The 60,000-nt window shown below is 34.8% G+C and overlaps 2 long non-coding RNA genes across 3 annotated transcripts; one reads left to right on the top strand and one right to left on the bottom strand.

Moving 5' to 3' along the window:
* The first annotated feature begins 7,523 nt into the window (after nucleotides 1-7,523).
* LOC136842488 (uncharacterized) lies at nucleotides 7,524-19,356 on the top strand. The gene is made up of 3 exons (XR_010854233.1): nucleotides 7,524-7,632; nucleotides 15,575-15,713; nucleotides 18,694-19,356. It is a non-coding gene; the product is annotated as an uncharacterized lncRNA (long non-coding RNA).
* Nucleotides 18,578-32,884, bottom strand: LOC136842487 (uncharacterized). 2 transcript variants are annotated; one of them, XR_010854232.1, is made up of 5 exons: nucleotides 32,399-32,884; nucleotides 28,617-28,810; nucleotides 22,399-22,546; nucleotides 18,828-20,237; nucleotides 18,578-18,797 (listed from the first exon to the last, which is right to left on the bottom strand). It is a non-coding gene; the product is annotated as an uncharacterized lncRNA (long non-coding RNA). The 2 variants fall into 2 exon arrangements; XR_010854231.1 differs by having other exon boundaries at nucleotides 18,578-20,237; nucleotides 32,399-32,883.
* Nucleotides 32,885-60,000: the final 27,116 nt, after the last annotated feature.

The following is a 60,000-nucleotide window of genomic DNA, read 5'->3' as shown; positions in this document are numbered from 1 at the left end:
AACTGTCGTCCTACTTTGCCATGTTGTCAATCTGGTCTGAATTAGTGTCAGCTATGTGCTTTCGTCTTTTCTTTCAGGCAGAACCTTGAAAGTTGCTACTATGGCGGATGCCTATTAATCCGATAAAATGTATTTCGTTAAAAAAGTTTGACCAATGACAATTTTTTATTGACCGTAGTATTTATTTTTATATATTTTCAATTTTGTATTTTCGTTAGTTGCTATTATTTCTTTTACTTCAGCAGTATTTAAATTGCTGTTGGTACAGAACTTAACAGGCTTATTCCATAAATAGTATATGAACATTCATTGCAACTAAGGCAAACAAATTCACGACAACGAAAGGTGGCAGTATCCTTGCAAAGATGATTGAATTGGATATGAATTCAGGAAAAACGATTTCTAATGCTAGTGTGTGTGTGTTTGTGTGTGTGTATGTGTAAATAATCTATTAATGAAAGCATTTTAATGTTAGATTGAAGGACAAATAAGGGAAAAATTGCAAATATACCCAATAGTTGTCCAGAGAGGAGACCTCGTTTGATTATGACATCGGATCTGGAGATATAATATCAACAAGAGCAGTGGAAGGGAATTACAGTAAATAAGTAAACATTCTATTACGTAACAAAACATAATATTGAACTCATCCTTCGATATGTATTTACTTGTAAATACAAATAGTGATCCTATAAGATCGATATAATGAGATATACGCACTTGAAAATGACAAGATCTCCGTACCACATCGTTTACTGAGGAAGTCTGTTACAGTTCTCAAAGACAATACCACCCAAATTAAAATGAGTAATTCACTAGAACTTGTAAGTGGAAAAGAATAACCGAATTCTTGTGAAAATATATCGTGGAACTCATAGATCCATTGAGGACAATGTTTTTCTTCTTCTTCTTCTTCTTCTTCTTTAGTTGTTATAAATTTTTGTTGAGATGTTTATTTCTCCATCTTTATTGCCCTAACTCACATGGTAGTAGTATATATTTAGAGTTGTAAATGTCCTACAGTAGTAGTAACACACTGCAACTACATTAGCGTATATGGACTGTTCAATACCATCATTTGCTTATATCAGATTTGAGTAGACTTGTATTTCTGACTTTAGATTTTTCTGCTGCTCAAATGGTTTTGGGGTTTAAAACAGCGCGCATCTGGAATCTGGAAAATGACAGGCGGAAAAGTTTTTTTTATTCTGCCGGACGATCAATATTTTCAACAAAAAATTCGGGACGAAATAATAATAATAATAATAATAATAATAATAATAATAATAATAATAATAATAATAATATCCTTTATTTCAGCTTACGGCCATATACGTGGATTATACAAATACAATATTTGATAGCACTCAAGCGAATATGAACCCTCCTAGAAAACTAATTGAACAGTATTCTCAACCAGTTAGAGCATAGCGTCCAGGGAAAAATGCATATTACAAATTAACGTTTATACACAGGATCAATCCCACTGGAACCAGAAAAATATTACAAAAATTCCTAAAGAAAGAGAGAAAAATTATTTATGACGTGGCACAGTCCGTACCTTGATAAAAAGAATGATAGGATTGCAGGATACAACAAGACAATCTCTCTCTCTCTCTCTCTCTCTCTCTCTCTCTCTTCACACATAATTAAGGCTTCAATGTGTAACTCTTTCAGTCCATTTTAATCCATTTTGTCTTAACGTATGTCTCCCTAGAAACTATGAAGTGATTCTTATCCTTCCCATTGTTTAGCTTCGGCTACTTTGACCCGTGGAATAAGAGACTCTGAATTGCTTTATGCCAAATGCTTGTTCTGTCACTTCATTTTCTCCCTTTAATTAAGGGAATTAATCCTGAACTTCTCCAGACTGTTGCGAATGGTTTTTGTTTTAACGTAACTCCCCTTGCTGCTTAAAGATGCTGAGAAGAATCCATAAAGGTATCCATTATGGTAAACATAGGAGAAACAGGCACGTAAAAATGATTTAATATAAGAAATTTGTTGGTGCATATATCAATAGATAGCAACGTTGATGTAATTGTGTGCGGTAGAATCTATGGGTGTGCTTTCCTTTATTTATATCAGTTAAGAACTTGGTCGAAAAAATCTTGGTTTTTCTGTTTATCATATTTTATCATCTTGTTTCATAATATCACTTTTATCTGTTATATTTTTATTTCTCATTATCATTTTTCTCCTTGATCCCTTTCTCTATTCAACCTTTCTTTATGGAATGACATTGGTGTGAGGAGGCTAATTTGACCTCATTACTGCTGGTGGAAAAAATACCTAACGAAGAGGTCGTTCTCGTGATTTAATTGATCAGTCATTTAATTACGGTGCTTTAAATTAATATCAGCCATTAATCAATCATTTCGAAACGAAATATTTACCTGTTAGGTTCTTTTTTGTACGTCTTTTTATTGATTATTAATTATCGTTATTTTCAGGTTCGTTTCCTCTACTGTTTATTTCGCTTAACTCATCTGTTGGAAATACCTAATGCATTATTTCGAAAAGTTCGAAATCACAACGATAGCTTCATATCACCCAACACAAATCATTGCTCTTTTTCTACAGTTTTTGCTCTGTTCCCACACAATCTTACACACACACACACATTACATTATTATTGACATACATTAATATTAACACACATATATATATATATATATATATAGTGAGAGTAGGGTATATATATATATATATATATATATATATACATATATATACATATATGTGTGTGTGTGTGTGTGTGTGTGTGTATTATATGTGTGTGCATTATGTATGTATGTACGTATTTTACATTTTTACATCGCTAAAATTTTAGGCCTTGCTCGTAAATATGTATATGATTATCCTTCGCACAACTCCTTGGAGAATTGTACGAAATAGTGTCGGACTGGCGTCTGTGAGTACCAGAGTCGGAAGACTCATACTTGCTTATGAGATTATTAAGAAGGGAGATGGAAATGAGTGGAGATTTGCGGAAGATAAAGCACAGGAAAGACATGAGTGGCGGAATGTCTCAGAGGCACTACGCGTCAAGCGGCGTTGGAGGCAGTGATGATGAAGGAAGATTTATAGCACAGGCCACAGGAGGCAGAGATCGGGTGCCGGTGACAGTTCGTATCCCTCGAGTCTCTAGGATACGGTCGTTGACGTCTTCGTTCATATGAATAACTTCACTCTCTTGTGGAATTCCCTCAGTCATAATGTCCATTCAGTTGCATCTTTCAGGCAATATTCTTGACTACGTGATAGCTGTCTGATAAGGATGTTTTTTTGCTGTAAAAAAAGTTTTCTAATTTTTCCTTTTCACTGCTAATAAAGTCAGGCGTTTGTTATACTTGTTTTTCATGGAATATTTACTTTCACGATTTTTTATAGTTTTATAAAAATTAAACGGTTTACGGCAAACGTTGGTGATCAGGAATTATTTGAATTGGAATGCTTGAATATTTTATTTGATTTTTTCCTTTTGGATAATGCATTTTTTTATGAATAAAACGGAAAATTTTTCTTGAAGTTTCCACTAATTTTCATAAAAATTTCTCTTATTCGATATCCAACTACTTCATTCAGCACTGCATACTGCTGTTATTCCTTGTTCCTCATCTTAAACGTTTACGTATAATTTTCCGTACAAGAAAATTTGTTTAGAAGGCTCCATATCCCATTGTCTTTCCTTCAGAACATTGCGTTTTTTCTTCTTCTTCTTCATAAGGTAACAGTGAATGAAAAGTAAGAACCGGTGTGGGACGATCCTTGCAGCACTCAAGCCTTCTCCTGATTATTAGAATCGGGTCTGTGTAGGAGTTGCGAAATTTCTTCGAGAGCAAAAGCAACGCCTAACGAATGGACGCAATGTGTTCAGGACGGCGAAAAATTTTCTATTTCCGAGACTGTTTTCAATTCCAGCACAGATTCTAAGTTTTTGTTATACATTTTTTTTTTCTTATTTCTTTCGAATTGTGGGCTCAAGGAAATTACATGGGTGCACTCAAGCGAAAACGGAGTAGTTGCGTAGGCTATATTCAAGGGACGCTTATTTATTTGTATTTTTTAACCTGCATATGTTATAATAGATTATTTTAAATATTAAAATGAGCTTAACATTTTTTAGGTATAGCACGCGTTAATATTAATTATGCATAACGAGAAACATAAAACAAATGAAAATGTGAATGAGAACCTTTGTTAGCAGACGAAAATGAGCAACTATCTAGACGATTTTCAAGGATGTTCTCCTCGACTCATTCCTTCTCTGTGCTCGTATATCCCCTTCCATTTTCAAGGAAAGCCTAATTCTTTTCCTTCAAGGGTTTGGGGGAAAGGTCAAAATCTACTTTCTTTATGTTAATGTTGCTGAAGGTTATTTGCTTTTCTTAATTCATTTTCTAGGAAATTCATATTTTTCCCACAGATAATCCTGATCTTTCTGCCCTATGATTCTGGTGATGAAGATTTAATGTGAAAACACTTTGCAGTTTCATATTTTGAATTTATTTTCACGAAACAAGGTCATTGGGGATGGTAAGTCGATTCCTTGTTCTAGCCCTGACCAGAAGAATCGAAGAGATTGTAAGAAAATAAAAGCATTCCATGACAGAGGAAATATAGACAAGCTTCCAGATAAGCATATATTTATATATATATATATATAAGAAGATATATGAGTATATATATATATATATATATACATATATATATATATATATATATATATATATATATATCTAACAGGTTTATTTTATGGCTTAAATAAAACAGAAAATGGGAGAAAATTCGGTAAACTAGTCGTAAAATTTATTGGTATTGGGGAGGGGGTATGGCTAGTGGAACCTCAATAAGTCCGTTTAGTAATACTAGGCCACCTACAGTACATCCAAGGGAATTAGCATAGGCCTAGTTACCCACATTACCTGCGTCAATTGTGATTAACTTAGTTATCCATACACGATATGTTATTTGCGTTTTCTTTTATTCACAAACAAAATTAGAACAGTGTCGTTTACCCTTGCTTTAGTAAAGGGGAAGTAAATAAAAAAAGTAAATAAAACATAGAAGATGAACAAAGAAATGTAGACACCAGTGATACCTACGTACTTTGTTTCATTTACGTTTTCTTTTAGAAACAATTGGAAGCATTCGTTTTCTTTCAATATACACTAAAACGTACTTCAGTCAACTGCTGTGTGTACTAGAAAGTGGTGAATCTTTGAAGATCGGAATAATCCGTATTGCTTTCGCTACATGCTTATGGACTATTGGGGTGGAAGGTTCTTATGAATAAATTGCACCCCTTTCTGAAGACGTCGCAGAGATAATATTTTCTGAGAGGACAATCTTAATAAAGGTTAGCATCTGCTTCATCTCTTAATAAACGAAAGATACTCTTTTTGGTTCATTCCAAGAAGTAGTTGTAAAGAAAAATCTGAAAATAAGATATTTGCCGGCAAATCATGCTAGAATTTCTCGGAATTAATTAGTCCTCTTGAATTATGGAAGGTTTTTAAACTTATATAATGAGGTCTCTCATTATGTGCTTTCTGAATAAATAGTTGTGGCCAGATACAGTGAATTCGATATATATATATATATATATAGTATATATATATATATATATATATATATATATATATATATATATATATAATATATATATATACATATGTATATACATATACATTACACACACACACACACACACACACACATATATATATATATATATATATATATATATATATATATATACATAGCACCCAAATACACTTAATTCAAACTCTACATATATGCATTAAAACATTCAACAGTAAGAATAGTGTTAAAAGTATCATTTCACACTTTATCATTTATAAATTAATTTATACTTACTTGTCTTCTTTAGTTTTCCTCATGGTGTAAGATTTACTCACTATTAAAGCGACGTCGTGGAATACTTAAAGGAATACTATTTATTGTATTCCAGTAGCGTGCATGAATTTTGGCAGATCGATTTACATATGAAACTTCATACTGATTTGAGAAGGCGTTTTCAGCAAGATTTCGACAATTGTGTACAGGAGTACTGAGTATACCTTAGCTTGGATTTTACTTGCTTGTACATTTTCTATTACTGCTTTGTAAATATTCACAAAGTACTCGACGTTTCCTTTATTCGCTGTGATGCAGATTAGATTTTGATCACAAGTACAGTATGTACTTAATGTAGCTTAGAAAATGTTCGTAAAGTACTCAATATTCCCTTCATTCGAGACTCTTTGACTTACACTGTGATCACAATATCAGTATTTATGCCATTCCTGTAAATATTTGTAAGATACTTCACTTCGCTCTAATTCAGGAGGATCACTTTGTTATTTCAAGAACGGTATTATCAGCCGGAAGACGCTGCCTTCTGCAAATGAACAGTACGTGACCTGCAAGAGACTAAGATCTATGTTCATGTTTTTCGTTATATCAGTGGGCAATACACCGGTATATTTGATTAAACTAAGAGTAGCTGAAAGTAAAACGTCAGCACAGGGAAATTGCATTGGTTGTTTGGATGGCGGCAAACGAAAATTACATTTATGTTTTTTGTTGTTGTTGTTAAAATGGCACTAAATATTCATTTTAAGCATTAAGACAAAAAAAATAAACCAATCATTTCGGAGTTCGTCAGCCATGCCATCTGAAAAGGCTATTTCGATACACACAAAAAATATATTTGCTATGAATTTTGTTAATAAATTCTGGCAATAAGTGTCTGAGAAAGCAGAATGGCCACTAAAACGGTAAAATGAAATGTTTGAGGATAACCAATCTTAATGCATCACTGAGGCAGAGGCAAAATAGTTTTATTTACAACATATTGTTGATGCTTAACATTAAGCAAATTTATTCGGAAATGTTGCACTCGCTCGAAATTTCCTTCCTTTTTCAAAACGTCAATATTGGCAGCACTTCCTGTTAAAATACCCACCATTTTCAAATCTGTGTTGTTCATGCAAGATTTGCAGTGAATAAGGCTTAAACAAACAAATGCTGACTTCCTGTCAGTTACTCTTGGGGAAATTATATTATATTAATTAGCAGTTTATACAAGAGTAGTATATTTCATCTTTAAATCTAATTAAAAATATTCATTGATTAATAGTATAAACCTAAATGAAATATATATACATATTTCCTTGGTCAAGGGAATGTCTTCATCATTTGTAAATGACTAGCAGTAACTTATAAATGCTATATTTTTTTTTTTCTTATAAATACGAAATTTACTGTCCGTTTCTTAGTAATGAATTTGGCAGTACATTAAAGGGCGGGGCTTCTGTCTTTAAAGTAAACCAGGGCTACCATAAGCATGAAGGAGTTAAAATAGTTTGAAATGATAATTGAATTTTCTAGTAAGCTTGGCGTGCAAATTATTATTAATTTTTAGTTATTATTATAATTTAGACTAACTTTCCCAGCTGTAAACATAATTACGGCTTGAAATGCTCTATGTTATACGATATCAACGTTGGCTCTACTGACTGGAAAATCTCCTCTCCTGCCTCGCTCTAGGGGGAGGTCTGTCTCTCCCTGGTGTGAACCGGCGGTCGCAGGAACTGAATTCCACTCGGCGAAGCTGCGCAAAAGGTTAGTGAAACTTTTTGTAAAAGGTTGTCTAAATATTGGAGACGGCAGGAAAATGTGGTTTTAGTATTTTCAATGTACATTTATTATGGTATGAAGAAATGGCAGGTATTTCTGCCCATATAAAATTTTCATGAACGATGTAAGGCCTTGTAATGACTGGCTTGGTCTGCGTTTTAATCTTGGGACTTCTGTTAGCAGGTTTTACCATTAATCAATAGGTACAAGTACGATTTTGTTGTGAGCATTTGCTGATTTTGTTGTGAGCACAAATGCATTTTAGATTTTTAATTACCCAAGTTCTAGGAGATAACTGGTTTACTTGGCAGTAAATCACCTGTGGCAAACATTTTTGCAGATTATCACGGGTATCGTTCCATGTGGTGTTGTCTCGCTAATTTTTACCGGCGGCATGAAGCCTTCCTTAAATTATCATGCATTTGTGTGTACCCTATTTGGGCTATTTGCATTCAGAAAAGCCTTTTTCCCTTTAATTTCTCCAAATCGAGACATATTAAAAATTAAGTAGCAATAACTACACTTTTGGGTGGATAAGAAAAGACTGCTAAAGATTCAAAATATATTTTATTTTAACATTTTAATTTCGTTGGTTTTTCCGCTGGCAGTAGCCACAGAATTATTCTGGATTTTTACAGACTAACCTTAAAAGGCTTCCAGTAACCCTTATTGCCTATTGGGGAAAAAACTGTGCTGGGTTTTTTAATTTTCTTGCCTCTGTTATTAAGTTTTAGGTGGTTATTTTGTATATAGGGAAACAGCAAATTGTGGGAACATTCCCAGTAGGACGATCTACCATAGTCTCTCCGGGATTAGGTTACACCAGTAACAAAGATAACACGGTTAAAGCGCTGAGATTCCTGTTGTTTTGAAGCAAATTTCAATTTGATTCGAAATCTTATTTGAAACTCCGGAACGGATTGAGTGTAGGCATGGACAATAGCGCTAAAGTAGAAAAATGTAACCAAGTTTGTAATCATAAATAGCCTACTTTAAATGGTGGCTTGGTATGTTACAGAATGCTGCCGAATGAATTCGACATTGATACCTTAAAAATGGTGTAGAAATGGTAAAAGTTCGTTTCCGGTCCGAACTCCAATTCCACATGAGGGCTAGTACTAAACAGTGATTCATGTACACTGTTTCGCCGTGTTTAGTACTAGCCCCTGGGGGTCAAATGTATTTCACCGTGTTCAGTACTAGCCCCTGAGGAATCATATGTCCCTTCAAAGGGCATTTCGCAAAATTGAAACAAAAAATCCTCAATCATTTACATGTATTTTATTTTTTGTGACAAATATTAGGTTGCGAGAATTATGTATATAGGATATTTTTTTCATTTTTTAATATAGATTCGAAAGATATATTCAAAAATCTAGTGGCGATGTTCGGATCGGAAACGAACATTATCCGTAGAAATAATGCAGTGTATTTAATGTTCACAATTTAGTTTTAACGCTTAATTATTCAACCAAAACTAGTTGCAGTCTGCAAGGCTTGCATTTTAGTATCAGCAATTAAAAAGATTGGGAAAGGGGGGGGGGTGTCGAATTTATCTACTAACTATGTAGGCTTGTTGCACTAGGGTTGTCAGTGATTTTTGAAAGGATGTAGGAAGACTCTGAAGCTCTAGTTTCAGCCAGTTCACGTAGTACCTATCCAGGGCCGTTGCTAGGAATTGCGGGTCCTAGTTTGAAAATTCAACCTCCGACATTCAAGTTCTCTCTCTCTCTCTCTCTCTCTCTCTCTCTCTCTCTCTCTCTCTCTCTAAAATCCATTTTCTTTAACCTGAGACAGCAACATTTTGCACTCAGAGATAAACTGGTATGGTATATTTGTCACATTATTATTATTATTATTATTATTATTATTATTATTATTATTATTATTATTATTATTATTATAGAAATTGAAAGTTTTTTGTCTAACATGAAAATTATTTTTCAAGTGAAAATTTTGTTAATGTAGTATGCATAACAATGTGAGGAATAATACTTCCTCAATCTTCATCTTATGTTTTCGGTAGCTGTTTAATCCTCTTAGAATACAGAAAAGGCTTCAAAGGCCCCCTTAAGGCGCGGGGCCAATTTGATCAAATTGGGCAAATAGGCCTCAAACCGGCCCTAACCTATCCCTTGAGAGTGTTTTGCGTTATTTTTGCGCCTGCTCCTCCGAGGCAACGACATAGGGGTACTCAAAGCAAACAAGCAAATGCAGAGGTATAATTGCATTTCCATTTTTTCCTCAAGTTGAGGACGTTGAGGTTATTGCTTAGTTCTGATTTTGAATTTTACGCAAGCAACATTCTAATCCCTCTCGATCTTGAAAAAAATGCCAATTTATGGAATTTTGATCTCTGAAAATAGTGGGCTACTGCATAGGTTGTGATATTTTGATACGAGATCTTTCCTCTTGGTTAGTCAACTTTTGTCGTTGTATTTTGAACAATTGGATCCATGCAAGAAAGCTTAACTACCTCTAGGCGAGGTGGCCACGTGTGATAAAAATGCGTGGGAAATCTTCAACTTCCCCATCCATTTCCCAAGTTTAAGGTGTGCTTGAAGGAATCATAACCTTCCATTGAGTTTATAGTTAAGGGGAAAATTGAAAAACTGGGTTTCCCGGTGGCCAAGTCACTGACTCAAGTGAGATTCGTCCGGTGGGGGTGGGGGACGCTTGTTTCTAGGGTAACCATTCCTTCCCCCGGGCCAGGCTAGAACATTTCATCCTACATGAAGAAAAAGTTAGGACATCGTTTTTATATTCACTTTGCGATGCATAAGGTTTTTCAGTGCTGATATCTTGCACTGATCCTCTTCTGTTTTTACTACTAGTGTTGAGGCTCATTACTTGTTTTGATTTCTTACCACATTTTTGTAGCAGTTTAAATGATAATCACCACACGGCTGTAGTACGTAGTTTGATGAAAGTCATATTTTCAGACTCCCACAGAGCTTACATGAAAGTTTTTTCTTAAATATGGGAAAATTATAGAAGTGTAGCTGAAGTCTGATAGTTACTTAGGAAGAGACGAACAGGCATGGATGAACTGAAAACTGTGCATACAATGTAGCTCGCCCCAAAGAAATGTTTATACCATGTATTCAAGTGAGTTGAGCAATGCACACGGTTAAGTGATACTTCTTACAAGGTGCCACCTACCTCAAAACCCATTTTACTATGGTTTCACCTACATTGGAAATGTCAAGGTTATTGGATGACACAAAACTTGTGTAGTTTATGCCAACACTAAAGGTAAAATTTTACGAACAATGAGTTAAGTCGAAAAAAATTAGCTACATGTTGAAAGTAACAAATTGCCCAATTAAGACATTACTTGTTTGTTGCACAAGCAGTATGTTAGTGTTTTGGCTTTTGTCATGTTGGGAAAAAATAGTAGATGCGCTTTGTTGCTATAGTCATAGATGTATAATCTCAGCTCACTGCTTGGTTGGGAAGTGGAAAGAGAGAGAAAAAGGCACAGCAAAGACATATATACAATAGTTTTAATCACAGACGAGTAGTGGTCTTCGTAGTTGAAGGTACAAATTCTGTTAACCCCAGCAATACACTGAATAATCTTAGAGGTTAGCTATAAAGGCCTACATGCAAAATAGACCCAAAATCTCCGATTAAGCCCAACTAAGATATATCAGTGAGATTAAGCAAGACAAACTGTCGGTTCAATGGTTCATCAGTCAGCTTTATTTATATATTTTTTTACAAACCTGTTACATTTCCAAAACCATCCAACAAAAACCTTTAAACAATGGTACTGTCTACTGCTTAATTTTATAAATATTTTGTGTAAAGGTGGCAAAAACCAAAACCAGTTTTTGAAATTAAAGTATACATATCACACAGCTTTGAATCCAATTTGAAAAGCAAATAAGATGCAGAGGGGACAGTGACAGAATGCTGATATTTCAAAGCAAAACTAAATGTTTCTTGTGGCACCCCTGCCACCAGCTGCAAATAATTATATTTTTACTTTTTAGTCTGCTCCTTTTGGTCTGACACTAAATCATTCAGTTCAACACTGCAAATTATAGGTAGACAGATGGGAAGTCTCCTGATATAATAGCGTTTACTGAAAGAAGGCCTGGTGACTTGACGGTTCTAAGAAATCGGCAATTCCTACTCTTGCTTTTATATTCCCAGGGGGTGGGTTTAGGTGATACACCGGATTTTTTTTTTCAACAGCTATTCTTCTCTTTAAACTAGAGCTCTGGTAACTACTTTTGAATATAAATTGAGGCAAGCTTCAAATACTTTGATCAGAGAACCTCTCTTATTGTTTATGCGCCTTCATGCTTAGGGTAATGTTTTTATGTATGAATTTGGTATATTACCTGGAAGTGATTAACATGGTTGCCAAAAAAGTCTAATTTGTGGGGACTTGAGACTTGCATATGGATGGATGACCCGGGAAGTGCCAGTGCAGCACTTTTTCGTAAGTTATGGAAATTATATAGATTGGTTAACAGCTGTAGTCTTTTGCAAGTTATTGAAACTGTTGTACATAGATTGGTTAATAATGTTCGTCACCAGACAATACATTAGATCGTGTTCTAAGACTTAGTAAAAATTTAATCAGATATTAGTGCCGAGGAGCGGTTTACCAACTTTCTAGTTGATACAGTAATAATATTAAGAGCACTGTATTAAAATCAACGCGACAAGGTTTTAGGAACAGGTAGGATTTCTCCATGCTTTAATAAAGTGAGTCTGAAAAAGAAGAGTCTAGTGGTCAAACAAAAGTTTATTACAAGCGAACTATTAAATATCGTATGTTAATGATTGGGTGAATACATGAATATGTCTGTTGATGAGAAATTGCATGACATATACAATTCACCATTGTTCAATTGAGAGACTTCTAAAGGGGAAAAAAACAGAGGGCGATAAGTGAAAAATAAAAAAGAAACTTGAACTGTATGGGAGGAAAATAAATAGTTAAGGACCATTGCTATATTATAATTGGATCTGAATAAACCACCTTTTTAATGGTATATGTAAATATAAAAAGATAGATACTTAATGGTTTGAGGGAGCAAGAACTGGCTGATAGTTTTCTTGAATGATTTAGAATGAAGTCAACTATTAGTACAGAACATATTACAAGAGTAAGGCTGTCGAGATTTAAGCGTAAATAATATTGTTGATCCGATGCCAATACAGTATGCGAATGTCAGAGGTGGAAATTATTCATGTTTTTATATATTGTTGAAAGTTGTAAATGCCAGTAATTTCTTCCCGCAGGGTTTTCCTCAGTCTGAGAAAGGGGCTAATGTTCAGGCAGTCTTGAAAGGTGCAATTGAATATTAAAACGTATATGTTCAAAAGACTTGTTCCGAATATATGATGTCCAAAATGCTAAATGTGATTCTTGAACAGTTATTCTTCTGGAAAGGGCAAATGCTTTAGTAGATAATCAGCTTAAAAACTATATGCCACAGACTGCTGTATGCTCGGTTGTAAATAATCTATCTGGAGTAATGGATGGTTATATGTGGTATCGTGATTTTTCTTAATTTAAATGCTGGTTTGATACAGTTGTGCATGAACTACTACTAAATGATTTAAAACAAGCCGTTTAAGTGTTTAGACGACTCTAATCATAACAGGAGTACTGTGCGCAAATTGGAAACTCATTTTCATCGTATGAAGCCTTAAGAGAGGGGTGCCACCCCAAAGAGTTAAGTCCAGTCTCATATGTATATATCTGACTGAATTGTCAAATGCATTAGACACACATTAGGCGAAGTTCAGGCTTTTGCGGTGAAAGGCAAATTTGGATGACCTTTAAGCAAGTAAAACTAAATTAAAACTTTAATTTGGTTGTGGGGGCGGGGGGGGGGGGAATAAGACCTTGATGACATTCAGTTGAATATTAATGGTAATTTATTCCAGATTATAGATAAATTCTCTGATGTAGGTGCTGAACTATAATTTGTTTCTTAGTGCTGTTTGTGAAATTATTCTTGTTCTGTCAAGAGACATTAATTTAGTAAATTAGTAAATTACTACAACTCCTACATCTGACTAATCTAGCTAAGTCTTAATTCCAACTGTATTAAAAAGATTTTGGTGTGCACATAACTAATGAATGGAGTCAACACAAGACTAGGCTACAGATGTTTTGAAGTTATGAGCCCATGATGAACTTTGAACTATGATTTTAGTCTTCAAATATGTGGCCACAAGATAGGAGCAATGAAAATATAGAAAATGAAACTGTATTTTCTGAATGTTATAATTGTTGGATTTGATGGTCAATATGGATTATGCAATATGGTGGTTCTTATGTCTGAGCCAACGTATACCCTGTATGTTGAATGGATAAGCGGATAATGTAAGTAAGCAAGCAAGTTGTCCAATTTTATTGAATTTAATGCTTAAATTTCACCCTCGCTTAAGCAAATCCTTTGGCCAAGCACTGGGCTAGAAGTGGAACTGTGGTTTGGTTAAACTATCGTGCTTTATAAATACTGTATATACTAAACTTGGCTAATTAATATTCATTTTTCTCGCTTTACAGCGGCATCCACATTCTAATTGAGGTGTCAGGTGCCACACTTGTAATTTTTCTAATTTGTTTTAAAACTGTGAACGGTCTTCCTCGAAGCTGGAGTCCTCATTCGCCTGTATTCGAAATGGAGGAAAAAAGAATAGCACTATGGATTTTTTTTTTTTTTTGGAGGGGGGAGCTGTGTTGGGGATTGTATTCAGGATTACTTAATGGTTTGCAATATTTGTAACAGAAAATATGCTCTAGATTGTAGTTTTGTTTTATTGGTTTTGATCCATATATAAAGGCTTTCTCATTTTGAATAAGCAAGCCTTTGAAAGATTTTACTCAAGGAAGGCCAGATTATGTATCCTCCTGCAATTTCTATATTTTTTATAATAACTAAAGCCAAATGCTTACTATTCAGAAATCCCAGATGGAGTGCTCAAAGCGTACATGGAAATTACAAAGTAGTGCAATGTCTAAATCGTTGTAATTACGAAAAATGGAGCTCCAAGATGTGGTGGCTTTGCTCGAAAAGAAGGATTTTTGTATATTAAGATCACAGATAAATCTTTAAATATTTTATGTCGGTGCAGAGATTTTTAGCAACTCTCTTGGACTCTTGTTGCTGTGCCCGTTCACTCAAAAGTTAGTCCGTCTGTTGGTCCTTTTTTTCAATTTCTTGATTGCAAAATGGAACCTAGTGCCTAGGTTGCTTAATCTTGTCACCCTTTCTCGTGATTGTCAGGTTGTGGATTCTCCTACACTCCTATAAAAGAGTATGGTTAGCAAAACTGGTATTTTGTTTGAGGAAACAAAAATATCTGTAAAACGGTGATTTATTGCCGATTTGTCACTGGAGGGAAAAATAAATTTCTAAATTTTGTTGTTTAATTCATCGAAAATTTAATTTGATTCAGTACCATGGAAGTATATGACCATGAAGGATGATTCGAAGAGGCTCTGGCTTCGGCTTGACAAGGTACTCTGAACGATATATAACCACCATTTAGTACCTCCGAAGGACAAGGTACTCTGAACCAGAGCCATATCTATATTGACTCTGCTCCGAACGATATTATAACCACCAATTAATACCTCCGAAGGAAAAGGTACTCCGAACGATATATAACCACTTAAGTTGCGAGTTCACGATGTTCACAAATCATTGGTTCTAAATATCATGAGTTTTTGTTCTGGTGCTAGAGTTGCAGATAAGTTTTTACTTGATAGATGACACCTTATTGCAATGAATTTTCAGAAAATTTTATATTTGGTGAACATGTGATTTCTGTATGTAATTTCTACTTTAATGTATAATGTTTGTTAGCGGTATTTATGTTTGGTGTGATTAGTAGGCTTGTCGAAATGTTTCAAGTAATAGGACCTGACACGTGCAATTTTCTTTTTCAGGAAACAGAACATTTTTCCAAGATGTCAGAACGCACGCCCATCTGGTTATCCTTCCACTCAAACTTCGATCTGTTGCGAATACTAAAAATAATGTATGCAGATAAAGAATAATTTCCTCTAATTTAGCGGATATGCAGACGTAAGTAGTATTTTTTTAATTAATTTCAATGCTATTCGTATGCTTAGTGTAGTGATCACTTGCTGGAGAGCATGCGTTCGTTAGCTCAGTTAACAAAGCCGTAGCCCATTTATATTTTTTATACATTACCTTTGGCATCAAGGAGAAACTTCATACAGCTCGATATTGCAGCCATTATTATTAATGCAGAGCTGATACTAAAAAGCATTGGCGACTGTACTGCGATCACACTAACTTTGTGGATCACAAATGTTGGATGTAATGAAACAAATTACTCTCGGTTACAACACCAAGTTGTTTGTCTTGTACAGGATGTTCACTATACTTCAAAATGGTGTCCTTATGGGTTAATTTCTGAGTGCCTAAGGTGAACCCCTTTCCCTCCCTTGCAAAGGGTCTTTTTGCTAACCACCTTCACCAAGTCGGCAAGGGTTTGGCTTGACATTTCCTTAAGCGATTGTCCCTCCTGGCTGACTAAAGCTTCAGTTTATTCGGTCATAACCTAACCCCGTATATGGTAGTCTGAAGATTTTTTTGATGTTCTGAATTGTGGTACATCTTATGGGTTTAAAAAGTTTCATCAAAAACCATACCCTGTGAGAGCAGTTTGGACAGGTAACTAAATTTTGTTCTAAGGTAAATGTAATTATACGGTGCTTTATCTTTTGTATTAGTGCTTAAGTCTGAGTCTTTCCACTAAATAGAAATATAATTTGGGATAGAAGCGGGACTTCAACTGTGGCGAGGATTTCATTTCTGGTAATCATATATTTTCAAGTGAGAGGTGAAGATTTGTTACAAGAGATTATATTTTTTATGTATATTGATTTTGGTTAGGCTTGCCAAAACATGTTGCTATTAATGTGATCTTTCTGATCCGAATTTTTTTGTCTTTAACTAAGGTGAATCCACCATCCAGACAACATACAATAAAATTGTGTGATAATCTCGGCAAAATTCCAGTCCAGCACCGGTTAATTTCCACGAAGTTACTAATAGCGACCAGCATGTAAAGTGTATTTCAGCATCAAGTATCTTTCCACCAGGTATAGGCCTACTCATCACAAAATATACCCAGAAATTGTTTTTTCTTGATTTTTTTGTCAATTTACTTTTGGAATTCTTAACTTTAATATGAAATTTATATTGATATTTAGTTTCAGTCCACCCATCTAGATAAAAAATGGCTAGGAGGGAATGGGTTCCCGACAACACACACAAAAACTTATTGTAAGGGTGTATGTAGGGGCATTGTCTTCAGAGCAGTTTGTTGGGAGATTTCCAGATTTAAAAGTATAATTTTCACGTAATTTAGCTTCCATTGCCGGTGTTCATTGGTGTGCAGTCAGCTAGTCTCATATTTTACCGTAACCCCACATACAATCACAAACACACTTTTATAACTGTTGCCCATAGATCAGAGGAGTAACTCTGGGGTACATGATTGATGACGTCTGTATCTAATATTGGAGTTTTGTGCTGCTGCTATACAGGAATAGCTTAGAGAACCTGCCAGTGGTAAAACGCAATATGAAAAATGCACACTCTAGTACGGTTACACCCCACAGCACGTGTATCATATTTCATTAGTAACCTCTCAGGTTACTTGCTTGTGCCTTCTTGGGCTGGCTGCAGGTACTTTGCAGCGTTTCTTGGCCGTATCCTGCAAATGATCTTTGGCTGTTATCATTTTCACCATTTCCTTTGCCGCCGCCCTACCTTGAAGTCCAACCATATTTTTCGTGGTCTGGTTGCACATTTTTAAACTCACCTTTATGGGAAAGAATGTGAAAAATTGAATGTGAGCAGTGTCCATTTAATTATTATTTTTCATCACCGGCCGGATTGGTTGATTATGAAATTTAGGTTCTAGCAATCAAAGCAATCTTTACCTGGCCACCAAACCTCTTATCTGTGAATATTGGCAGTCCTAAGAAAGCTCTGAACATTTTTTCAAGTTCTCAAGATATTGTTACACTATGTATGTGGCCATCAAGGTGTTACGTTGGTAATTGACATAAGCCTTTTCGCTTTGATGATGGATCGAGGAGTTCAATTCATCAAGGTGTTACTTTGGTAATTGAAATAAGTCTTTTCGCCTTGATGATGGATCGAGGAGTTAAATTCAATCTAACTTTCCCCTGATAAGCTGTTCAACGCCGTTGTAACACCCTTCATATTTTTGTGACAAATTACATTTGGCATCGAATTTTTCCTTGCATATGTTTTGTAAGTTGTCCATGAAAAGACTTTGAACTTGATATTATTGTGTTACAGACTACCATTTATTTATGTTACAGAACTCTACCATCGATTCTTCTTTCTAGCATTCTTATTTGTACACGTTCACGGCATATCCATTTACGGGAACTTTATGTACCAATATTGCAAGGACCAATGAATTTTAAAGCAGCTTTATTAAGAAACTATCCTTATTTAATTGGAATGTTTTTCAAAGTCAAAATGTAGAGTGTACTTTGCCATACATTTTTTTATAAGGTTTTCCGATAGATAAGTTTTATCTAAGATCTGTTTTGGTTTACCATCAATTGTTTTTCTGCTTTACTTTCCAATATTCTAGATCGTAAGTTCAAGGCATATCCTTAACAGGATAATAATGTACCCGCTTTTCAAGGAGTTACGATGAATTTTACAGCAGCTAAATTAAGACTACTTCACTACTTCTAAATGTTTGACTGCTAAACCTTACTGCCATGAAGTTATAAAAAAATGCTTTTGTTTAGTATTTTGTGGCTTACCTTAATAACAAAGCCTTCAAATGCTTTAAAAATTTTAAATGTAGAGTTGGGATTGATTATCAAGAATACGATAGCAGGATTATATACCAAATGAGAAGTTTGTCAATCAAAGTCAGTTCATGAAAGTATATTTTTTATAAAATTTGAAAGCACATCATACCAAACAATATAATCCTGATTTACATTTCAAAATTGCATAAATTAAAATGTTTATCTTTCAGATTGTTACTGCCAACGTGCAAACCTACAGAAAGATACTGAATCGGAACTGAGTATGAATGAATCATACAAAAGCAATGACACCAAGCGAACCGAGGATGAATACCTTCCAATTATTGAGACGTATACTGAATACCTTCCAATTATTGAGACATACTCCAAAAGTAAGAAACAACCAAGAAAAACACACAAGTAAGGATTAAGTTGGACAAGGAGAAAAGTTTGTTTAGAAGCTGCAGATGACAGTGAAATAAGATTATCAAGCAGAGAAGTACCACAGATTTGAAGATTTCAAAAATAAGGAAGATGAGAAAGCTGCAGAAAACAGTAAGGAGACGAGGAGGCACGGTAGCTGCAGAGATAACAATGGAAGGAGACCGAGACAAGAAGGCCTTTACATTGCAGAGGCTTTGTAGCCAAGGTAGAGCTGAGGCCATGGTAGCTGCCGATAAGAGCCTTGGCATGGAAACTGGCGATAACAGGAGACCAAGACGGTTGACAACATGGAAGCTGCAGCTACCTAAGAACTGATGAGATATCATCCTTATAGGAAAGTACCAAAAACGAAGATTTTAAAGGATAGGACCAAAAACAAGTTAAAAGACAAGACGGTGGAAGTAAACTTTCCAGTATGGTCAAGAAGTAAAATAAAACATGAAAGTAAATCGCATTAGTTTTATTCCATTCTGTCATTATTTTTGTCTTCCTGTCAGCACAATCCTTGTCTCCTGCCTTCGCCCTTTTTTCCACATGAAATAACAGTATAAATAAAAATTTTTCCACATGAAATAACAGTATAAATAAAAATTATGGAAATCACATTCATCAGCATTTGTGAGTTATCTGGATTTGTCTGTCACTTAACGTGGGGACAACTAAGAAACTGTAGTAGTATACTATCCCCACCCAGTATCAATCATTACGAGCCCTCTACCATACACTATCAGGTCTTGTAGAATGTACAAAAAACCATTCTGCAAGACCTCAATATGTGGCACAGTGTCATCATAACCCTGTGCCACATACAAGGTTTTGCAGAAGGGTTGTACAAACTGGAAGACGTCACATTCTTCTTGTGTTGTACATCATTCTGCAAGACCTGATAGTATGGTAGAAAGCTTGTATTGATACTGCTTGTGGATAGTGGCCCACTTAGCCTTGTAGCACTCCTTCACATTCTAGTAGTGATGTAGCCTTTCTTGATTCTTGTGGTCTTCTCTCCAACAGTCACTCTGCAGAGGCTTCCCCTGATTCTTGTCATCTCCAAGTCCTGTAAGTGTTATGTATAATCTCCAAGTCCTGTAAGTGGTATGTATATTTTTCTAGTTGGTGGAAGAACAGGAGCAGCTCCATATTTCTGGCAGTGTTATATTTTCTGATAATTGAATGTGGCCTTCTCCAGATCCTCTCTGTCTTGCTCGTACATCCATTCTAAGTTCGTAGTATGTGGAACTGGCCTACGATACATGGGAGTGATTTCTGACCCTCTTCAGCCTCGCTGTATTGTACAGTACATCCATTTCAATTGCCATTCCTTCCATCAAGTCTGTAATATATTTAATCATTAAAGCACACTGACTAAATTCAAAACGAGACATGTAATTTAAATACTGCACGATTATTAGAGCAGAATCTGCATAATATTACATGAAGTCTTCATCTGTTAACGACCTGCACAGTACTATAAGAGTAACAAAAAAATTGATTCATTTTTATGGAAAATTCTAATGACAAACTGGATTCCTAAAATGATAATTATCAATCTACAGTATACCAGATCTAAACGACACCACATAGAAACAGCAGCCCAACAAATATTTACAGAATCAATAATCAAATGTTGAGATGAAATTCATATTACATATAGGGCCAACAACAAAATGTAAAATCATTAGACCTGAAAAACTGCGTATCACAATACAAGTTAAAATTACATCATTTACATAGTATATAAAACCACACATACGATTAACAAATTCCTGCAGACTGAATAAAAGATTCATCTGGAAATAAGTATTTACTGCACTTCAGTGAATACACCATAAGGTGAAACTATCTGGTTATGAAGCCCACAAAACAGTGTTTATAGTTGGAAAGGAATCTGTTATAAATAAAAATTTTGAAAGAGAAACCATGCAAACAATACAGCCTCAGTAGAGGAATCTACTCGAGCTAAGGTATTGGGAACATGTCTGTTCGGCCTCTCTTGCACTGAATGTTGATTATTCCTGAATCACCTCTTAAACCTCAAAGCATGTGAATTAGTTGGACACAATGTTTATGGCGCTTAAGAATTATCATGACAGTTTAACTAGAACACTGACTGAAGCACTATTACTTACTGAATACAAAACAATCTGTGGAAACCTGACAGAAAGGCGTGACCAGTCTTTGCAGTACAGCAAGGGAAATATTCTGCGCATCTAAAAACTAAAAAATGAACTACCTGGATACCGAATATAGAGAATGGCTTTATGGAATACTGTGTGCATGTAAAAATGAACTACCTAGACCCCATATATGGAGAATGGCTTATCAAATCATGCATGGATAAAGTGTGCAGAAATATACACACATGGAGGGGATTAAAGGATACTAACATCAGTATCCATATGAGCAGTGGTTAATGAATGTTTCCAAAAACATTGAGAGACCTGCGAGGCAATCTTGAAATAGTGACCAGGGTGCACCAATGATTTTCAACCCACGCTAGAGAACTCTTGTGACATCAATTCCTATTTGGTACGCTTTGAATATGGAAACTGTGTAATGAGGACAACAGGGTGGCTAAAGCCATTTTCAATAACCAGGAGGACACTCACCATCAACAGAAAAAGTCAACAAGTAAGTTTCATGCGATGATCCACCAACCTTTTGCTCAAATTAGACCTGGTAACTGTGCCCTCATTATTTGCAGGAAACACTAGTCAATTACTGGCAAAAATGTTTCTTCATATCTCATTTGGTTTAGCTCACCAGTGCATTTATCTCGCCAGTCAAGCCTTCAATGATTTAAAAAAGTGACTAGCACCTCCCATACCAAGAGGAGGGAGGCACTGAGTCACACGTACTAATTGTTCAGCAGGATTTTAAAACCATAAATCAAATTATAAACCACATTCCTTTCTTCTTCTGTTTGTGACCACAAAGATCTTCATGCATCAATTGCAGCTAAGAGCTTCTATCCCTTGAGATGTCAATTAAAAGATCTGAGTATGGAGATAACATAATTCTTAGACTGACGGTAGGATGGCACTCCATGCTGGTTGTCTTGTCAGTTACGCATATTGCCCCTAGGACTCAAACATGTGATGATATCATAACCAAATTGTGGTGATCAGCAACAAAATAATCATGTCCTCCAACACTGGCTCTGTTACATCTTCCACATCTGAATCCCCTTGAGGAAACACTTGTACAACACTTTGCTTAATATTGGGTTTACTGGGCAAGGAAACTTTTTAACAATTCCTAGTGGTTTCAACTGAGGAATACCTTTATATCTAAATATTCACAGTTCAAGAAACACAATGGATGAAAGAATGTATTGTACTTTGCCATGTATGAGAGAATCGTTTAATCAATTCTGAGTAAAAAAGCATCTTACACATGACTAGAGTCTGAAGATACAACACAAGAGCATTCATACCAAACCAAGTAGGTTACACACTAATGACAGGCTAAAACACAAGCATATTTCAACTTACCCACTGTGAGACTGTCACTCACACAAGATCCATCCCTGGTAACATTCCATTACACCAGTCACCAGCACTTCACCTGCGTAAACCTCAACGTGAGCACTTCATTTGTGGGCATGGGTACAGGCATCGCAGCGAGCAACTCTGTAAAAATCTGCAAAGTATAGGGGAAACTATTTTTTAGAATCTAAAAATGAATTAGAAACCAATCGGAAGCAAAGTCAGTTACATTAAACAAGTATATGTGACGGGTTGAGTATTAAGCAAGCAATGGATGTGCTGAATTCAATAATATAAAGTATCAAGCAATAAGTCCTTTGGAGCCAAGAAGTGTAAGTTCCTTAATAGGCCATTCCACCTAAATAGTTAAGTGAGCAAATTATTTAAAGACCTGACATTAACTAACAAACTACCTGATGGAATACTGAAGCATTGCACAGGACGCATTCATGACCTAGGGCAAAAAAAAAAAAAAAAGTTCTATAACAAATATTACATATGCAGACATGCTTCTCAGAAACTAAACTACCTGCAACACATTTGGGAATTCCATTTATAAACATACTGTTTCCTTACTATTCTAGGATTCATAGTTTGAGATGTAGTTTATGAAGACCTCATTAAACCATTTGTACAATAAATAATCTCACCTTCATTACATTGCGAACATATCAGTGCTCCTAATCAACAAGAACAAACACATGATTGTATCAAGTTCTTCTAATATTTATGATCTAATCTTCTGTAATCAACCACTGAACAGTTAGGTGTATGTAACGAGTTAGAACTGTACAGTGTATGTAATACTAAGGTTTCATTACATACGGTGAATGGAATAGTTACACAATGTATAAATAAAATAGTGAATAGTGACGCCGAGTCTCATGTGGCTGAAAAAGATACCACTACGCTTGAGATATTCCTCTTCCAGTGCGAGGACAATGATAAGGGAGTATGGGGCTTGTAACTTCACCTTTGCAAGAGAACAGTTAAGTTAGTGCCATTTTCTAAAGTTAACCACCCCCCCTCTAGAGAAAACATCTGTTGGATGCAAAATTTTAGTCATGAAGACAGCAAGATTAAAAAAAAAACTTTCAGGGAACACAAACTTTCTACATTCGCATACAATACAGTACAAAGTTTTGTGTGAACCATTTGAAAAGGCAAAGTTTACTGAGCTCATCTATAAATGGTCAACATTCAGCAACAAACTTAGGTGCTACTGACTTGGCTATCATATTTCCATAAATAAGAAAATGGGAATGAAATTGCAAGAGTAGAATAATAGCCACAAAGATTCAAAAGTATGGCTACATATTCTTGAGTTTTCATACTGAATTCCCTTACCATCTGGGAACACAAAGCCTGTACTATAAGTACCGACAACTGAACCATGAATTTCATCAGATGAGAAAGTTGCTGATCTGCATGTAAAAACTTTACTCCACCTACTTTATCTAGCACAAAGAATAATAAAATGACCTAGCACAAAGAATAATAAAATATGTCAAACAAATTTTACAGCAATTTGTAGGAAACTGAAAACCCTCACCATAAGCCAATTTGGGGAAATTAAAGTCCCAAAATGATGATGGCTTCTGTACAGAGAAGCAAATTGGCAACGATACGATAAATATCTTAAATGACATTAATAATACCATCATCCTTAATATTTGAACCCTCAAACTATATCTAGCTTTGACACGACTCTAACACAAGCTGATGTTCTCACTTGGCAGTGTATTTTATACTACCTTCATAAAAGTTGGCCTCCTCATTATGTCGCTGTGGCAGCATACAATTTAGCAACTTACTACAGAAAATACCTTTGCCTACCTGCCAATAATAAAACCAAGATCCAAGTGGCTCTTCCAATACTATTCAGTCTCTATGTGCTGTCTGCTATCTTGTATGCAATCAACCAGTCCGGAATAGTTTTCAACAAACTTTCTCACTCAATCATGACTGTTAGGTTTCATTCAGTAGCCACTGGGTGGCATTAGTTTTGTAGAATATTAGCTTCATCCAATTTATGGGACAGCCAAATTTGACCAATACCTAAAGAACTGTGCACCACTTGATGTCTAAAGAATGTCTTATAAGAATATATATTCAAATTAATAGTGATGCTTCTATCTATGACCTATTGTGAATGCAGGAAAGAAACTACAGTTGAAGCCACAAAGGTTTTGCTAATGGCAATTCATATGGGCTCCTTAGACTGAATTTTGTAAACTTGACCTTCATTCAACTTAAAATATTTTAATAAACTATTACACAGGCACAACTCTCTCAGTCTAACAGCAGAAATGGGATGGATGGATTTACTGTATATGAAAATTTCCAGACAAAACTCCAAGTACTGAACCTATGGGTACCCAGCGCACTAAGGAAATGCACCCCAGCATGAGTCCAGACTACTAATGTCCACAGCCTTGTCTCTGGCTGGGTTAAGGGTGACCATTATCTTTAGAGATACTAATGAAGAGGCCAAGAAATATGCATGAAAAAGAACCAGATGTTTTCTGGACAGACTTTTTTTTACCCATCCCAAAAACCCAGGTCGGCTAATATGCACAAATTTATTTTCTTACTAGTATGTTATTCTATATCATCAATGGCTGAATAATGGTAATAATTTTCTTCTTTATGGAATATGACGATCAACGCTTCTAAAATGGCAACTGTTTTCAAGGTGTGTCATATCATATGCAAATTCTTCCAGAAGTGTTACATGATCGTAGCATTTGTGCAATTTCTCCAAGAGAAGTTCTAGGATGTTTTTTGACTATCAAAATTTCTAATGATGGCTACCTTGTGATTAAGTGTCAACGCTACTGTAAAAAAGACACAAAATAAATTTTGAACCACGTACAGTAATGCCTTCTGCGACACGATTTACCCTCCACAAAAACCCCATTCTGCAAACATGAATTCACTGGCAGGGATTGCCAAAACAGAGCCACAAAATGGGCCTACCATACCTGTTTCCTTCTAGTCCTCCTTCTAAGTTTAGGAGACGAACATGGAAAACTGTATACAACACTAAGAGGGGCAGTTAGGATTCAGTATCTTAGTTTAGGTAATGTTACAAAGCATTCCTGTAATTCACTCTGATTTACGGCACTCATCAGGTGAGGATGGAAGGAGGGCGACGGCTCCTTTGGCCTTGTTTCAGGAAAAAATATACAAAACATCTATAACAAGTACGTAAGCAGTAGAGCATAGTAAAAGACAGGGGGTTCCTCTTTATTTTAAATGAAAGGTATTAATCCTAATTTTGATGGTTGTTTTATTTCATGTCTTATGTGATTCCGTATATTAATGCCACTTGCCAAAGAATACAGAAATATGTTTGGATTACTCCGACAAAATTCCTTAATAACAGATACTGAATTTAGCCTAGTTATAAACTGAAATTCTTTGATGTTACTGGAGGTTATAAATATATATATGGGCTTCCACTTGCTTTGTTTTTTTCACAAAATATGCTTTTATCACTATACTTTTTGTTTTTACTGAGGGATACTCTCAAAACACCTGAAAAAAACACAAAACAATATTTAAGGCTGCTACCAAACAACATCAATTACAGCAGTCTATAGGCTAGTATGGGATTGAATGATTATGTCTATTAAAACTGACATCACAACAACTAGGTTGACAATGTAATAAATTTAAATATAAAACTAAAAGTAAATAACTTCAAAAAAATTTCCATATGGAAATATCTGAAAATATATATGTATATAATCATAATTGTTCAAATATATTAATACTTACATATACTTATGTATAATTAATTTTTTTTTTTGAGGAGGCCCGCCTCCCACGTAGAGAGATATAAATGCTCTATATTACAATCCTCCCCGAGAACTGTGGCTAGAATAAAATTACCTTCTCTGTCACGTCCCTTGGTGCATTAGAACTTGTTTCAAATCTCAAGCCTGGGACACTTATCAGCAAATTGTCTCATAGTCACGGGAACAGTAGCTCGGCAAATGTAGGATTTTCACGACATCAAGAACCGCGAGTGAGTCTTGCTCAACTTCATCTGCAAACATAGTTTCTTGTCCTCGGGAAGGTAGGGTATGACTAAGGAGACACTGATGACGTGATAATGCGCATTTTTTTATGTTGAAATATTTTCCCATTAGGACTGCCAACACTTTTCAATTTTCTGACCTACTAGAGGATATAAATTCTGGTATGGCAGTAGGGTTCTGGGCTAGTCTGGGCCGTATATTGGTTTTGCAGTTAGTAAAATACCGGTAAAATCACAAAAAACATTCAGCTGGGTGAAGGAGAAGAGTGAATAACCTCTACAGGAACGGTGAACAGCCCCTACAAGAAATAAAGAAAATGCTTGAACCATCACTGTGAAAAAAACTTTGAATAATGAAATTAAAATGAGTCCTGCACATTGTAACTTGACCCAAACTATGCATAGCTTTCTAGGCATTAATTTAATTTAATACCAATTCTTCATATAGGCTTTTCATATGGTTTTCTTTTTAGCTTTGTTTGCAAGTCCCCTAATATGCTTAAGACAAGCAGCATAATAAAATGTCGGAAATTCACTCTTACTCTTTATGTACTGTATGTTTTCATCATTCTTACCACTAGGGTAGGTACTAAACGTGGTACTGTGAGCTTGGTAATAAAATAAATACTGTATGAACCACTTTGCATCTACATAGCCCCCTCAAAATTTAACCTTACACAGTAAGACAACTGCAATTGAAAGGTTACACCACCACTGTATCCTAACTTACACCTCAGCATACTTGTACCTTTACACAAAGTGTGGTAATAGCATTTCAAGAGATAGAGTTAATCTGACCTAAGACTTCGCATCCTACCTGCCTGACAAACAAGGGTGGGAGGGGCTGCATTTTTAGCTTCAGAACCTCCTTCAGGGGCTGTTGAGGACGACATTACCACTTTAGAATAAAAAATGTAAAAATAACAGAGTGGAGTGGAATACAAAATTTAGGCCAACGGAGTGGAATACAAAACTTGGGCCAAAGGCCAAGTGCTGGAAACCTATCAGGTCATTCACCACTGAAGGGGAAATTTTGAGTAAAAATATTTTAAAGGTGTAAAAGGAGGAAAACCTCGCAGTTGCACTATTAAACAACTGTTAGGGGCACATGAACAGTAAGATGGAAGAAATATAATATGAATCGAGTTATAGTAACAGGACTGAAAGGGGTTTCAGCTTGGGGCCAAAGGGACACTGCAGAGAACCTTAAGCAATGCCTACAATGCAACTCTAAGGATGGCATAAACTGAGCAAAATCTTATTTATGTAGCCTGATTTAAATTTAACAATGGAGGTTTACCAACCAGTTACTATGTACGCATTGTTCTGTATTCTTGGCGTACCTTAACAAATGCACAATGGGAGTGTAAGAGTCAGACACTAAAAAAATGAGCAAAATGACAAAATTGTACAGTAATAAAAATGGGCTTTCAGAAAATAAAATTTTGCGGGTGCTGTCCCGTCGGTTTGTATTCTTCACTACAGCTGATGAATAGAAATTTGAGATTTGAGGGACTAAGTTTAAGCTCAGGCATATGCTTCGACATTGGTTATGACCTACCCAAAGCCTAACCTGACTTAGGGCACCATAGCCTGACCTGGGGGGCAGGGGGGGGAGCTATCCTAGGTTACCCCTCAATGGTAGTGGGTCCAAATAGTCACTATTCATCACGCAACGATATTAATAACTGCTTCGTTTTAATGTGCTTTATACCCATTTTTATATGGGTAAGCACGGCGCTTTGAAGGACTTTGATTTGGCGGTGGGTAGGCCGAATCTTCGACCGGGGTTGCCCTGCTCTGACATCGCCAGGGACTTCCGTAACGACAGCGATATCAAAACCCCGCCTCCTTTCTCCCAGCAGCACGAGAACTGGGCGGTAGTCCGACAGTTCGATGGTGCGGTGTTCTGCGTTTTAGATGATGCTGGAGTGGCTTTAAGTCAGGTGTATTAATCTGTAACATCCATTTGCTTTCAGGTAATTTGAATCATGATTGGCATACGTAATCCCGGGATGTCTACATCGATAGCAAAAGCGCCCGCCTCTGACTGGTCGTGGCTATGGGATTGAACCCTCGCCACAGGCTTCTATGAAGTCTGTGGTTGCCACTCTACCAACCAAGCCATCGAGGCTCTGCAACGATATTAATAACTAAGAACAACAAATGCGTGGCTTACCTCATTCAAAATCGCTGCTGTCTGACCACGAGGGTCCCAGCCTCGGTTTCTTTGCAGTGTTTAGTTCACTTGAATTAGGTTCGGGTCTTATTCTCTTAGGTCAGGAAACCAAATCAAACTCTTGGGAAGTCGAGCGGCTTTTGCCAGATATGGACGCAGAACACTTTCTAGATATCACTTCTGGATACAGCATGCTGAAAAATAACTTTAGTAAAGTTATCTATAAAACCATGTCTCACTAGTGCACTTTGAGAATGCAAATTACACCGCTACCTCTTTGTGTTCGTAAGGTATGTTTGGCTCAACAGAGCGAAGACTCACATCAAGATGTGCTTTGAAATAATGGTGATCTAAGCCGGCTAACCAGAGCTGCAATGTTATAGCAGTTGACCCTTTTCTATAGAAATTTACCTGCTGAACAAGAATTTAAAGCAATATTTTGTCGACTGGCTGTAATTAAGCTGTAAATTATCATAGAACTGTAGCCGATGGTAAAGGAGACCCACTGGGAATTAGGGTTTTGGGTGGGGCAAAACACTTTTGAGAATAGCTAACGGTAAGGGGGACCCGTTGGGGATTCAGAGTTTTGAGTGGGGTAAATAACTTGGGAAAGGGTTTGGGCACCTTATTGTTGTATTTACTGTTATATATGTAATTTGGAACACAACAAACAAGCGTAAAAAAAAAGGGCAAATAAATGGACAGCGGAACCGTTCCAAAGGCAATTTCCATGCATTATTAGCACTCCTGATTCCAGGCCCTGTCACACATGCATGGTCTTACAGGTGAGCCAACCACCCGATGCCTCCAAAGAGAGAGTAGTATTCTAAGCCGGTGTTCCGCGGTGAGCTAGACTGTGGCAATTTATGTTTTCCTATGGTATTTTACTGGCTTTACTAGAATTTAAAGTAATATTCTTTTTACATTTTCTGTAACCCCTGTGGCCAGCACGTGCAGCGAAACATTACCACCTGCCAGAACATACTAGCTTGCCAAGAATACTTCAAAATGCAGATAAGCCGCGAAGCGCCGTTCTGCCACCCATTTACGTTTCTTCGCCCTGACCAAAAGCTTCAAATAGTGTCCAGTCGAGCTAGACTATGGTAGTTGACATTTTTCTATGTTATTTTACTTGCTTTACAAGAGTTTAAGGTAATATTTTGCCGGTCGGCTGTAGCTGAACTGTAATTTACCTTTGAGCTGTATAGGTCAGTGCAGGGGACCAGTTGGTACTGTCGTGTAGGATTCAGAGGTCAGTTACAGTTTGGTTATAGCCGGCCAACAAAATATTACTTTAAATTCTTGTAAAGCAAGTAAAATAACATAGGAAAATTTCAACTGCCATTTATCCTGAATGCTGTTGTATGACTCCCAGCAATCAGATATTATAATGTTTCTGGAAGTACACTGTCCAACAAGGCCGGGAGCAGAGTTTCCGCATGGCGGTCAGGAACGAATTTGAAAAAAAAGTCTCTGGGGATCTTTCAGTCAATGCCACCAAACACACTCAGCATCCATCAACCTTACAGCCACAGTTGTGCTTCCATTTCATAATTTGCATTTGTTAATCTCAACAACTGGGCAAGGACCACCCATTTAGCATCAGCCAGGAGTATCTCGCAACAAACATCTTGACAGAAATTGAACCAATCTACCATCATGTTTAATGTGGGATGTACAACTGAACTTATATGTACAGCTAGATTTTATTTGTAAAACCAAATATGAGAATAATTTTGACTCTCAGAGACAATTTTGATCTTTCAAAGAAACACCCATGCTAAACTAATGATTTCTCATGGCTCTTCCGATTATTACAGGGCCACATGTAAGTAGGTTGGTCAGTGTGTGATGGGTCCGTAGTTGATATACAGTAAACCCCACATATTCGCGTTCTCATGGTTCGCGGACTCACGCATTCGCGGGTTTCTCTGTGGAACATATCTAGCCATCATCTGGCTTAGAAAATCGCCTAGTCTGGTGTATTCTACTGAGAAATGTTCACTAATTACTGTATTTTCATATAATTTTCTATGAATAAAATGCACTTTTTGCATAAACTATTAAAGTATTCAGGTTTATGTATTTTACAGGGTTTTCTGGTTTGGGCTATCAAAATGGCAGTAAGTGCTTTAGAGGGGTTTTAAGCATTCGCGGATTTGACCTATTTGCGGGTGTGTGTGTGGGACGCATCCCCCGCGAATACGGGGGGTTCACTGTATCTTAGTTTTCCAAGGTTATGTATAATGTGCAAACCTGAATAATCAAGTACAAACCTGAATAATCAAGTAAACATTGTAGATACATATACATTAAATTTACTATTATTTCGATGAAATGTTGTGAAATAGGTAACTGCATGAGTTAAACCTGTCTACAGTAAAAAATTCTGGGAATACAATATTATATTTAACTCCCCACCTCAGCAGCTCAAAAAGTTATGGAAGATTGACTGTAGGTCAGGCGTAGGTCTAAGAATCATATCGATCAGGCACCTTCTGACTGATTAGGTTTATTTAATTCACGATCCTACAGAATGACCTGGGTCAACCGTTTATCCGATTGGACAGTTTTAAATTTCCTGGAATCGGGTCCAGGCGAGAGGTAACAGCAGCCTTAGGAAATACGGGGAGCAGGAGCTATCTTCAGAAGTATGGGAGTGAGGTGCGGCATGACTTGGTTAATGTCAACGTGGGACTTGAAGAAAATTTACTTCACCACCAAAAATCAGCTGTCACGATTCTATGGAAAAACTGAACCGTGAGCAGTTATTTGGGGGTTTAACAAGCTGAACAACTTTTATTCAATACAATTTCACTTTGGTATTGGTAGGGAAGTAGCCTTCAAACCACACTAACACACTTTTCAGGATGGAGCCATTCACATATACAAACACCACTCATTCTCCACTAGGTCTAGTTTGCATTTTACCTAAACCAAATACTGTAGCCTGGTATTCGACCATGGGAACCCACAAATGAATAGCAGAGTCAAAAATAGCAATAAAAAATTAGTAACTGGGTTGGCCTAACATGTAATGAATAAAAGTCCCCACCCTTTACCATAAAATTCCCCATCCTTTACCATAAATGAGGTCAAACTGAACACTTACTACCATGGGCATCTGGGTTTTGATATTCACCATTAGTGCACAAATACAAAATGTTTAGTACAAACACTTTGGGATAAATGTAACATACAAAACATGGTCATTATAAACAACGGTAACCACAGACAATCATAAACAAAACACACTAAATATTCTGGTTAGTAACAAGCAGGAACCAGGCTGTGGTAGTTGTCTTCAGTTTTACCCAGAGTAAAACCAAATCCTAGATCACGAAAATTCACATCTGCCATTTACTAATCAAATGACCATAGGTAAAGACCAGCACATTCTGACTAAATGGAGTCTAATGGAATATCAATAGGCTACACTAAGCTACGAAGCCTTCAAGGGTTAACCCCTGGGTGGCTGGTAATAAAGTCAAAGGGGGGGGGGGGGTCAGAAAAAGTCAATTTCAGTTAAAACGAAAGGTCACATTTTATGGTGGCCAGTAATCGTTACGTTAGAATAGGTTGGGGAGGTTAGGTTAGGTTAGGCTGGGTTGGATTATAGGTCAAGTTAGGTTAAGTATGGTTGGACTGGGTTAGGTCAGGTTACTTTTTCCCTGTGCCTTTATTTTTTTTACCGATTCGACCCATGAACTACCAAAACTCCAGGTAGGCCTATACAGTTGGGGGTTGATGAAAACGAGTATCATATAATTATCTTGGCTAACCTGGGATATCCGGTAGATGAGATCAGATCCACCCCAACATCTGATGGGCTATGAATGTCATTAGACGTGGCCTTTGTCTAGATGAGCACCGCAACATGTGACCTCGATTACAACAGGTTCCACTTCACCGGTTTTTGTTGTATTTAACCTAGAGCAATTTGGAACAAATTCGAAAAGCCCTTACAATATGTCTGCTAATGGAGCTAAACACTTCGTAAATTCATTGCCATTGGCATTGCCTAGCTTCAACCATCACACTCCCAGACATTCCACCTCACAGGTCGCGCAACGCTTGCAGGTCAGGATATTCGCCATACATTACGTCTCAACAGCCGTTCGGCAGCACCGCAGAACTCTGCCAGGCCGGTAATCATAAGGTTACCATGCAGACACCTCAGGTTGTCCTGGGATACACACAGGATAATCAAGAGACCAAATGGCCATAAGCGGAGGCAGCCGGCACTCGGATGCTCTGCACGCCAGGCCAGGCGAACGACTTCTGAGACAGAATTACCAACTTTACAAACGAAAGGGGAAGAAAATTTCGGGCATAATTTATGTTTAAAATAGAGAATACGTCGGTCAAAAATTATTATTAAGTGCAAAATTTACTTCATCATGAATATAGCATAAACTTATTATATGACCCAATCAATTATTTTTAAATATTTACACATTTTAATTTTGTTTTGTACCTTTGATTACTCCATAGACATTGCACCTCGGTACCTCGACTCTTTACAGATGCCAGTAATCATATATCAGAAATGCAATAAAATGTTCTCTTTTCAAGAATAAGGATATGCTTTGAAGTATTGTTTACTTTTACTTCAAGTAAAAATAATTAACAATACAAAATAGTTCATTTCTTTTTCTACTCCACAGGGTGTATAGTCTATTTACCCCAACCCCCACTATTGAAATACTGTATCACCAAGCATTACCTGTTAAAATGGTACCTTACGTCGGATTTTCTACAGAAACTGTGGAATCTGTCAATATTTTATTTTAGCATAATTTCTGTGTTGAGATCCCAGGATAAAATGTCGGTCACATGGCCCGGGGAAAACAGAATGTTTCAGAAAGTTGTATCCTTTTGCACTTCGTGAACTATATCTGTCCATAACAGTGTCAGTGTTGGTCCATTTTGACATATAGCCTATAACAAGCTAAATCATAATTATATAAAACTTTTGCTTCTCTTAAATTTCAGACGTATTTATTGTCGACTTTCACTGTAATGTCAGAGACTGCAAGAATGCCTAGTTAGGCCGGAAAACGGCTGCCAAGTTATTGGACCTCACTGACGAAGATATATTGTTCTTAGCTTTTTTGGGGGTCTAACGCTGTAAAAAAAAAAAAAGTACATATTAAGCCATAAGTACTAAACTGCAGTTAGGTTGGGGAAAATTTTATGAGATAATGCCGCTTTGTAAAAGACTTCAATGCCAGTAATAAAATACAGATACATGAAATCCAATTGAAAAAATTCTCGATATATTTCCATCAACTGCCGATTCTGGATGCCTGAAGACTAATGGAGATTGAGATAATGACATGAAGACAATTTCTATGATTAACCCAATGTTAGTAATTAAAAGAAAAATTGAGCCTGTCTATGCAGATCAAATGAGATATATAGTGGCATATGGGGACATGGTCATTAACAGCTGAACAACGAAAAATGATAAATGTCTTAAGTACATTTAAATCTGTCATTCTTGCATTCCTAGACGTTGCTTTCATGAAATAAAGAGTGAATAAAGGATAAAATGACTCGAAAAGGAAATAATAAAATACTGATGCGATGGTAATTATATACGTTAAACCTAAATATAAATACTGGAGTAATACAAGCAACTATTACGAGAACCAGCAAAGGTTATTAATATAATGTTACTTCGTGAATATCAAAACTTCAAATTCAATCCTTTTCTATTTCTTGTTAAAATGGTAAGTATAATAGGCGGGAAAAGTAATTCCTTTAATTAATTAATCATGCTAAATTTTATTAATTTCGAGAAGAACGTTTTGCCCAACTGAGTCGCAACAATCCATCCGGCAACTTTCACTTTATCCGTTAGGTGCTGCTTGATTCTAAGTAGACGTTCTTCAACTTGGAAGGATCGAGAAACCTTCCTTGTGGGACTTGACTGGGACCTAGGAAAAAGGAGGCTGAAAATTCCTTCCTTCCTTCCTTGATTCCGAATGTCAGTATTGTTTTATCGATGAGGTTATGGAGTGGACGAACTTTACAAGGATCAAAGGGGAGAGAGAGAGAGAGAGAGAGAGAGAGAGAGAGAGAGAGAGAGAGAGAGAGAGAGAGAGAGAGAGAGAGAGAGGCGGCATCTCTCTCTCTCGATCTTTTTAAAGTTCTTACAAATATCAGCACGTTAATGATTACTTAAGAATTTTTTCTGAGGATTTCGCCCACACGCACACGCATACACACAGTTAATGTAATGAATATCTTGATACAGAGAGGCAAATATAAATTAAAATCTATGAAAAAGGAGGATAACTTTTGATAACTTGACTACAAACTAAAATACAGAATGTATTCCAAACGAAACCTCACATTCAACAGCCTTTTAAAATCATACTGAACCTTCAACAAACTGAAACCGTATTTCCACTGCTTTCATTAGCTTTGAAACACAATACCAAAAACCACATTTTGCCGTGTACTAAACTTCTTTTCAACAATGGGAGAAATCTGAAAGCTTTGTGATGTAAAAAAAAGTTAGGCTCGACTGGCATCCAGGCTAAACTGAAATCCCAACCAAAAACGTAAAGCTTAGAATTTTAGGAAAGTGAATACAAACAGAAAAAAAAAAATGAAAAAATGCAGTGGTCCAAAATAAAAGCCTCTGCAACATAGATTTCCCAACGAAATACAGACAACATATTTTATATTCCTATAACGAGCAGCAACCCTCCTAGTCATTGTAAAACTTGTTGAAAGGATTGTGTCAATACTGTATGTTTACATAGTCAGCTATGCATTGGATGGGACGGTCGTGTATGTATATGTGCACACACACACATAACTATGTCTGTATTTTTTATATTACAAGTCACATATTTCTGTAGACTTTCCTCTATCAAGGAAAGCTTGAATGATGTTAGGTTGAATACGTAATGACAAGAATTGTTTTATAAATTTCAGCGTCTTCAAAAACGTTACTTTCTGGTAAAGAACAAAGTGATATATTCAAATGCAAGGCATTAAAATTAGTATTCTTCCTCCAAGGATTCTTGTAAAGTTACAAGAGTCCTCGCTTGCCATTTTTTTTTTTTGCTGGCCTTCGTACACTAAAATAAACGTATGTTTCAATACAGCACCACTTAAATACTGGTCTCTATTGTTCAGTGTGGTGTTCACGTTACTCGGCAGATCGTGGAATAGAACGCGCACGGCTTAAAGGAAGAGTGCCTTGGATTGATGACTGAATACAGACAGCACGAAAAAGATTGAACTGTTATATAAGGAAACCTAAGCCAAAACATAAAGGAGAGAGAGAGAGAGAGAGAGAGAGAGAGAGAGAGAGAGAGAGAGAGAGAGAGAGAGAGAAGGCAAATACGATAATAGAGAAAAAATATTATCAGAGACGAAGAGGAACCAGACGACCACCATGGAAATTGGTACAACTGGCAGATAATTTTGATCAGACAGTGTGTCTTCTCTTCTTGCTCCTCTGTTTGTCTGCGTGTTTGCCTGTTCACTTATCTTTTCGAAGTCCCTTGTTTTGAATTCGTTAATATATAATCGCAAACTGATAAGCACAACTCTTGCAAATATAATTGTTTCTGTTATCATATCTACTCAAAACCGATCCGCTCCAAGTATTCTTACTTGGAACAGAAGCTCCGTCAAAAAAAGTTCTTCCTCAAAGATCGTTTTCCAAGACTCAAAAAAAAAAAAAAAATTAACCAAATATATACGAACAAATTTCATGATTTTCTGGTAAAAACTGGTAAAACCCAAACATTTTCATACGTACTACAATATTTTTCGAAGAAATTTCAAACATCTCGAACTGCACTTGAAGCCGCTCATTTTAAGCAATAAACTCATACTCTCTCTCTCTCTTCTCTCTCTCTCTCTCTCTCTCTCTCTCTCTCTCTCTCTCTCTATATATATATATATATCTATATATATATATATATATATATATATATATATATATATATATATATATATTTATATATATTTATATATATATATATATATATATATATATATATATATATATATAGAGTATATATATATATATTTATTTATATCAAAAGGAAAGTTTATTATGTATTTTAATTAAATTTTGAATTAGCAATTAACCTGATAAAAACACGTTTAATCATTACATCTTACAAAACTTTTTTGATAATTTTACATCCAATACATCCAATAGCAGAATGTTTTAAATGAGCTTCCAGAAGAGAGACATTATTGGATTTTATACATACACATAAACAATAATAATATATAATAACTAAATTCACTTCTCTCATACCAGGGTTGATATTCTATATAACGTAGCTTTTAAACTGGCTGAACTGGTTTTTTTAACAATAATTGTTAAATTAAACTGCTGTGTGAATGACCTATTTGTAAAAAAATAAAACCACTACATTTGGAAATTATCTGATAAAACCTGTAGACGTTATATCTCGTTAAAGCTGTCAAACTTACTTTATTACCTTACATGTGAAATCACCTACAGTTACATCTACCATTAGTTGCCGAGTAAAAACAAATTTGGCTACATGGCAGTGATTAAGAAATCGTAATGAATGTTAAGAAAGAAATGAATTAGTAGTAGGGATAAATGAGAAAGTTCACATAATGTCTTCTTTAACACAAAATAAGAAAGCTATATTTTTGAGTTTTCGATAAAAGAAAACTATTGTGACGGCTTTGCCTGTCCGTCCGCACTTTTTCTGTCCGCCCTCAGATCTTAAAAACTACTTAGGCTAGAGGGCTGCAAGTTCGTATGTTGATCACCCACCCTCCAATCATCAAACATACCAAATTGCAGCCCTCTAGCCTCAGCAGTTTTTATTTCATTTAAGGTTACAGTTAGTCATAATCGTGCTTCTGGCAACAATATAGGATAGGCCACCACCGGGCCGTGGTTAAGCTTTCATGGGCTGCAGCTCATACAGCATTAAACCGAAACCACCAAGAGATAGATCTATTTTCTGTGGCCTTGATCATACGCTGTAGCGGCTGTGCAGAGAACTCGATTGCGCCGAAGAAACTTCGGCGCATTTTTTACTTGTTTCCATTAAAACTACTCCGAATTCTTTTTCAAGTATGAATAAATTCGCGAGATGAAAGAGCCGTCATTTACATGAAACAAGAGACCAAACCTTTGGTTCAAAAAGAAACATGTTGGATTGAAATTCAAAATCGTGCTTGATATAGCATGGGGCTTTCCTATATGTTAATCCTTTATCTCGTCTACTGACACCTTTTGTCGAATATATGTTTAAAGAATTCTAATATTTAAAAAAAAATATTAAACAATCACTGTTCTACTATTTCGGCACAGAGTAAAATTATTTATATTTTTCGAAACCGCTGTATATAACTACATTATAGAGGGATAAAGAAATGCACTGAATGGTACATATATTCTTTATCTCACTATAATATATTTATATAAAGTGGTTTCCACAAATAAAAACAATTTTGCTCTGTGTTGAAAGAGTTGGATGATAACTGTTTAATAAACTGTTTTTGGAGAAAACTAGGATCCTTAATATATGTATGTATATATTTAGATATTATATATAAAAGGATAGATAGATGGACACAATTATGTACATGTAGTGACCCATAATAGCGTGAGTTAAAATATCACAAGATAGGATGACTTTCAGATCATGAAAACTTACCTTGCCACAAGCATATATATCGCCAGCGAACATGAGGAAGCAGTCGGCAATTCCCTCCGATCTACTAGAGACATCCTGAAGGTGGAGGAACGTGTCGGCATAAACAAGGACAGAAATAATTAGACTGAGAGGCATAAAACAGCTACTGACACACAATGCACGAAAGTCTTCCATAATCATCAGCCTTTGAATGAATAAGTAAGAGTGGCAAAAGGTGCTTAATATATCCAAGGACTTACAGACGAAGAATGATTACTGTAAAGGTCTGGAAACGAAATTTTACCACAAACCCTTTTATCAGCATGAGGCAGGTGCATTAGCTTCTCTTTTAGATAACAATGAAAGGGCATTATGAAAAGGTAATTTACGCCAGAATCGTGTTATAATTCCAAAGAAGCCATTGTGCTCCGATGTGAAATTCAATTTCAGGCTTCACAGACGCTTTCAAATGCTAATTGGCTTCATATTATTACAGGCGTTTCATTTGTACCTAATTTGAATATACAACAAAACGCGAAAATTATGTTTGAGTTAAATTATCATCGTTTCTTTCCCAAAGACTGAAATTAGTTTGTTTTCATCAAGAACACAATTATTAAACATGTACAGTGAAATACATTGAATTTTAGCAATGACAGGTGCGTGCTCTGGCGTAGCTCTTCTGAAAGGGAACTGAAATTCTCCTGAGGGGTTTTGTGACTCCAGCAAAACGAAGAAAGAAACCAAAACCAAATGGTATTTATTTAACCGTAAATTATCTCTCTCTCTCTCTCTGAAGAGTAAGCGTTGCAGAAGATCTATAGCTCCAATAACTTAGCTGGAATATCCTACTAAATCAAAAAGGAAGCGTGCAAAGTCCATGTTGCAGAACGAAGGAAAAGTTTTCCTGGAATCTCGCAAGACAGATCTTCGCTGTAAATTGAATCCCAAAGAGAAAACATGCTGCTATTTACTTGTGCCACAGATAGGGCTCCAAATCTATCAATATTTTTTCAACTGCTTTTGTATAGGGAATCATCTCAGTTATTTCTATTTAATTTATCCTTATAATACTATTTAATCATTCTCCATCAAGTAGTCTCTTCATTCAAAACCACCGGCCTTGCTATAAAATCATACTTTTACGAACAATACCCAAACTATAGCTACTTCTTTGTTCAGGAATGCTATGATACTAGGGACCTTCGTTAACTGACTGCGTGTGTTGTTGTTTATTATTTATGTCTATCACTAAGCATAATAGCTAAAACCGAGGTTCTGCGTAATATCCCTTCCTTCTTTAAGATTTAAATTAATAATTGTGTTCAGATATGCATTGCTAAATTACTTTTCCGTTGCGTAATTAGTGTTTTGCTTCAATAAACAAACCTTCTCTTAAAAATTTACAAATTTAAATTTATCATTGTACTGCAAAATCAGTCGATTATTTCTAATACACCGCATCTTACTTTGTCTTATTAGAGATCCAGATAAAATATGGATAGCTAGAACGACAAATAGCGGAGAAGAAAAAGAAGAGGTAGAACATTGACAAGAAGAGAGAGAGAGAGAGAGAGAGAGAGAGAGAGAGAGAGAGAGAGAGAGAGAGAGAGAGAGAGAGAGAGAGCAGTAGGAGGCCTCGATTTCAAAAGTCTATAACAATTTGTTATCCCTGCCTCTGAAGTGATTTGAAAGAACTTAATTTTTTATTACGAGATTAAGAGATATTATCTGGGTACGAGATATTTAGAAAGAGAAAGAATATAATTACATAATGGAGTTTAAAATATTTGCTTTCCCCTTTTGTATCAATTTGGAGAAATTGTTACCGATATTTCATGCAATAAATTGTCCAGGAAATGTTGTGCATGAACACGTTGTTTCTTTCTTGACTGCTAGCACACGTGCAGCAACCGTTTCACTTTACGAACAATAGCATCAGCTAAGATGAGACTATAGGGAAGAGAATGGGTCAGGAGAATAAAAATGGTAGAGACAAATATAGCAACTAAAAGAGAGACCTTCATTTTGCAGTATGTAAGCACTTCTACTGAGAGAAAGAGAAGGAGAGGAGGGGAGGAGACGTCTTTCCGAGAAGCTCGGAATTAATTTGTTGGGCCAAAGTTAAAAATAATGTAAAAAAGGTATATATTATATTTGATGTGTAAATATGTCATCTGTATATAGCATAATATACTTTTTTTGTCTTCTTCTACTGATTATTATTATTATTATTATTATTATTATTATTATTATTATTATTATTATTATTATTATTATTATTACTGGATATCTGTGTACATTCCTCAAGATGGAAGCCGAAAGGCAATGAATAACTTCTCTTAGTGAGCCTAAGCAACCCCCCCCCCCGACACGGAAGAAGAAAGTAAAACAGAAGTAAAACAATCTATATCATAATTATGCCATTGCCTCCTAACAGGGGTGGCTCCAGAGAGAAAAAAAACACGGCAGCGGTCACTGACACATTCACACATTACTGTTAAATCGTGGAAGGATCCTCTGCAGCGAAAAATTTCCACTCCAGTAGCCGTTTCATACAGTTCCACAGAAGTTTTCATCAGCAACACGTCGAACACCCCCTACTCCTGGGCCTTTCGCTCCTATCTTGCACCTCCTGGACAATATGACCCTTCGTTTCCAGTGACTCTTTCACCTTGTCTTTTTGACCCTTTGTAGGTCTTCCTATCATCTTTTTCCTCTGTGAGAAACAATGAATAATGTTAAACAGATTTCAATAGAGGTGATGAGTCCTCGGGAAACGCAATAAATACAAATTCGGATCCTTCACTTTCAAAATTCACATGTGAATTATTTCAGTTGAAAAAGGTCTTGTTACAGTGTGTGTTCCTTTCACATATGGGAATAGGCTGATGAATATGGAATGTTCAGTAAAATCCCTAAGAAACCAGAGATATTTGCTAATTCTCCCCATAATGTAAAACCTTCGTGGGTACTACAGCATCAGTAAAATAAGAGATTTATATATAGGGCACAGAAAGTGTTGTACATTTTGGGTATAATTTTGCTCGGTCGTAATGTTTCCTTGTATTTCATGTGAGCTAAATTTTATACGGTGCAGAGAAATTGACTGCCATAAATTTTGCAAACATTAATTTCTAATGCTTTATGTAGACAACATACCAAAGAAATTTGATCAATGATTTTTGGAGGGATTTTCCTACATATTCATAATGATTTTTGTTGCTAAAAGTGTACCATTGCCGAAGAGCCTGTGAATTCCGTGGAAATATGCTTCGCTGAGGCCAATACAAAAATTTGCGGTTCTTAGTGTCACCATCTTCCTTTGTGGGCATATTTATGGTATATACAAAAAAGGTCTAATATACCCTTGCCCCATTTGGTCTTCTTCGGAAAAATGAACGCTTTTGATTTTATGGAATCCACATGCCACCTCTAAGATAAATTTCCTTTAAAGATAATAAACAGCCTTCATTCTATGGGGCATCTGAAGAAACAAACCATGCAAGTGACAAGAAAGAAAAATATTGAAGAAATGGTCTGTTGTGTAAATGACTTTCTTCATGCAAGAACAAAACTTATAACATTACGAAAGTCGTAAACAGAACAGACCATTTCTTTAATATTTTTCTTCCTTGTCACTTACAAGCTTTGTTTCGTTAGAAGTCCCATAGAAAGAAGGCAGTTTAATATTTTTAAAGGAAATTTATCTCAGAGGTGGCACGTGGATTCCCTATAATAAAAAGCATTCATTTATCAGCCTATTAAATGGGTACGATATGATCTGTTACATTACTGTATACAAAAACGCCTACTGCATCACTGCAGTGTGTTACACGAATAGAAAACAAAACGCAAAAGTAAAAAAAAAATAAAAACTTATGAGTGAGAACTGACTTGAAAACTTGTGAGACCGGGGGTCTCCGTTGCCCTGAATCTTTGATGATATGCAAAGTTCCTGTTCATGGCAGGGACGTTGTACCTAGTAATGCAGTCCTTTGTGACCCAGGGGCCCTTAGGCTTTTTAAAGAACTTTAAAGGGGAACATGTGTCATGCGTTCTAGCCCTCGTCTTTGTGAAAACCTTCACGAAATGAATCAGGAATCACGTAAGTAGAAAAAATATGAAAAATCTTTGTCATAGAATATATATATATATATATATATATATATATATATATATATATATATATATATATATATATATATATATATATATATATATATATATATATATATATATTTATATATGTATGTGTGTGTGTGTTCGTGTGTGTATGTATGTATATATAGGCGTGAGTGTGCAAACAATTGGCCTGTACAATACGCCTCTCTTTTACCCTTATAGGGTTTGGATCAAAGGGATGTTAACCTTACGATTCCAAGGAAATCTTTTTTTAAGCAGTGTAGCTAGCTAACCCCACGCCATTCTCTAACCTACAGTAGCTGTGACCTACAGTAGCCAACTATATATTTATGTGTGTATATATATATATATATACATATATATATATATATATATATATATATATATATATATATATATATATATATATATATGTGTATATATATATATATATATATATATATATATATATATATATATATATATATATATATATATATATATATATATATATATATATATATATATATATATATATATATATATATATATATATATATATATATATATATATATATATATATATATATATATATATATATATATATATATATATATATATATATATATATATATATATATATATATATATATATATATATATATATATATATATATATATATATCTAAATTATGAACTACATATAATAATACCCCAAACCGTCGACTCATGCTCCTTGAACCAGACTCTAAGGCTAATGAAATTAGTTCCTGACTTGATCAAAGAAAAGCAATATTGGTAAAGAATACTCTTCTATCGTTAAACTTTGAAGACAGTTTCTAATAAACGAGAAATTAAAAGAGCAACTTAATTTTCTGCCCCAATTTATGTTTTTGACACTGCTCATTTTTCACTGATCATCTAATTCCAAAGAGATGAAAAGTATTCAGTGACTTTATACATAATCTATTAACCATTCTTGGGAAAGAGTAATGAGTAAAATTAATAGAGTTGACTCCAGTCTCTTTAGTAACACGTTATTTGAAAAGCGAAGATATTCTTCTCTGCGGATTTTGTTTTTGTTTTCAGACACCGTTGTAAGTTCTAACGTAACAGATCTGTTTCGAAGATTACAATCTTACGGAGTTCTTGATATTTTAACTTATAGCTTTTTGCATTGCATTTTATTTTCTTGCTGCTGATAAACTTATGCTTGATCCTTATTATCGTTTATTACTTTATTTATTTTCATTTCATCCAAGTTAAAATGGCAATATCGAGTACGAACCTTTATCAGAATGTTTACCGCAGTTTCGTTTTTAGGGTTAAGACTATGGCAACAGAATACAAAATATGCATAGTACAGGACAGTTTTCAATGGTTATGCATAACTGTAATTTGGAAAATGTTCCAGTACGCCGTGGAATCTGAAAGCCTCAAATAAATGAACAGCATTTGCAAACTAAGTGAAGAGAATATATGTGAGCAGTCACTTTTGTCAGGCAATACGGGCACGGATTAAAAATACCACATTATCTCTAGGTGTCATTCAAGTATTTAGGAAAACGACTAAGCATTTTTTGAGTGGATTGTTAATAAAACTAAAACTTTCTATTTCCTCCCTGTTTCTCGTTGACTAGCTTGTGCAAGTGCTTCGTTTTTAACTTTTCATTTTGACTTTAATATATCGCTCAGTCTCATTAGAATATTTCTACGCCTATTTCATAAGGTTATTCATTCTCATTTTTTTTACGCAGATGAGAGAGAGAGAGAGAGAGAGAGAGAGAGAGAGAGAGAGAGAGAGAGAGAGAGAGAGAGAGAGAGAGAGAGAGCGCACAGATTTTTTTTTTTAATTTCTAAAAGAACAGCCACCATCTACTCAGGGCAAACGATAAATGCTCCTCTTGATGTGTTAAGGCGTTGCTATATAGTTGAGGAAATTAGGCTGAGTTCTTTCTAAAAGTAGCCTACTATTACACAAGAAGAGACTAACTCCTTAGAGTACAGTAGGTAGAATAAGGCTGATGGAGAAAGTTTGCTGTCACGACCTCAGTTCAGCTCATTTTTCTCTGGAACCCACTCTCACATAAACACAACTACGTATTCCCCCTCCCTGCCACACAGACTTACATACATATATATATATATATATATATATATATATATATATATATATATATATATATATATATATATATATATATATATATATATATATATATATATATATATATATATATATATATAGAGAGAGAGAGAGAGAGAGAGAGAGAGAGAGAGAGAGAGAGAGAGAGATTGTTTTCCAACAGATTATAGAATTTATAATTATGTTTCAAAGTGTTTTGTCGTTGACAATAATTACTGTAGGATATTTTGGTTCTGTTTACAAGTCACTGTTCAAGAATTTCCGATAACGTTATGCGGATATCATTCCAGTTATTTTATCGTCACAAAAGAGCTCCGACATCATGTAAAGTTCAAAAATATTCCCAAGATTACGATTTGCATAAGACGCGTAAATATGTGGCACTGCAAGCTATACTCTTCTAAACAAATCTTCCCTGATTATAACCAATTATAATTCATAATATTTTTATTATTTTCCTTGGTAATGCAGTAGTAGTAGTAGTAGTTGTATTCATAATATGCAAGATTGAAAATGAGTGAAAAGGGAAGAAACGCTTAAAAGAAACAGGAAGGAAAGTTAGAAAATTTCTTTGGCTTCTGACGAAAAGAAAAAATATATATGTATATAATTATGATTATATATATATATATATATATATATATATATATATATATAATATAATTATAAATTTATATATATAATTATGGTATATATATACATTTTTTTACGTGAGAATACAGAGAATTTTTCCAGCTTTCCTTCTTCCTTTTCACTCATTTTCATTTTTCAAGCGTTTCTTCCCTTTTCACTCATTTTCATTTATTCATTTTACGAATACTACTACTACTGCTATATATATACCATATATATATAAATATAATATATATATATATATATATATATATATATATATATATATATATATATATATATATATATATATATATATATATATATATATCGTGCTGACAGCCTGTGGAATATTAGTTAAGATTCATTTCCTTTATTAATATATATATGACAAAATCATAAATTACTACTCTGCCCATAGGCAAATACGCGAAAGTCAATCTGAAGTTATATAAATGGGACTGTGTTCTGTTTTTGCATGTATATTGGAGGATGCAAAATATGCGAAGAAATATGATTCGGTATTTTTCTGACTAAATATTACACTCCATTCATGTGGCACAGTGGAATAAACAAAGGTAAAGTGAAGAAACATTAAATACTGAATAAACAAACCAAAACAAAATGTGTAAATTTAAACTTCAGGACCGAAAAGAAATAACTTTTTCATTTTAAAAAGATAAAATTTAAATAAATAATACTAATTAAGTAAATCCTTAAGGGCTTTATTTTATTATATAAAAACTTCCCGTTTAATAAACAGCTAAGATACGCATCAGGACACTAACTAAAATAAAACTTTTGGAATACAGAATTCCACAATTTAAACTCTTCTGAGTGAACGTTGCCTCAGTGTTACAGAGCCAACAGAGAGGAAAAAATATACGGGCCACCACAAATAGAATGGTTTAGCGTCCCAAAGGGAAAATAGAGAGGATTAAGTTATTGGGGGATTTGCCCCTTGGCTTTATCGTCTCTATTTTTACGTCAGAGGTTAAAAATACACTGAACGAGAGGGAACAGGTAGACAATAGAATACTATTTGGGAAAAGGAATATTCTCAGTGTTAGTGTCACAGTTTTCCTTCTTAACGGCAGCTTTAAAATCATATTAGATATCGAAGAACTTTCACGTTGCAGTTGATAATAGGAGAAAAGGACCTATAATGACATTTGGCTTTCTGCCTGTCTGAAGATGATAGCAGGAGCTATTATAAGCTAAGAACAACACTCTGTAAATACTTTGTGTGAAAATGTTTATGTAACAGGAAACAGAAGCACAAATTTCACTCACTATAAAATCAATTCGCAAAATGCAGCCATTTTATTCAACAATATATTATTATTATTATTATTATTATTATTATTATTATTATTATTATTATTATTATTATTATTATTATAATAATAATAATAATAATAATAATAATAATAATAATAATAATAATAATAATAATAATAATAATAATAATAATAATAATAGCAAAACAGACTGTTTCTCTAGTGTATTGTCACTCGAATACTGTCCAGTCTACATCACCTCCACTCAGTAACTTGACATAAAGAATTCATTTACGCTCTGGGAAACAATGACGAATGGAGAGGAGTGGTTGAGAGGCTTTGCTATCATGTCTTTTTAACTGCAACGTTGTAACTCGAAAAGATTTTATGCCCATGAGAGTGATGTAATGATACACATGGGTCATCTATTCCCAAATGAATCTAGTACGAGAGAGAGAGAGAGAGAGAGAGAGAGAGAGAGAGAGAGAGAGAGAGAGAGAGAGAGAGAGAGAGAGAGAGAGAGAGCCCACCGAGTCGTTTTACGTTAAACCGAATAAGCTATTATAAGGATAACAGTTGGAACCTTAATCCTTCTGGCAAAAGTGAATAGAGGATGAACCCCCACGAAAGCCTGTAGGCCGCCTCATAAGCAGTAGGTTAGTTACATTTGCATTTGATGCACCATTCACCTGTGCCTTGCAAGCACTTTCTCGTTTCAGTCATAAAAAGTCCATAAACCTTGCATATTTCCCATTGCATCAACCCAGCATTTTCTACTTTTCCCAGTCCTTCAGGACATTGGAATAATAAACCATTTAACAACACACGAGATAATTTCAGCGTACAAAAGAAGTATTAGTATTGCCAGGAATATAGGCCACTCTAATATTGTAGTTCTTTATGTAAACGTCTGTGGTGAAATAAATATACTGATCTCATTATTTATAATACTGGAGGAAATAAATTGGAGAACAAATAATGGTGATATTACTGATTATTTTCTAGTTCCTTTCATTGTTAAATTTCAACCTGTTTCTACAGTCATCTATTCGCATAAACCAATATGAATAGCAAAGAAAAAAACTCCTTTTGTCTGGTTACGCTACCTGTCTAATCACAGCATTTTTTTCCTCCTGGTTGGTAATGTTCAAGTTTTGTGAATAAAGAAAGGGCACACGCCATGAAAAAAGTATTCAGTAACTTTTGCGCATTTTCGCTCCCCATGATTAATAAAGCCAGTACTATGCTTTGTCTGGACCTCCATGCATTTTTTATTTCTAAAAATATAAAAGTCTGCAATTTTGATAGTTTCATTTTTATGTAAAATAACCTGATTAAGAATTCTACTCTAAATATAGAGTGTTGGTGAAAGAATTAAACATTTTATTTCAGAACTTTGTTTCAATTATTAATGCTTTAACTGAAATGATGTCGCTGCAGAATTAAATCTATTCCCTCTCTCCTAAGAGGTTTGGAATGCTAACATAATATTTGCATAAATGAAATCCTTAGCATAAGCGGTTCATTTATTATTCACCAGATATAATGCCAAATTTAGACGCCATTTCCATATACATCAAAAGTTAATGCAAGAAAAGCAACCTTTGGGTGGTGGTTTATTTTATTCACCTTTTTCAACAACAATTAACTATAAAATTAAACCTTACTAATATTCTTAACACGCCTGTTTCCCATATTTTTGACGAGAGAGAGAGAGAGAGAGAGAGAGAGAGAGAGAGAGAGAGAGAGAGAGAGAGAGAGAGAGAGAGAGAGATGACTATTACCTTATCTTACGGGAGTTTATTAAGTAAACGATTAATCTTCCTATTTCTACAAACTTAGCGAGAAAAAGATGCCTGAAAAGGGAACAAAAATGAGTTTGAGCTTTATCAACATTTTGACATCTATGATTATCCTTATTACTATTTACTTCTTTGTAAAGTATTTATGCCCTTAGTTTTGTTTGTCTGTCCGTTTATCTACCTGTTAACAGAATCACTTGAAATGTAAAGAACTTACTGTAAGATTTTTTTTTTTTTTTAAAGATTCGATGTGTTCCAAGATCGCGTTTTTTCCTAGTTTTAGTTTTCTGTAAAAGGAAACTATTGAGATGGCTATTTGTCTGTCCGTCCGTAATTTTCTGCCCGCCCTCAGATCTTAAAAACTACTGAAGCTACAGTACAGAACTGCCAAGTGGAATGTTGATCATCCACCCTCCAAACATCAAACATACCAAATTGCAGCCCTCTAGCCTCGGGATTTTTTTTTTTTATTTAAGATTTAAGTTGGTCATGATCATGCATCTGGCAACGCTATAGGACAAGCCTCCACCGGGCCGTGGCTCATACAGCATTATTTACTGTGCAGAAAACGCGACTGCGCCGAAGACACTTCGGCGCATTTGTTACTTGCTTGATGTTGCCACTGTTATCTAGTAAATAAATGATAATTTCCTGATATTAAAAAAAAATCATTTTTTTTAAAGGCAGTTATAGTAATCACAGCCTTGTAACAGTGGAAGAAAACGTACAGGATGCAGTGATAACTGTTATATAAGGTATATAAGACAAAACACTGTAATGGAAGACATATCCAATGATTTTTCTATTCTAAATTTCTATGAATTGCTTCCGAAACACTCCCCAAAAACAGCGGAGAGGCCCACGATATTTTATTTATGCATTTATTCATTTATGGATTTGTTCCGAAATCAGGTTTAGTGAGGGATGATGCATACTGAATATGTAGAATGATTTATAAGGCAGTAAGGGAAGGGAAGGGAAGAGTAATACACATATGAGTTGTTCCGTGATGGAGGATTTATTTCGTTCCAAAATTTTTATTTTGGTCATTGGTTTATCGTTCATGGTCACATACAGACATACAGATATATATATATATATATATATATATATATATATATATATATATATATATATATATATATATATATATATATATATATATATATATATAATCAGAAAGCTACAAATGTCCTTTAATATCAATTCACTCTACCTCTGGAAGTAATATATTTTCATATATGTTACCGAAGGTGAATTTTAATTGATAATAAGTCCACCGTCCCGTGGGGTCGAACCAGCGACCGACTGGTTAGTGTGTCACTGTAGTCCTGATTCCTCGTCGTCGCTGGTTCGACCCCACGGGACGGTGGACTTATTATCAATTAAAAATTCCCCTTCGGTAACATATATGAAAATATATTACTTCCGAGGTAGAGTGAATTGATATTAAAGGACATTTGTAGCTTTCTGATTGTATATGAATCACGGTGATGTGATAAATAGTCATATATATATATATATATATATATATATATATATATATATATATATATATATATATATATATATATATATATATATATATATATATATAAATATATATGGATAGAGATGCTTGTCTCTTTAAATGGAAAGATAGGGATTTCTAATCTCTTACGTAAAAATAAAAATGACAACTTGAACATGAGGATTATATGGATTGTAGAAAAAGGTACACCAGATTTTCTACCGGGAAATTCTACGAAAACATACACAGAATTTAATCATTGATAATGCATAGATATTCATCATTTGTAAGGTATATCTAATTTTAGAGGTCTTTGCTCACGAATCGACAGATTTGTCAAGGGATGAAAAACATTAAAATGTGAGGTTTACATTTAGTGTTTACAAAGCTGGTCTGCTCAAGACAGATACTCGTAGACTGATATAGAGAATATATTATGAAGTAGTGGACGGGTCTGGTCAGTGCATGATATCAATTGGTATCAAATGTCAATGTAAACTAGAGGGATGCGAGAAAGCAGAAGAAGAATTAGGTGACGACAGAGAGAGAGAGAGAGAGAGAGAGAGAGAGAGAGAGAGAGAGAGAGAGAGAGAGAGAGAGAGAGAAAATGGGGAAAGATGTAAGAGAGGTATTTTGACTACAGAAGGGACTATAACCTTCCATCTCGTCTGACGTGTGTTTGTGAATCTAAAGAGGCAACACCTCTCTGGAGCGTTCCTTGGACTGAATCACATGAGAGAGAGAGAGAGAGAGAGAGAGAGAGAGAGAGAGAGAGAGAGAGAGAGAGAGAGAGAGAGAATTTTTTGCCTTGTTTTTCTATTGAATGGGCAAACAGCAAAAAATAACAGTACGTAACTTTGGTGTTCACATTAACAGCACGATTAAACTCGCCTATTCAAAATTTTTCTTCTTATTGCAATTTATTATTTCAACTTATATTACAGTGGTGTTTATTGATGTTAACACATATTTCGCCTCATCAGGGATAAATGTATCTATTCATCACAGAAACCAAAATATATAAGAAAAAATTCCTCCTCTAAGTACAAGAAAATGTCATAACGAATTTCTGTGACACGAATCACTTCAATAAACACTGTGTTGCATAAGAGAAATATCAACTAAATGGAAAATCATTAACAAATACTTTTTAAACATGCCGTTATGTAACGTACTGAATTTTCCATCGAAAACTTATTTTGTGATATCAAACGACTAACATTAAGTATATATGACCACCCAGTCATGATACAAGTAGAATTCCGAAGCAATACCAGTTTCATTCCTTGTACGGAAGCCTCTTTCAGCCGAGAGTTTAATAGGAAAAATCATGTCGCTAGTTTACGTGCAGTCAGGTCTTGAGCGCTAAGCTCATTATCGTAATGAACCTGGTTTTTCCGTGGAGCATTCAAAGGTCTGAAAACTATGGCGGATATTAAAATCTAACCGAGGAATATGTTTACGTTGTCAGGGCGGAGGATTTTCATAATATGAGAAACTATGTATAAGTAATGCTTTTTGGGTGTAAGTTATGCCCAAATTATGGCTGAATATAATAAAGTATAAGTATGTACAAAACAGGAAAGCCAGCATATATGTACATATATATGCATGTATATACTGTATAGACATACATACATATGTATATATATATATATATATATATATATATATATATATATATATATATATATATATATATATATATATATATATATATATATATATATATATATATATATATATATATATATATATATATATATATATATATATATATATATAGTTTTATCATATAGTTTTATTCACCGTGACATTTTCTATAAAATCAATGAAGCTACAGATGTCGTTTAATATCCAATTCAGCTATTCCGGGAATGCCACCAAAGGAGAGTTATAAGTCATAAATGGAGTAGTACCCAAGTGACTCGAACACCCGACAGTAACCTCCAACGACTTCCTTCGACGTTCAAGAACATTTGGCTATCAAGAACTTCGACTGGAAGTCGTTGGGAGGTACTGTCTGGTGTTCGAGTCACTTAGGTACCAATCCATTTATCACTGATAACTCTCCTTCGGTGATATTCCCGAAGTAGAGCGAATTGGATATTAAACGACATTTGTAACTTATAGAAAATGTCACGGTGATGTGATAAAAATTTATCTTCATATATATATATATATATATATATATATATATATATATATATATATATATGTATGTATATATATATATATATATATATATATATATATATATATATATATTTATATATATATATATATATATATATATATATATATATATATATATATATATATATATATATATATATATATATATATAAAATATAATATGTATATATATATGCAACTTCAGTAAAAATAAAACAGTATTTTGGCAACTGGAAAAGAATAGATGGACAGATAAATGTGCAGGGAAAGTTTGGTGTGTCAGGAAAACAAGTAGAAAAAAAAGACAACAGAAAAAACGGTGATAATTTTTCCAGGGAAAAATAAGAAATCTTTAAAACAAAAACAAAGACAATAGGAAATATGAAGTCTATTTCCAGTTTTTGATCTAAACAAATTGATATCAGAAGCATATCTTACTGAACTTAAATGGCTGCTAGCATAATTCATTAAACTTATTGACACCATAAGAAAAGAATAATTCATTTGATTTCGTGTTGCTCTTTCACTTTCAATTACTTTCTCTGTATGTCTTTCCGTCTTTCTTCCTCTCAGTGACCATAATTATTGAAACGCTACTATCTTTTTACCGGTGACCATAGTAATTGTTGCGTCAGATCAATATCGAACTATCTTCGAACTGTCAATTACCTCTCTCTTTCTCTTATACACACACACACACACACACACACACACACACACACACACACACACACACACACACACACACACTCCGAAAATCCAATTAACTTTGAAACCCAACAGGAGAAAGAGGTACCATGCAGAGATTGTTTAATTAACACAAAAGAGAGAAGACACCAAATTTAGCTCAGTTATTTTATGGTGTTTCGTGAGGGAAGTGGATTCGTGTTTACAGCCAAGAAACCGATATAAGAATAGAGAAATTTATGAGAAGGCAAAGCTAATTTATTTGATGGTTATATTAATTCGTGGTAGTGGTTATAATCCTAAACGAGTAAAAAATGCGCCGAAGTTTCTTCTGACCGATCAAGTTTTCTGTACAACGTATAAAAGCTTCACAAAACAATCAGCTACGACCGGTAGCGCAGGGGTGCTTCAGTTGCTCCCAAGATGCGGTAGAGTGACGGCGCGTCGCACGCCTCCGGAAAGCGCTGCCAGACGCACGATCCATGGCTAACTATAACATGAAATAAAATAAAAACTAATGAGGCTAGAGAGTTGCAATTTGGTATGTTTGATGATTGGAAGCTGGATGATAAGCGAACCAATTTGCAGCCCTCTAGCCTTAGTAGTTTTTAAGATCTGAGGACGGACAGAAAAAGTGCGGACTGACAGGCAAAGCCATCTCAATAGTTTTCTTTTACAGAAAACTAAAAAGGCATTACAATATAAATTGACAATAACTGACAAACACCGTAAAGGAAACATGAAACTTGTGGAAATTGAAAAGGTAGTATTGCTTCAAACATCTTCCGGCGCCTTTCATGTCACGCAAGACATTACTAATAATCAAGCCGTCATACACATCAGCTGAGGTCTGCATGACATGTCATTTAAGGATGCTGATTTAATCAAGACTGTCGGATAGATTTACTTATGCGTTAGAGTACGAATGTTTGTTATCAATTAACCATAAACACCTGCATACACACAAATATACATCATACACACGTAGTTTCTCTCTCTCTCTCTCTCTTCTCTCTCTCTCTCTCTCTCTCTCTCTCTCTCTCTCTCGTCTTTTGAGCTTGGAACCAGGCTTTGTTAACATTAACTTTAAAGATAATCTTACGTGATACATTGACACAATAGTCATGTGGCTTTTAAGAGGATACTCGTTGGGATTTTAGGATATATGCGTACCACTCTGACGTTCGTGTGTGTTGTGAGAGAGAGAGAGAGAGAGAGAGAGAGAGAGAGAGAGAGAGAGAGAGAGAGAAGAGATCTTAAGGGTCTTATTAAGCCATGAATACAAAATCGTCTCAAGTCTGGCGTTCATGAATGTACTCATTCCCCGAGCTGGCGATTATTTGGCGACATGGCTACGTGTAACAATTACATGAAGGTGAATACAATATCTGTGTCAGATGATACAGCGAACAAGAGGACTTGTCACCTAATGCGTTTGGCACTTGAGTGGGCATTTGACTGAAAATTTTGTAAGTGTAAAATATTTTGACAAGTTTCTACACTGAAAGTAGGGACAATTTTATCTGGATATTCTCCCAGATATTGAATAACCATTATGATAACGCAAATTACATCCCTAAAAATATTCTAATTAATTTGGTTTTTGGTTGTTTTCTATCTCGGTTTGTTAATTTTTTCTTCCTGATGTTTAACTATTTTTCCTACATCTTCACGTAATTTTCTCTCCGTAAATTATTCTATTTTCCTTAAAAATATTCAGTTACAATAATCTGGGGTTTCTTTCCTTTTTAAACTGCCATCTCTCTCTATCTTCCCCCCCCCACCTGCTAAGCCGTTGATTATTATCTCTCGAACATATCTGTTTTTTTAAATTTCAAATTACCTCCATCCTTTGTTGCTCCCAAACTTCACTGACTTTTTACCAAGTCACTAATGGCCTACCTAGTAATTTTATCTGTGTAGCGACTTTTATTTATGACTGCCTATTAATTAGACTTCATTTTTACTAAGAGTTTCAGCTTTCATAGAGAATTATGAAGCCGAAAAAAAAACAGCCTTCCTGTTATAATGAAGTATATTCAGAACCTAAAATCGGTTACGGTTTTAGGTATGTGTTTTTACAATTAGTTAAGGTTTTTATCTTATCTACCCGTTCTATTTTATGAAACTCCTCTTTGTTATTACTATCGACCTAAAAATGCAGACGCCGGAACAGGAAGCAAATTTATCGACATGACGTGAATGAATTCCGCAGTTTAAAGTTCTTTATTAATCTAACTATGTTTTCTAGCGAGTAAGTACAAATACAACTTGCACTGTATTCTCCTAGCATAGTAGCAAAGGTGATAGAAACTGTTATACATTTTATGTACAGAACTACATAATAATGCATATTTACTTAAACTAATTATATTTTTGTTATACATTATACAATACATTATGCATTAATCTTGTACATTAACTCTTTTATCGAGTAGGACCAAACGAATCAATAAAGGCAGGCGCACTATTTGCATTCAAGTAAATTGAATAACTGAATATCATTAAAAAAACCTGAGAATTACAGGCTCCGGAAGTAGATGGTATGAAAGCCGGCACATTTTTTGAGCTATTCATCCATACATAAGTAGAGGGGAGTTATAGTTGTTATTCTTTAGATAAGTTCCTGTTTAATGGCAATACTTATATAGTTTGTTGTGTATGAGTCCGTTCGATCGCTCTTGAGAGAGAGAGAGAGAGAGAGAGAGAGAGAGAGAGAGAGAGAGAGAGAGAGAGAGAGAGAGAGAGTTTAGTTTTAAGGTGACGTGGCTTTGCGTAAAAAAAAAAGGAATAACTGTAAATGAAACACATTTTCGAGTCTAATTGAAATATCGTTTTCTTAGCAGTGACTAGTTACCTTTTGGAGTCTTATTTTCATGAAACCTTATTTACTTTTAAACATAGACTCACGAATGAAAAACCTGATATTTGCTTATATATGTGGGGGAGAATTTCTTTCTTACGTATTTCTGACCAAGTACTAGATATGTATTCCGTTGATTGTTTCACAGGTGATTAATGGTTTTTGATGTTCATTTATATAAAAAAAATATCACTTCATATCCTTCCCTACGTATTATATTGCCATCCCTTAGCGCGGACAAATATATGGGAGTAGCCTGTCTTATTTTTAGTCACGCATCTTCACTCATGGAAGGAAGGGAGAAAATTAGAGGGTAAACTTGAGGTTTGAGTAATTATGTCAACATTTACTGAAAATTAGGTAGATTTTATGAATATTGCTTGTACCTGCTCTATGTAAATGTAATAGATTGTGAGACATATAACCATATATATATATATATATATATATATATATATATATATATATATATATATATATATATATATATATATATATATATATATGACTTTTATCACATCACCGTGATTCATATACAATCAGTAGCTACAACCGTCCTTTAATATCCAATTCGCTCTAAATTTCATAATATATATTTTCATATATGTTACCGAAGGGGAATTTTTTAGTTGATAATAAGTACGCCGTCCCGTGGGCTCGAACCAGCGAAGGACAGGAACTCAGGACTACAGGGACGCATTAACCCGCGCGGCCACAAGAGAGGTATAAGTGGATATCGGCTCCCATGTACAAATCACCCGTCGAACTCAGGTGTTTGTATTTGGAGACGATATCCACCCCTGCATATATATATATATATATATATATATATATATATATATATATATATATATATAATGTATATCACACATTACCACAGGTGAAAGATAAGACTCGGGGTATAGGTTCTGATCAGTTTCGACTTTATTTCCAAGCTGGCTCGGAAATAAAGTCGAAACCTGTGGTAATATGTGATATATGAATCACGAACAAAAGTGATTATAATTATATACATATATATAATATTACACACACACACACACACACATATACACACATACACATATATATATATATATATATATATATATATATATATATATATATATATATATATATATATATATATAAAATCGTGATCGTGCATACACACACAAACGTTGCCTACACACACGTATGGAGATACAGTATAACCATTCCAACTTGCATTCATTAGGTAAAGCCAGTCCTTTCATGCGAAGGCTATACGAACACATGACTCCAATGGAGGCCATGAAGGGCGTCCCTGTGATATTGCTTAATCAATCCCGTCTTTCTATTCATGGAAGCCAAACACAGCTTCTTCTATTCAAGGGACACGGATCAGCGCCTGTAATCTTCAAGTTCTGAGCGTAGTCTCCACGTTTATTTCTGTCGCATATTTTTCCTTGTATAATGTGAAAATAATTGCCTTTTGCAACTGAATGTGAACATGTATTACAATAAGGTATATATGTACTTTGTTTATGTTTACGTTTCTGAGATTATCTGAATATTACTGTAGTGGAATGATTAATCATTTGTTATCGATAAACGAAAAATAAAATATTTACAGTGCTAATCATAAGGTAGAACGTGGTTTCTATCTCTCTCACTCTCTTTCTCTCTCTCTCTCTCACACACACACACACACACACACAGAATAACAAGCATTTTCATAATGATGGATCACACTCAACTCAAAATTTTACTTGAAGTTGCCTAATTTATTTAATTAAGATGAAGCCATGAACTCTATTTCGCAAAGCAAGGTTACGCTATAACTGGTCGAATTTATGAATAAATACCAGATTCCTTTGCCCTTTAAGAAAAAAAGAATTCCTAGAAGTCAGCACTCCAGGCCAGGTAGTGACATCCTGAACTCTGGTACAGTTTTCATAATGGAAAAGTGTAGGACTAAAACCGTAATCTCTCTCTCTCTCTCTAATTATGAATCCGTAACGGCATATGAGTATCTATGCATGGAACACAGATTTCTGATAATGAAATGAAACGTTAAAAGAAAATGAACTGCAGTACGTTCTGCATCTTATTAAACATGAATATCCTGTTTAATTGTGAAAACAATTACTGAATTATAAAGCTGGTTTTATTCCTCATTAGTATAAACGCACAATTGGCTATCGAAATTAAATTGGCAATTTCAGTAAACTTCACTCGATCATTATTTCAATGAAGATTAAATGAAACAATTGGAAAATCGCTGTATTAACCCAAACTTTAAAAGAACAAAAATTAAATATTATTATTTAATGAGTACTGATGGACGATATTTTACTTTATTTAGTCTGGTAACCTTTCATCATACTGTCCGTTGCAAGGGTGGTCTAAATACATATGAAGAATCAAGTTCATAAGATTTCAAACAAATAAAGACTGACAGGCCATCGAAAATTGTTTATTTTGATTTCAAAAACCTGTCGAAGAGGAGTATATTCAAATTAGAAACATTACTTATATAAGCGAATATAATGTAATTATTCATAACAATATCTATTAATACAGATATTGTCCCTGGAGGAAATTCCAAGGCGACTTATTCCCTCTGTTGTGATGATATAAATATGGCTAATCAAATTATCAAATAAAAATACGAAGGAAAACGTTTTAAGACATCCAGTTCTTTCTACCTTTATAATGAGGAAAATCCATTACAGTCTTTACAAATGTAAATTATGCACTTTATCCAACCCTTTCCATTTCAACTTTCGATGTTCGTTTTAATGAACCGGCGAATTTTCTCTGGAAAATCAACAGCGCTGCTTGAAAGACTCCCAGAGAGCATTTTTTTTTTTTTTTTTTTTTTTTGCTGTAAGTTTCTCCGAAGATGAGAGAATGTGGCGGAAAGTTTATCAACTGGAGCCTTTCCATCAGTACGTTATATATTTCTCTATCCATTTCTATCTCAATTCACTCCATCTGTTCCTCTTCTCAGGCCAAAACGTAAATTGTTGTTTGTGCAGACAAAGAATTCTGTTCTTGTGAACAAAATCCTTATGTTTCACATTTTTTCGGGCCTGGGCTAGAAAAGTAAATTCGGTCGACTTCACTTTTGGCATTTGTTCTTTAAAAAATAAAAACCTAAGGACTAATCTGTTCTAAATCCTGAATGCTGTTTGAAGAAATCTTGGATTCATCGATGTGCATTCAATTCATAACAGTATGTTACACTATCAGTTTTGTAAGTATTATAGAAACTTATTCATTTAGACATGAAGAATGAAATACGGAAAAGATGAAAATCCACTTTAAAGTTACGTTTAAGCTAAAAAAAAAAAAAATTTTCGTAATTTTTCGTTCTTAATTATATACATTACATATTACAGACGTCAAGGGAAATCCATCGCCAAATTCCTTTCACTCTTCGAGATACAACTTTCCGTAAAATAAATTCTCCAAACCCATTTTTGACAGTTACATACTGCGGAAGTGAAGATCGTTCTAAATTTTAGTTATGTGGCCTGTCCATTAGCATTACTATTATTATTCTTGTAGTTGTTATTATTTACATTGTTATCCTCATTAATGTTTATCTTGTGAATTATTAGTGAATGCTCCACTTCCTTTCATTACGGTGCATGCTGAAGATATGATTTTTAAAAATCTACCCTAAAACTTTCTAGGACCAACTGTAGTCGAACGGGACGGGATTTCCTGCAACCAAAGCGTAAAACAACAAATGTGATCATAAGAACTTTGCCCTGAAACAGATTTTGTCTTCCTGGTCACGTCTCCTTAGGTACCAAGTGGAGAGTTAAGAGACTTTTGGAGCACGTATAAAGGAAGGAAGAAAACGCTGCATGTCTCCGTGGTAGCCTCTTGAATACTCCTAAGCCTTCATAGAGAGAGAGAGAGAGAGAGAGAGAGAGAGAGAGAGAGAGAGAGAGAGAGAGAGAGAGAGAGAGAGAGAGAGGAATTTCGACAACCTCGGTATCTTATTACCGCTGGATTATACACAGTCGATGACATTTGGATAGAGGAGGGTATCTATATTCTTTATAGAAGTCATGCCTAAACTTCAGTAAAATCTAACGTTGAACTAAACCTTGAATGTGCTATTGTGATATTGCTTCCACTATGTAACAATTTATTGTAATGATTGGAATTCTTCATTTCATTTAACATTGATTAAACTGGGAAAAAGTAAAAAAGGATTGAAATATATATAATTATTTATATACATACATACACATATATATGTATATGTACTGTACATAATACTTCAATAACGTTTGCTAAATGTATATGGTAGTTGTTGTTTCTTCATATGCTATTCATTTCAGATTCAGGGCTTTGCATTGTCATGTGTATCTTAAAAATGTTACGAAATCCGAAGGTTAAGAGGACATTGTGGTTATATACACACAACACGTGTATGTATGTATGTATGTATGTATATCTATGCATGTATATATATATATATATATATATATATATATATATATATATATATATATATATACATACACATAAGCGGTAGCA

The sequence above is a fragment of the Macrobrachium rosenbergii genome, chromosome 10, assembly GCF_040412425.1.
Source record: "Macrobrachium rosenbergii isolate ZJJX-2024 chromosome 10, ASM4041242v1, whole genome shotgun sequence".
In the NCBI taxonomy this organism is placed as follows: Eukaryota; Metazoa; Arthropoda; class Malacostraca; order Decapoda; family Palaemonidae; genus Macrobrachium; species Macrobrachium rosenbergii.
This window is presented reverse-complemented; position numbering and strand designations above follow the sequence as displayed.